This window comes from Peromyscus leucopus, chromosome 3 (genome assembly GCF_004664715.2).
Source record: "Peromyscus leucopus breed LL Stock chromosome 3, UCI_PerLeu_2.1, whole genome shotgun sequence".
Taxonomy (NCBI): Eukaryota; Metazoa; Chordata; class Mammalia; order Rodentia; family Cricetidae; genus Peromyscus; species Peromyscus leucopus.
Genome location: NC_051065.1, coordinates 146,763,844 through 146,834,184, shown reverse-complemented (window position 1 = coordinate 146,834,184; position 70,341 = coordinate 146,763,844). Strand labels below are relative to the sequence as shown.

At 48.8% G+C, this 70,341-nt stretch overlaps 1 protein-coding gene across 2 annotated transcripts; it reads right to left on the bottom strand.

The window, feature by feature from the left end:
* Window positions 1–17,562: 17,562 nt before the first annotated feature.
* On the bottom strand, window positions 17,563–50,926 carry Clstn3 (calsyntenin 3). 2 transcript variants are annotated; one of them, XM_028892281.2, is made up of 18 exons: window positions 50,568–50,926; window positions 48,200–48,322; window positions 47,576–47,771; window positions 45,532–45,740; window positions 45,131–45,280; window positions 44,729–44,914; window positions 44,045–44,326; window positions 43,214–43,326; window positions 38,917–39,079; window positions 38,309–38,359; window positions 37,519–37,676; window positions 37,240–37,388; window positions 27,076–27,302; window positions 26,587–26,757; window positions 25,611–25,756; window positions 25,068–25,203; window positions 18,700–18,902; window positions 17,563–18,464 (listed from the first exon to the last, which is right to left on the bottom strand). In XM_028892281.2, exons 1-18 carry the CDS (start codon window positions 50,629–50,631, stop codon window positions 18,324–18,326), a joined length of 2,868 nt encoding a protein of 955 aa, XP_028748114.1. In that variant the 5' UTR covers window positions 50,632–50,926; the 3' UTR covers window positions 17,563–18,323. The 2 variants fall into 2 exon arrangements, with proteins under 2 accessions (XP_028748114.1, XP_028748113.1); XM_028892280.2 differs by having other exon boundaries at window positions 17,568–18,464; window positions 38,309–38,362; window positions 50,568–50,925.
* Between the last annotated feature and the right edge of the window lie 19,415 nt (window positions 50,927–70,341).

The window sequence follows — 70,341 nt, the reverse complement described above, 5'->3', positions numbered from 1 at the left end:
GTGCAGAGTTGAGCAGAAATCTGGCTCAAAGCTAAGACAGCAAAGGAGGACACTGATACAATACGGAGGCAGCAGTACCAAGCTTGATTCACCTGTCTTAGTCATCCTTGAGTCATCTGTATTCCCATGTGAACAGCGCTTTCAGCAGAAGTGGCCTCTGGGTCCCTGAAGAGTAACCTAGACCATCATTATCATCATACCCACGTGTCTCAGAGGTTATGGACCACAAAGCCAGTGGGAGAATAACAATATATTGATCAGGTGTATAACCTTCAAAATTAGCTATCAACTGAAAAAAAAAAGAAAGCTAAAGAGTTCATTTAGGTGTTCCCATGGTTATAAAACCAAATGGAAAGTTTAGAACTGAAATGTACAGTAGTCAACATTAAAGGGCTCAGCAATAGGATGCATGGGACAGCGAGAAGAATCCATCACCTGGGTGGTGGGACATTAGAAATTACTCAAGCCGAACAACACAGGAAAAATAGACTGGAGAAAAACCAAATAAACAGAGCCAGCACCTGTGAGGCTCATAACAAAAGATGCAGCACCTGCTCTTCAGCAGTACTGGGGAGGGGGGCAGCTGGGGCAGGCTGAAGGGGCAGGGGCAGCTGAGAGGAGGCGGCAGCGGAGAGGGGAGGGGCAGCTGAGGGGGAGGGGCAGCTGAGAGGGCACTCCAAGTAGCAACCAGATTTCCCCCCAGTTTGACCAGAGCTCTACATCTACAGATAGAAAAAAAGTGGAGCAAAATCCAAACAGAATAAACCTGAGGAGATCCACACCAAGACACAGGTCATCAAAGTTTCAAAAACTAAAAACAAGAGAAAATTTTAAAGCAGCCAGAGAAAAACAAGGAAACAAAAATGAGGACATTCTCAATGAGGAAAGATCAGGAGAACGTGTCCCCAGCAGACTTACTGTAGATGAATGGCTAAATAAAGCTCTATAAACGGAATGAAAACAAAAGAGGGAGCCTTGGAATAGAATCAAAGAAGAAATGAACGAAAGAAGAAAGAACGATGTAAGCAAACCATGGCTAAACACACAGCCTTGAGTCTTCTAAAATACCCTTGACTGTATTTTTGTGGGCTGAGCTTCGGTGAAGAGAATTTGATTCACAATCCTGCAGTAACTGCTCTGACTTTCATCTGATTTTCTCATCCACCACCCAGGAGTGGAACCCTCACCTGACACACAGGGGACAACCGGAGGGGTGGAAAGGTGTTGATCATCACATGCCTGAGCAATTGTAAGTGAAAACAGTGAGAGATCCCCATACATCTATCAGGATGGCCAGCATCCAAAATCTGCCACTATCAAACACTGGCACGAATGGGGGTCAAGAGGTCAATCAGTGATCGGTCAACACCGGTCAGAAAGCAAGATGGGGCAGCCGCTTTGGAAAAGTTTGGCTACTCCATAAAAAAAACTAAACATATTCTTACTATACAAACCAAAAAGAATGTTCTTTTGTAGTTAACCAGTTGAGTTGAAACCTTATATACATGCAAAACAGTACAAAGCTTTCTTCACAATCACCAAAGTTCAAAGGCAACCATGAGGCCCGAGATGAATAGACAGGGTATGGTTCATTCATCCACACAATGGGAAACTCTTCTATCTGAGGAAGAAATGAGCTATCACTCCGTGAAGGATGAGGAAGAGACTTCAGCACTAATCTACATGGCTCTAAACCTATGGTGTAGTGGGTAGCCATTCCAGCTTGGATCTGGAAGTTCCAACCCCCATTGAGACTCTGGCAACTGTCACACCTACGAGGTGAGGCGGGGCAAGGGGAGGCGCCTGGAGACCCGAGAGCTGGATGGGCCAGCGCTCTCTCTGTGCGCTCTCTGTGCCGGGATGCTGAACGGTGAAGGTGGACTGTGCAAAGCTCCAGAGAACACCGCTGGACTGCGATACACCTTCCCCAGACCCTGTGACCTACCTATTACTTAATTTGTGAGTTACGCCATTAAATAAATATCCTTTTAACTACGTAGAGTGGCCAAAATAATTTCTCCAATACTATGGCACTCTGAAAAAGCAAAACTGAGTACAGGACAAGACCAGTGGTTGTCGGGGTGACAACAGAAAGGAGGGATGAAGAGGAGAAGCAGAGGATTGAGGGAGCTAACTGCATCTCACTGTAATGTAAGTGTGCCTCACTGTACGCTCGTCAAGACCCGCAGAGTGGAGAAAACGAAGAAAGAAGTCAGTGAAAACGACCAGCATTGGGTTTGGCATCATTTTTAACAAATGCACCACTCTGATGAGGGAAACGGAAAGTATAAGGGACTAGAGTTGGGGGACCCCTGCTTTTTTAGCTCCATTTTTCTGTGAACCTAAAATTGCTCTGAAAATCCTCCATATTCAGAAATATTATCAGACACCAACCACTGCCCCTGAGAAAAGTGGCTGTCCTATTGCCTGATGCTACAGCGTTGGCCAGCTGAGTACCCTTCTGCCATGGCATTTCTCTCCAGTAACAGGAAAAAGCACATCCTTCTGGCCACACACAGGCTCTGCCTGATGGAAGCGATGGGCAAAGTGTGTTATGTGTCAGAAGCAGCGAGTGTTGGTACCTATAATACAAGAACTCCCCTACAAAGGTTACGAAGGGCAGCATTAGTAAAGAGTGCATCACGATGTGTTTATGTGACGTCATAATTCTAGGCACGGGTTCAGGAACATGACTCTTCCTCCTAAGATCCTTATTCTGCAGAGCAGGTGCCCTGTTCTGCGGCAGTGCTGTAGAGGGACAGTAGCTGGCACTCAGGCAATAATAGTGCCCCACATGGTGCCCCCTAAAGCACTTTGCATGTGTTCTCAACTAGTCTTAACATGCTTCAGTATGTGCGGAAGCAAGCAGGATTGCCTGATGAGTTACGTGGGACTCTTTCCAAGTTGCCGGACAACAAACCAGCTTGAAGGGCAGGACAAGGCCCCCAAACACACCTGCTCTCAGCGGGACAGGCCACTCCAGGACTCAACTTCCAAAGCAACCAATTGGTTTTCACCTTTTCCCCAAGTGCGCAAAGTTGTACCCAGTCTCAAAATACCCCCAAATTCTCTGGGTGCTTTTCCCCCTAAATATTGCTATAAACTATTAGCACCTAAATAACCTGTCGAGGATCCAAATCACCAGGTTATTCGTGCCTAATTCATAAAAGCCAGAGAGCTGTGGGAAGACTCTCTATAACACACACACACACACACACACACACACCCCAAGATGCTGAGGATATAAGGAAACTAGCTTTTTTGTTTTTACAGGATCCTGGGAGTAAATTCAAGGCCTACACTTGCAAAGCAACTTCTTATCATCACAGCTCTGGGAGGTAGAGACAGGTGGGCCCCCAGGACTTGCTGGCCAGCTACTCTAGCCAATTCCAGGCCAGTGAGAGACCCTGTCATGGAAAAACAAAAAACGATGAACATCATCTGAGAAATAATACCTGAGGCTGTCCTTTGGCCTCCATATGTGCCCACACATGCACCAGCACCTGCACACACACACACACACACACACACACACACACACACACACACACGGATAATATAGTCAGTAAATATTTGTAGAACAGTAATAAAGGAATGACTTTATTACTATTGGATTTTGAGCGGTGATAATTATGTTCTGAGTTCAGAGAAAGAAAGCACAAAACACATGAAGTCAAGTCCAAACTTCAGTTTATTGTTGTTAAACCTAAGTCAGAGAACACAGTTTTAGTCTGTGGGACAAGCTTGCTGATGCAATTCCACTTGTAAGCCCACAGCTTGGCACAGCTCCCCAGGAAATGCTGAGGTCCAGGGAGCCGACACAGTCACCCAGAACCTCGTACCTGCTCTGCAAGTTGGAGGTGTAAGAAAGTTCTCACCTGATTTGAAAACCATGGCTTGCTGAATGTCAGCCTCACCAGACATCAGATAACTCTCCTGTGGGATGTGGAGGCCTGTAGCGCCATGCCTCCTAATGGAACAGGAGCAACCATGCATTGTCTTTGTCCCTTTATCCACTGATCTTGGGCGTTCGTGAAGCCTGTTGTCAACCAAGGGTGTAGCGTCTTCTATAAAAACAGATCTGCTCCCTGTCATGACACTACTTCCCAGCAATAGCCACTCCTCCTTTAGGTCTTGGCCTGGAACAAGATGTACAACATAGCTTTTCCTCCCAGAAGGTCCAAGACTGTGTTAAAACTTCAGATCTATTAAATTAACTTGAAGGTTCCTCTGTACCTTCTGCTTCCTAGTTAATCCTCATCTCATGGATGCTCAGCCTTGTTACCCACTGTAACTCACAGAAAGCCATGCAGAAAGGCTGAATAACGTGATAGACACACGTCAGTAATATCCTGGCGACACTTTTCAAAAGCGCAGCCAGGCATGGTGGCTCACAGGTGGCTGTCAGCACTCAGGAAACTGAAGCAGGAGGATTGCCACAAATTCTATGCCAGCCCAGACTACAGAATGAGTGGTAGGCCAGCCTAGAGCTACAGAGTGAGACCCTGGAGAAAAAGGGTGGGGGGCAGAAAGTAGACAAATTTTAATATACATAGCTTTTAACATATATTTTGCATATTTGTGTTAAAACAATACATAGGGCCACCAAGAAATACATTTCTTCCAAGACTGATGACCTCAGTCCAGTCCCTGGTATCCAAACATGAAAGAAGAAAACCAACTCCTGGAAGTTGACCTCCAACCTCCACATGAGTGCTGTGGAGTGTACACACATGTGTGCACACACAAATTTAACAATGACTGAAAGTATAATAATATGTCAAAAGTAATACCCAGCTTTATCATATGGGTCACTCACCTGTTTTTTAATTTAGTATATTAAGTGTGCAAAATAATGTACAGTTACATTATTTTACATGTGCACAATGCACCTTACATCATCATACATGTATACAATGTACTTCTATCGTTCATTCCATCCAGCTCTCCTGTCCAACTCTCCCCTCCTTCTGGTCCCCTTCCTCTCCTCCAATAGTCCTCTTCCCTCATATCTTTTTTCTTTTCACTCATGATTATAAGAAAGAGGCAATTTAGGTCAGAAAGCAAAACAGCTCTTGATGCTATATACAAAATACACGTTTAAAACAGACCCATTCTGAAATGGCAGAAATAATAAGAGTAGGTAAAAGAAAGCACAATCAAACAAAAAGAAAGAATCACCAGATAAACATCAAACAAAATAAATTCAGGTCCAAAAGCACTACATGAGGGGGAAAGAAACCCACTTCCTAATGCTAACATGTACAATTCCCAGTGAAGACAATACTTTTTATAAACATCCAGACAGCAAAGCAGGCTGAAATTCACTCACAGTCTAGAGATCGTCTTCCATCAAGGTCTGAGGTGGGTGGATAAAAAGTAGGGCTAGGACTACTCACAACAGCTAAACTGGGAAACAACCGAGGTGTCCAGCAGCAGAGGAGTAGGTAGAAAGTGTGGCAAAGGACACCATCAAACTATTTCAGCCACAAACCAGAACGAAGTTCGGCTGTTTGCAGGAAAGTGGGTGTGGCTGCGGAGAGTCGCGTTAAAGCAAATGAAGCCAGTCTGAGAAAGACGTGGTATGTTTTCTCTCATCAGTGGTCCTATATTTTATATAGTGTGTGTGTTTGTGAGTTTGTGTGTTTATATAAAAAGAAATTAGAAGTGAAAATGTCTATGGACAAGCAGGAGTGGAGAGGAGCAGAATAAGGGAGGTAGAGGGATTATGGCAGAAAACACTCTGTATACGAGAATCTTTTGTATTTTGTATTTTATTTATTTGTGTGTATGTGTGTTTTACCTACGTGTATGTCTGTGCATGCCTGGTGCCCACAGACACCAGAAGAGAGCATGAGGTCCCCTGGAACTGGAGTTACAGGCGGCTGTGAGGCACCATGTGGGTGCTGGGAATCAAACCTGGGTCCTCTGGAAGAGCAACGAGTGCTCTTAAGTCCTGAGCTGTCTCTCCAGTCCCGGATGTTTTTAAATAAATAAATAATCATGTGTAATCAGTTTGTAAAGTGTTTGCCACACAAGCATGAGTACTTAACTTTAGATCAGCAGTACTCATGCAAAAAGTGGGGTGTGTCACTGTCCACCTGCAGCCCCAGAACTAGGGAGGCAGATCAGGAAGATTCCTGGCACTTGCTGGTCAACCAGGAGCCAAACTGGTGAGCTCTGGCCTCCACACTCATATGCACACACATGTGTGTACACATATACATGCACCCAAATGCAAACATACACATACACATGAAGACTGAGGCATGCATACAACACACATACCAAATATATATAAATAAATAAATGAATGAATGAATAAATGAATAAATAGAGGCAGGCGCATTGGCAAGCTGCAGAGGCAGCCAGGCACAACGGTGGGCGGCGGCAGAGACACAGTTGCAATAAAGACCAGAAACTGAGTTATTACCCGCTGAAGAGTTAGTGAAAAGAAGCTCTTAATCAAGAGCTTGGAACAGGGACGCCTTTAATCCCAACACCCGGGGAAGGAGCCATCTCCGAGGGACAAGACCAGAACGGATCTGAACACTCTGTCTAAGGCCAACCAGGGCCCAGCTGCTGATCCTTCGAAACCCAACAACTTGGAGGTGTTGGTGAGACTACCCTGCTCAGCTGAAATCCATCCAGGAGAGGATTCAAAATCCTACAGCTTGCAGTCTGAGGAAACAAGATCAGCTGAGGAGTTGGCGAAAGAGCAAAACGTGACCTGAGAACACAGAAGAAGGCGCCGCCCAGCCACCGAACCAGATCACCAGAATCATAAGCCTATACTTCACTGACTGGGAACAGGTAAGCTCCATCTCCAGACTGACCAGATCAGGTCTCTAGCCCCTAGGCCCTACCCATCGGAGTCCCAGAGACCAGACAGCTACCTTTCCCTGCTCCCCCACCAAAATATATATTATATATTTATTTATTATATATATATAATAAACAAATAAATAAATAAATAGAGCCTCATTTACAGAGGAAACAGTGATAAAGAAGGCCCATGGTATGTGTCTGTAATCCTAGAACTCAGAAGGCTGAGGTAGGAAGATTTTGAACCTCAAACCAGCTTGGACTACATAGTAAGATTTTGTCTCAAAAAAAAAAAAAATTAAGCACACTTGGTTTTAAAATTGGTGTATAGTAAAACTAAATAGATGTATCCAACGCATGGTCCTTGGACAAAATTAAGAAAATAATAAACCGCTGGGAGGTGGTGGCACAGAACTTGGGAGGCAGAGGCAGGTGGATACCTGTGAGTTCAAGGCCAGCCTGGTCTACAGAGTGAGTTCCAGGACAGCCAGGGCTACACAGAGAAACCCTGTCTCAAAACAAAAAAACAAAAAAACAAAAAAACAAAAAAAAAAAAAAAAAAAAAAAAAAACCTGACAAGAGGAAAGGGTTGTAACATGAAAAGGAAAAATCATCACAGAAATTTTTTAAAAGCCTCTTTTTCTTAAATATGAGACTATGTACTTAGCTCAACTCTATTGTCCAGGGTCGAGGAACCTAGGAAATGCACTCTGACATTATTGGCAAGTGTTTCAGGACCAACATCTCCCAGGCAGACAAGAGAAGGGTTGAACAAAGAGAATCCAGATACCCTGTCTTCAGGCCATAGGTCACCAGACCGTGAGGGGTCACATGTAAAACACTGCATGCAGAAACTCGCAAGGGTGAGCTGGGTGTTATCCCTGCATGAGGACTGTCTGTCTCCACAGAAAGCAGACTGGAACGGGTATTTGCTGACTAAAGGGATCGACTGTTAGCAAGACAGCTGGCTGGTTGCTCAACACCCACCTCCGCGCCATGGTCAAGCAGCAGAACTACAGTTCCCAGGCTCCTCTGCTGGTAAAATGCCCATGGTGTTAGTATTAGCTAGTGAACCATTAGAAGAATGAATGGTACATGCCACTCCCAGGCCTTGCTTTTGAAGCCCTCCCAGGGGCCATCCTCTGACTCCGGTCCTTCTTAATTTGATGCAGCCATTCTTGCACAGCAACCTTTGGAAGTCTCGTATTGAGAGCAACAAAGGCACCAGATGGAGACCTGGGTCCCTAATTCAAAATTGATCACCCCAAATACAATGGTGTCCCGAGAAGCTTGCCACTGTCTAAACCCACGTTTCCTCATGTCCACAGTCCCTTGTCTGAAACTCTTGGGCCAAGTGTAATTTAGTATTCAGGAATCGGAAAACTTCAATAAGGCAACAACAGTATATATATTATATCTCAGTGCATATTAGTTACAGATCATCCCCAGAGAGGTTTGCAGCAGCACCCTAAAACCAATGCTAATATTTCTTCAGCAACATGTATGATCATTACTCTGAGGTTGGTCTGACCATTACAAACAGCCTGAAGAGCAGTTCAGGGAAGGCATTGCCACACATGAATTTTGGATCAAAATTGATGTTTCTTAAGTGTTTGCTTGAAACATATCTGGCTTTGGTTTTCAGAGCTCTGTGGACTTCAAAGTTGGCTATGTGTAGTATAGACAGCCAAAGCCCACAGTCTACCTAGAAGAATGGAGGGAAAACCAATCTCGGTGTTGGGATAATGCTGCTGACTATGAAACTAAACTCCTCCAAGAGCATTCTCAGAGGCTGGTGTGGGTGAATGGTCACCAGCCCGCTAGCTTGTGAGTGGCCCCAGAGGTGAGGAGATGTAGCATTATGGGTAGGCTCTCCAGCAGCTGCCCTCCTGGTTCCTAGGATCAGGCTCCACCAGTGCTGTAGCATTTCCTCTGAGTTGGAACATCCCTTCTGAAAGGAGGAGAGAAGAGAAGCCCTCACATCTCACCAGGATCTGGAAGCTCAGACAGTTCATTCACAAGGCTGGGCCCCACATTAGCTAGGCTGATTGAAATGCTGGTGAGTTGTGCCGGGAGCTCAGGGACACGGCCCTCGTGAGTCCTCACCCATGCTGGTGTGGGCTTTGAGTCAACCTAAAGCAACTCCTAATAAACTCACTCCTAAAATTAAGTCCCATGAACTCCTGGTTCACCAAGGAAGACTCCAGTGAAGTTGTTTCTTCTGTCTGTGGCTGGCGCTCTATCTGGGGTGACTAGACATTTGTTCACATCTCCCCAGAAAAAGCCAGACAATCGACAGTGACCATAGAACTGAACTCCAATGAAAGGATTATCCCACCGAGAGCTTGGTGTAGCTTTTAATCTTCCACTTTCCAATCGCTTTTTCTGGGGAGACAGAAAAGAAATGTCTATGTACTCCAAATAAGGAGGAAGCAAACAGATCACAGATTCCACCCAGCCCTGCTGGATGAATAATGCGTGTCTAGGGGTCACAGGAGCGAGGGTAAAGTATCACAGGCAGCTGCACCGCTGAGGAGTCCCAGCCAGTCAGTGTTGTACCTCTCACATAGTTTAGATTATTACTTCTGTAGTGCTGATCCTCTCTCCTTTCCAATGGAGACCATTAACACCTCCGTCAGTTAGACAGGTGCTTCATGCCGGCAGTCCCGGAGTTTAGGAGGTTGAAGCAAGAGGATCAAGAGTTCAAGGCTATTCCCCTATACCCTTCCTATACATAGTAAGTTAAAGCCCCTATGCTACATGAGAACTTATCTCAAGAAAAAATACACACACACACACACACACACACACACACACATTATCATAGACCTGGCTATGTGTGTATAACTCTGTTTATGTCATTGACAAGGCCACCTGTTGGTCACCACAACTCTTAGCTTCATGACAGCAATGGTCACGGACTGGCTAGAGGACACAAACACACACTTGCTCTGCCATGGACTCTACAGCAGCTCTGAGGGACCATCTCAAAATGATGTGCTGGACCCCAGATGTGTCTCTGAATCAGCTCTTCTCAATCTCTGAGATTTCCTTGGATCCCTTATATTTTTCTCATGCAATATCTAACACACGCTTACACACATACACACATACACACACACACACACACACACATGTACAAATGTAATAAATGTTTAAAAGATCTTTTTATTTCATTAAATGTTATATAGTCTTAGCTACTTTTCTATTTGCTATGACAAAGCATGACCAAGGAAGGTTACAATGTGGCTACAGTCACAGAGGGTTAGAGTCCGTGATGGCAGCAGGAACAGCTGAGAGCTCACATTCTAATCCATAAGCAGGAGGTACACACACACTGGGAACGGTGTAAGTCTTTTGAACCTCAAAGCCACCCCCTGTGACACACTTCTTCCAACAAGGCCATATCTTCTAATCCTTCCCAAACAGTTTCATCAACTTAAGACTAACTACTCAAAAATATGAGCCTATGAGGGCCAATCTCATTCAAACCACCATAGCTACAATACTGTGTGTTACCTTGAATAGCATCAAATTGCTTTCAACTAAAAATTAACCTAAAGCCAATACATATCTCCAGTTAAAAATACAGAGCTCAAGAAAACTTGTCTCAGAAAAAGGAGCAATTTTCAGATTCAACAAAATCCTAATTAAAATATCCATAAAAGTCCCTACTGAAATAGGAAAAAAAAATTCCCAAATTCAGATGGAACTATAAAAGACCCCAGACAGCCAAAGTAACACTGAGCAAAAGGAACAATGGGGGATCACCATTCCATGTTTCAAAATATATTATAGAGCTGGATTAATAAGACTGTGATGGTGGCACCAAACATGTGTGACAATGGAACAAGATACTAGACCCGAACATGGCCACACACAACAACAGCTATCCGATATATTTGTAACAAAACAAAAACAAACTAAGGAAAAGACGATATCGGCCGGATGGTGGTGGCGCACGCCTTTAATTCCAGCACTCGGGAGGCAGAGCCAGGTGGATCTCTGTGAGTTCGAGGCCAGCCTGGTCTACCAAGTGAGTCCCAGGAAAGACGCAAAGCTACACAGAGAAACCCTGTCTCGGAAAAAAAAAAACAAAAAGGTAAAAATAAGATGATATCTTCAACAAATGGTCCTTGAAAAACTGGATGTTCACACACAGAACATTACACCTGTGTCAATTCTCTGAGCTTGTGTACACACACACACACACACACACACACACACACACACACACACACACACAAGTGGATCAAAGGCCTCACAGTGAAACAAGAAACACTGAAACTCCCAGAAGAAAACATGAGTATAGGAAATGACTTTCTGAACAGGACTCCGTTTGCTCAGGAATTAAGACCCAAAATTGGCAAGTGGGACCTCATAAAACTAAAAAGCTTCTGTATAGCTAAGGAAGCGGGGAGTTGAGGGAAGGAGAGACCCACAGAGCGGGAAAGTATCATTGCCAGCTCTATATCAGATAGAGGATTAATATACAAAATATATAGCCGGGCAGTGGTGCGCACGCCTTTAATCCCAGCACTCTGGAGGCAGAGGCAGGCGGATCTCTGTGAGTTTGAGGCCAGCCTGGTCTCCAAAGCAAGTTCCAGGAAAGGCGCAAAGCTACATAAATATATATATATATGTGTGTGTGTGTTTTTTTTTTTTTTTTTGGTTTTTCGAGACAGGGTATGTTTTTCTTTTTTTTTGGTTTTTCGAGACAGGGTTTCTCTGTGTAGCTTTATATATATATATATATATATATAAAACCAAAATACAAATAATCCTGAAAACAAAGGACCCAACTAAAAACTGGGCTATGGATCTGAACAGAGCGTTCTCAAAAGAAGGAAAATATGGCTAATAGGTACTTCAAAATATTCATAATCTTTAACAATTTGGTAAATGCAAATTAAACCAACTTTGAGATTTCATCTCACTCCAGTCAGAATGACTAAAGTCACCAAAACACCCGGCAGAGGAGTGCTGGAGAAGATATGGGGACGGGGACCCTCATTCACTGTTGATGGGACAGCAAACTGGAACAACCACTCTGGAAAGGAGTATGGAGAACCCTCAAAAGCTAAAGCGTGGGGAGCAGGGAAAGGTTTGGAGGGAGGAAATAGAAGGGTGAAAGTGATACAGTTCTATCTTAATTAAAATTAAAATTTATATATATATATATAAAGCTTAATTTAATTCTAAATTCAGACATTTTAAACTTATTCTCAAATTAATTTCAAGGCACTATGATTTTTCCTTCCTGTCTGTATTCTAAATTCTACACCTTCTCAGGGTTTTAAGTAATTTGTCCCACTAATCAGTGAAGTTTGACCTTCTCAGGGAAGGTGAAATCATTTAGTTTAAAAGTTAGTGGTGGAGGGGACTGGGAGGTCTAGGGCTCAGTGGCAGAGTTCTTGTCTAGCATCACAAGGCCCTGGGATTGACCTCTAACACCATAAATACGTAAAGAATAATAATGTCTGCCATGAACAAAACACTATGTCTACCATTCATACACTGAAAGTCCAGTTGATAATGTGAGTGGCTGGAGCCTTGGGGAAGTGATGAGGTCATAGTGCTGAGACCTCATGGATGGGATTAATGCCAATGATGGTCAGAGTTCACTGTCAGCTTAGAAAAAACTAGACTCACGTGGAAGATAGGCCTCTAGGCTCACCTGTGGAGAACTGTCTTTATGAGAGTAACTGGTGTGGGAAGACCCATCTTAATTGTGGACAGGACCATTGCCCGGTTAGGGGTTTCTGGGCTGTATGAAGCAGAGCAGTTAAGCTGAGCACTAACACTTGTGTGGTAGTGCATTGCTCCTTACTCCTGACTGTGAGAACAAGGAGTCCAGCTCCCACGAGTTTCTGCGGCTCTAACTAACCGGCCACGATGGACTGTAACCTAGAACTGTGAGGCAAATGACAACATCTCTCTAAGCTGCTTTTGTCAGGGGTATCTCAGCTCAGTCATAGGAAAAGGAACTGAAGCTGTACAGCTCTGGGAGGTGAGAGGCCCGTTGCCCTAACTCTTGCTGCATCCTTCCATGTGAGGACAGAGAAACGAACTCATCTACCAACCAGGAGGACAGCCCTCACCACCCACTGGATCTGCTGGGGCCTAGATCTTGGACACCCTAGGCTTCCAATCTGTGACAAAGAAATGCTTATTGCCTAAGTCACTCAGGCCACAGTACTCCGTGACAACAGCCCAAACCAAGTGGCAGCTTTTTATTGATCTAACGAAACACCTGAGATAATTCACAGAGACTTTGGCTTCTAAAACATGACATGACAGGACCATTGTTTATAGGTCACTGCTGTCATGTCAGGTGGCAACGACCCACGGCAAAGCGAACTGCCGGCCTCGGGGAACAAACCGGAAAAGGAAGGGGGTCAGGGATGGCTGCAGTGACAGCCCCTTTGACAGAACAATTCTAGGGACCTAAGAAGCTCCCACCTGGTCTCTCACTAATTGCTTCCATCTCCTAAAACTTCCGTGGCCCCTCAACACTGACTCTCTGGAGACCAAGCTTTCAACCCAGAAGCCATAGAAGGGCATCCACCTGCATCACAGTGCCAGGAAACTCACTTGTCAGGTTGGACAGCAGGCATAGAAAGCTCTGGACGACTCGCCATCGAGGCCACTCTTACTGGTGACCTCTTAGAACTTTCTTCTGCAGGAATTGCCTCTGCTGCCCTCCAGATGAAGAACGTCATGACTCACATCAACCGGGCATCTTTTTCACAGTGCTTTATCTGATCTTGGGTAGACAGGCTGATAATGCCCTCTTCAGAGCTCAGCAGACTGCCCTCACACAATAGGCTCTACACACCCTCAGCATTGTGCTTGTCTACACCAGACTCTATTGACCTGTCAACAGCCTCTTTGTCAGCTTTCTATTGCAAATGCCTGAGATAATCTACTGAAGGAGAAAAGGTGGGACCAAGGAAGCTTTGTCAGTAAGGGTCAATGGGTCCGTGGTTCACGCAGGAATCAGCTCCATGGGGACAGTGGCATGAACTGCTAAGGTCCACCTGGGGCTTGGTATTCTGGAAGTAACGTCATACTGTTGTCTGAAAGTTGCCAGTGCTCTGCCTTCTTCTGGACTTACTTTCCCTCTCCATAGTGATATGGAAAGAGAGAGGATGCTTCGCGGTGAGCTAGCAACAAATCAAAGGTATTCTCCGATTGGCTATTATATCTGTGAATAGCCTCTCTCCACAGCCAGCCATATTGCAACCCACAGAAAAAGGAGGAAAACACCAGCTGATGAGGGAGGTAGGAGAAGGGACCGGAGGAACCGGGGGTTATGTCTTAGAGTCTGGAAATTGAAGGAGAGGCTCCCTCATCCTTGTGGACTAGAAGGCAGAGCCCGGAGACACACAGGCGTCTTACTCTTTCTCTGACAGAGCCGGCTCTGGTACACCCCAGAACCTCCATCCCCCGCCTTCTATCCACTGTCTCTAAATTTAGAGCTTTGTCTGTCCTTTTCTTGTAGGATGAGGGTATTTTAAGTACTCTCGGGATGATGTCACAAGAGAGGTGATAACTCTGGCACCAGAGGCAGATAAAACAGCTCCTCCCTGCTGCCTGCCAGGGGTTTACCCATCACCCTCACACCTACCTCCCTTCCCCATGCCTTCCTCCCTCTCAGGAGGCAGTGGAGGGAGGGAGCTGCGAGCTTCCACAAGCTGCTGAGTGAAGTGGATTCAGGAAATTGGCACCCACCGCGCACAGTGGAGCTGTGGGCACCAGTCCAGCCTCACACGGTGTACTTACATACATCCACAGCCAACACCACAGCCCAGAGGAACTGCACATTGGGACTGGTCTGGGAGTTTTTGTGAAATCACTTCGGGGGTCTCTCTGAAAAGCTGACATCTAGAAGGAACCTGAGATCTTCCACAGCTCCTTGAAGAATGGGAGCTAACTAGTTCTTGACCCTACCCAACAAAGCCCCCAAGGCAAGGCTGATGGGTTGGGAAGCCCTAAGTGTTACTGATCAGCCCAAAAGTGTAAGGTGGATCTATGCACAACTCCACTGAACCTGCATGCGCGTGCCCCGGTGACACCAAGGCAGGTTCCCAGGGCCCTGGTGTGGTAACATGGATAAAGACACAGTTTGTCCTTGAACTAGTCATTGACACACCTGCCTGGGGAGCTTCCCAAGAACTCAGATCTTCATCATGGATTAAACTAATTAATTTCCACCATCAAGAGTGGACTCAGGAGGGAAAGAGCCTCCGCTGCAGGAGGAGAAATTGAATGTGGCCAGGGGAAATGTGTTTGCTACGTCTAATTAAATTGGGAATAGATGAACTTGAAGCCCAGCCAAACCTGAGATCCTGGTATTTTGCCAGATTCTGTAAGGGAGGGTAGGGAATGTTCCAGGAGATCTTGAGCAAGAAAATAAAGACCCATTTGGACTCTCGCCTGCTGCCTTTTCCCTGGATCTTTGAAGTTGGCGTCTTGATAATTCTATTATATTCTCTCTCTCTCTCTCTCTCTCTCTCTCTCTCTCTCTCTCTCTCTCTCTCTCTCTCGTGTGTGAGTGTGTGTGTGTGTGTGTGTGTGTGTGTGTGTGTGTGTGTGTGTGAGAGAGAGAGAGAGAGAGAGAGAGAGAAGCTTTAATTCTCCAAAGAGTACACAAGAGTCTGAAGTCTGCGGTCCTGACTTCTAGGGTCTCCGACCTTCCTCTCCTCCCTCTTGTCAATTAAAGCTTCCGGTGCTCTTGAGCCTCTGACCTTCACCTTGGGCTTCTGAAGGATGACAGGAGCAGCCGGAAGGCTCCTTCCCATGCGGCGTTGTCACAGATACAAACAACACTTCAGGGCATCTTCTGGGCCACCTTCCACCCCCTAACTTCCCAGGCCAGTGGGTCACCAAGGCAGCTCCTCTCTCCCCAGTACGTCTTGTCTTCTCTGAGTCTGAGGATCACCCACCACGTCATGCATCATTTGGGCGCCCCTAGTCTGTGCCTGGTCCTACACGAGTTGCAGAGGATACAGAGACTCCATGTGGTAGACATACATGTGCTGCCATGGAGGTGTGACCTCAGGGTATCTGAACACAGAAGACTTCTTAGGAGAGGCAGTTGCATGGAGCCTTCGATAATGAGTAGGGCTGTTAGGCAGCCAACGGGGGAAAGACATGCCAGGCAGAAGGAACAGTTCAGACAAGGGCAGAGAGGCGAGAGAGAGCAGGGCAGCTCTCAGAAGCGCCAGGGGTTCGTGTGCCCTGCATTCAAGTACGCAGGGGTAGCGGCGGCAAAGAAGCCAGTTGGGGGAGGGGCTGAGAGGCTGCCAGGGGACCTGGGACTGACTCAACCAGCGACAGAAAGGAAGATTATCCCAAATAAGAGAACGACACAGGTGGCAGTGTGTGTTAGAAAGGCCACCAAGGCCCAGAGCTAAAGGTGAACAAGAGTGGAGTAAGTCAGAGGAGACGGAGCAGGCGGGAGGCTCAGGACAGACCAGGTCAAAGGTGAAGAGCACACATCAGTGTGACAACAGCAGCAGCAGGACACGTCTGAGAAAACCGAGGAAGCCATGACAAGGTTTCGTCACCGTGTGGACACGGGGATGGCTGAGAAAAGGAATCTAAACTGACTGCCAGCTTTCTGGATTAGCGCACTGCATGGGAAGGCGAGGGAGAGGGAACCATGAGGGAACCATGACTGCAGTTTGGGCAAAGGCTAAGTTCGAGGCAGAAGATGCCAGGCCTTCATACCAATAGACAGGTAGAAATACCAAAACAGAAAAAGACCTGGGTGAGAGACATACATGCGGAGCCATTAACGTACAGCTGAGAGCTGGAACTGTAGGCTAGGTCCAGGGCACCTGGTACAAGTGCGAGCAGAGGTGAATGGAGCATCAGTAGACTAGAAAACTCCAGCTCCACCCCACGATGCCACAAAGGACCACGGAGAACTAGGGAAAGGCTAATGCCCTAGGTCACAGGCTCTTCGGAGAGGAACTAAGGTGCCCTGGTATTATTGCCTGGACAGGGACGGTACGGGAGGGATAGTGTCCATAGCAGCAATTTCCTCTTCATTAGCTCCACCTGGGGCCTAGGGACAACCAAGGCCAGAGAACCAATGGCCCAAACGGTTGAGGACAGACCAGAATCTGCCATCATAACAGTTCAGTGTGAAGAGAGCTAAGGCCACTCAGCAGCCACGTGGGGGGGGGGGGTGCAAAGCAGAGGTCCCTGGGGCCTGAGTCACAGATTGGTCAAAAAAAAAAAAAAAAAAAAAAAAAAAAAAAAAAAAAAAAAAAAAAAAAAAAAAAAAAAAAGAAAGAAAGAAAAAAGAAAACAAACAAACAAACCCTGATCCCTTTGTGGCAAAGAGCAGAACTGCCAGCCCCTCCCTCAGACTCTCCAGGAGGGAGCTGACGTGCTTGGGGTGGGATGTTGAACATGGTGAGGAGGACCTGACAGGGTCCCCAGAGAGCACTGGGCATTTGCCCATGCTGCTACGTCATTCTTTCCCAGGATGCAGAGGGGAGAGGACAGTGCGAGTCGTGTCCCCCCCCATCCCCCGTTCTTACCTTCCCAGGGACCTGCCACCCTAGGGATTCCCACAGCCAGGGCACCAAACGACAGCCAGAGCCAGCCCTGCCCTATATCACCTCAACCTGCTCAGAGACCTAAGACGACCTCTGAGGTCAGAGAGGCCACAGTCACACAGCGTCAGCCAGGTACACAGTGTCAGCCAGGTACACAGCAGGCTAGAGCTCTTTTCTGGTTGTTTTATTTGAAAACCCTAGGGTGTGTCCCCTCCTTTACCACACCCATCCCCTACCCTCACCCCAGGACATGACAATGCCACACACACGCACACATACAAGGCTGTGAGCTGCACACAGAAACACAGGAGCTGTGCTCACGACAACATTGAAAAAATATACACTATATATAATACACCCAGGGGGCCCCGCTCCTCCTCCTTCCCCACAACCTAGGCACTAGCAGGCCATGGAGAAAGGGACGGGGACCGTAGGACCTCGGGACTGGTCAAGCAGGAGAGGAAAAGAGGACAAGAGTTGGGGGAGCAGGGATCCCCAGAGTGAAATGGAAGTGGAGGCGAGGGGACCCTAAGGGAAGCAGGGAGGCCCAATGGACAGGACAGAGTGGGATGGGCACACAGCAGGCTCCTAATCAACCCCATTCCCACCTCAACCATGGCTGTTAATGTCCCCCTCCCCAATACAGTGCATGACTGGCAGCCGAAGTCACCCAGCCTCTCCCAGCGCAGCCAGATAGGGCAGACGCCGCAGAATGCCAGGGGAAGGGCAGCCCAAGGCAGGGGCAGGCTGGAGGAGGAGGGCAGCCCCTGCGGGGCCTGCCGGGTTCTGAGCGTGAAGGAGCCCTCCGCGTCAAGAGCGCTGTCTCCCCTTGGTCTCTCTTCTCTGGGAGGAATGCCGTTCTCCCTTTCTTTCCCGGGTGCCTGTCTCTCCAGGGCAGGCCTCCCTCCAGGCAGGGTTGGAGCCTCAGTAGCGGTGTGGGGGGCTCTCAATGATGCGTCTCTCATCGCTGCTGGGGGAGTCCGCTGCCTCTGAGTCGCTGCTGTCCTCTTCCTCTTGCTGGCCACCAGCTACCCCCGCCACACCGGCCTGCTGGTTCTGATAGGACTGGAGAGGACAGAGGCAGAGAGAACAAGAGCTCAACGGCATTGTGGGTACAAGCAGAGCCTCTCCTTGAAGACGCGAATGCAGGCAGGCACGCACCACCGCGGTGTCCCTCCCCATCTCCTCCCGCATCTCACCCTTCCTCCTCCATGCTCTCCGCAGCTGCACCAAGAGCTTTCACCTGGGGCCTGGACCCTCATCGGGGGTATTTGCCCCCTCATTCCTCCAGGCCACTCACCTCCATGGGGTTCACGATAATGGTGAGAGCAGAGTCATCCCAGAAGAGGTCAGGGTCTTTGGGGTCAGTGGAAGGCCCTGAGGGTCCGCCAGTTCCCGAGACGCGGCGGTGAAGGGAGTGGATCCGCACTAGGCCGAGGATGACCATAAGCACCAGGAAGCCCACACATACCACAATGATGAGCGTAGCCGCACTGGGGACCACTGCAGGGAGAGCTAGGAGTCAGTGGAGCACAGCACACCTGGGAGATCGGGGCACAGGGGCTGTAGGGCGCTGAGGGAAGAGGTCCTGGTAAGAAAAGACAGCCCCCACGGAGGCCTTGAGGAAGCCACTGACCTGAGAACGTGGAAGAAAAACAGACCCCACCAGGAAAGGTAAACAGGAAGTGGAGAAAGGCTGCTCCAAGGGCCGAAGACACACAGACCGGAAGGGAGATGTGCAAAGAGAGGTGGGTGGTGTGGAGAAGGCTCCCAGCCTGGTGCTGCCTTGAGCAACCATACTGCCTTTGTGTAAACGGCAAAAACCAGACGCTGCCTCTGCCTTTCTGCCTGGACCTTCCCCAGGGACCACCGATTTCCCAGAGGGAAAGAGAGGGGCAGCTACAGGGCACTGACTGGGATGAGAAGAGAAGCAGCTGTAAGCCCAGTCTCCTGACCAGGGGAGCTGCTGTCCCTAAAGCTGGGGACAGGTTCCAGTGGCAAGGAATGGCCCCTCCACTTACCCACCTGGTCTGAGCTCACTCCTGCTCCGCGACACCTCCCTTCTCCTTGTAGGCTTGAGGTTCCTGGTCCTGCGGGGATTCTGTTCCTTCCCAGTCTCCCCCTGAGGTGTTCCTGCTTCCACCGCCGCACCCCCAGGCCCCCTGCCCTGTAGCCTCATTCTGATGCCCAGGTTCAGGGGTACATGGACCCTCACGGGCAGAGAGAAACACATGGGTATGTGCACTCTCACATGGACCTTGGAGCTGATGGCCGAAAAGCAGATGTGCATACACAGGCACACGCCAACCAAGAGCGAGTGGGCACACAGCTGGACAAACGTTGCCATGCCCCATACCCGAGCCAGGCCTCTGGTTACCCACACACCTGCCTGCACCAGCCACCTAGCAGCCTGCTCACAGAGCAGGATTAACGGGATCCGTGCCAGAGTCTCTAGCACAGCACGGAAGAGCCATATAGGCAGGGTCGCGCAACTCCCCACCAGCTGGGCGAACCAAGCAAGCCCTGAAGGAAGACGTAAGCACCACAGGCATGGGCCCCAAGGGCCGCAGAAGAAGCAGCTGCAAACGCAACCTGGGCTCCCTTCTGCACACACACGCAGAGCACTTGGAGAAGCGTGAGGAGCCAGAGCAGGGGAGCCGCCAAGCCCTGAGACAGCAAGTGGAAGAAGACCACCCACAGATACACGCCCAAGCCCAGAGCCCGCTTGGGCAGCTGGATTACTACCTGCCACATGGATCCACACTTCTCTTCACACCCTAGGCAATCCTACTGCTGAGAATTAGTCTGCGTGTGTGTGTGTGTGTGTGTGTGTGTGTGTGTGTGTGTGTGTCTCAGACTAGCAATCACACAAGCAAGCCGTACATGAAGGTCACATTGCAGCCCAGCCTCAGATTTACCTACATCCTAAAACTCACACATTAAGAAACAGAACAGCCCAGAGGAGACAGCGTAAAAGCCCCCATACACCCAGCTGCAGACCCCTCTTACCAGCAGCCAAGCACACACACACAGCCACCGCTCCAGGACCAATCAGGTAAGTGGGGAATGCCCGCTGGGGCTGTCCCAGCCACCACACACCTCCCTAAGGCTGCCCTGGTTGGTGGCTCGCTGACAAGCTGGTTCGCAGCCTGACCTGACCCATGGCCCATTTGGGACCACTTGCCAAATAGAGCTAACTCTGCGGGGGTGAGGCCAGCAGGCTCACCAGGCCCTGGCTCCAAGGCAAAGATGGGTCTGGTTGGATCAGCATTTCTCAATTGCCTGGGTATGGGGGAAGCAGGGGAAAGGGGACAGAGCTGCTCTTTCTGTGCAAGTGACCAAAATAGCCCCTCTCAGGTCCCCAGGTCAATGGACAAGACCAAGGAGTAATGGCCCTGCCAGCAGATGGGCCCTGTGGCCAAGCCCAGGCAATCCCACTTTCAGAGGGCAAGCCACAGCAGGTGACCTTGCACTAATGGGGACCATAATAATGAACCCAAATCAGGTGCATTTGTACCCCCGAGGCCCCGACATAATGAAGGAAATGCCATGTTGATTACCGTGAACATGAAGTGACTTCAAAAAGGACAAATGCAAACAACCCCAGCTGTGGGCCAACACTCTGATTCATTAGGACAAGCCAATAGGTTGGGAGAGTTTTTAAATTGGCTACTGACTTCAAAAAGCCCATTCAATCTTGCTGCATTAGATCTTACGCAGAGAATTCTGGCCTTGAGTGGCCACTGCAGCCAACATTAAGAGATGCTTAGCAAATGGTCCCTGAGGTCGTAGAGACACTGTTGAAAGCAGTCTATAGCCCAACATAACACCACCCCCCTTGATGAAGAAAGCGCCTCAGAAGAGCTGTCTTTCTGTGCCCAGCGCCTACCCTGTGATTCCACACTTTTTCGGGCTCCTTTTTGCTTTAGCTACCAGCTCGGATTTTTGAATCTGGCACAGCTTTGCAGCCACACAGCAGCTCACAGCGTACGCTTCATACGAGCTGACATCAGTCCCTGGCTTCACACATCTCATTCTTCTCCCATCGCTGTCCTGCCTTCCTTCCTAATCCTTTTCTCTTTAGAGTATTTTGGTTTAGGTTTGTTTGTTTTGCTTTATTTTGGTTTCATGAGATGGTGTATCGCTTTGATGCCTAGGCTGGGTTTGATCTCTTGGGTCTCAAGTAGTCCTCCTGCCTCTGCCCCAAGTAGCTGGAAATATAAGTACACAATGCTGTGTCAGGCTTGTTTTCTCCTCTCCTTTTCTTTCTTTCAACCATGGACCCTGAGAGAATTAGTCATCTTTTTAGAAGGAATTTTCTTTTTTCTTTCTTCTTTTGATTTTTGTTATTTCATTAAACAGGGTTACACATTTTCCATGCAAGTACATAACGTATTTTGAGTATAGTCACCCCAATACCCCAATACCCTTTCCATTCTACCCCATCACTCAAATTAATCACTTTGTTGCCCCAGACAACTTCAATTCTTCTTCCACATCAACATCATTTTCTTTTTAATACTGTTTCTTTGCATATCATTCTGTGGTGCTTCAGGTACTTATAAAAATCAAAGCAGAGAAATGGGTCCCAAACTTTGCTGAGCAATGGAGTTACATGGGGATCTTTAAAGTTAAACACTGATGGAGATGGCTGACGAGATGGCTCAGTGGGTAAAGGTGTTTGCCTTGCAAGTCTAGTGGCCTGAATCCAATCCCTGGAAAGCATGTAAAGACAGAAGGCACTGGCTCCACAGAGTTGACCTCTGACCTCTGACACATGTGCCCACATAGACATACACACCCAAATATACAATAATAATATTAATTAATTAAAATTGAATAAAATAAAAAGGCAATGATACCTGTCTCTCACCAATTTGGGGTGTCAACCACCAAAAGATTTTAGTTCCCCATGTGACCGGTGTGAATCAAAGTTTGGAATAGCAGCATAATGTCTTCATCACCTTGTCTCACTCCTTAACCACCCTCCAATCCTCAGCATCTCCCAAGCTTCTTCCGCCTGCCTGAGACTCCTCCTCTCCACGATACAAGTGCAAACTCCACAAACATCACAAAATCTCCCTTGACGGACAGTTTATTCCCCGGGATCTCTTTTCTCTGCTGCATAAGAAGCTGCACAGAAATTAGCTTCTGCCATTGGAGGAGACGGTAGAGCTACGTCTACTCTCTACATCATCTACACCTACTCTACAGCTCATCTACCTCTGAGACGGTAGAGTTTACGTCTACTGCAGCTTTAGAGTAGTGTAGCTTCATGAAACCCTAGTTGTGCAAAGAATGCTTGGACTTGGGAGGTGAAAGGGAGGGAACACCTTGGTGTCAGAATCAGTGTATGGAACAGGCTCGGTAGGTGTGGATGAAGTGTGTCACCCGGTGAGCTCAAGCTATATCACTCACAAATGGCCTCAGAAAATGGTGAACTCTGTGCCTACTGAGGCCAAAATAAGGGAAGAGGTGAAGGCAGGTGACTACTGCCCATGGAAATCTCAACAGGAAGTGTGGTTGACCTGGATGTAAGTCACAAAAGGACATAGCATGCAAGTATCAGAGCAGGGGGATAAGGGACAACAAACACTGCCTTTGGAGCCAGCGGGGACAAGGCAGCTGGGCACTCCACCCCTGAGCAGTTAGAACAAGGACATCCCTCCTGGGACATCAAACCAAAGAGAGAAAGACTGAGATCAGGGCCATGGCACCCAGATCTAGCTTGAGCCTGCTCATGGGAGCAGAACCCAGCATCCAGCCCAACGAAAGGTGCACGAGGTGACCCAGTGGCCATGAGTTCCTCGGGGAATTGCCTAAAGAGCCTGTGACCTTTTGCTGCTTTTCAAAAGTGACAGCCTGTGGCCTTTGGGGGTGGGCTTAATGTTTAAAACTTCTAAGTGGCCTCCAGTGCCAACTCCAACACAAGTGGATAGTGAAGTTGGGTAACTTCACTGGGTCAAAAGCAAGGTGTGTCTGAAAAGTGACGGAAATAAATAAACGCACCTCCAAATGGGCTCTGAAAACAATTCTAAGAGGGTTCCCAAGAGTCACTTTCAGCAATGTACCACCATTGTTCAGATTTTAATAATTTAAGACAAGACTTATTTTATAATCTGAAATGTAAGTATCAGGTTACAAGATGGTGTGATGTCAACTTCATAAAATGTAGATGATAGATCATTAGATAGATCAATAGATAGATAAATAGATAGATGATAGATAGAAAGGTAGGTAGGTAGATAGATAGATAGATAGATAGATAGATAGACAGGTAGTAGATAGATAGATAGATAGATAGATAGATAGATAGATAGATAGATAGATAGACAGACAGACAGATGATAGGTAGATAGATAGATGGTAGACAGATGATAGATGGTCAGCAGAGAAATAGATAAATAGATAGATAGATAGATAGATAGATAGATAGATAGATGATAGATGGGTAGACAGAGAGATAATAGATTGGTGGATAGATAGATAGATAGATAGATAGATATAGATAGATAGATAGATAGATAGATAGATAGATAGATAGATAGATAGATAGACAGATGAAACACAGTAGAAACATACCATACCACAGCAGGATGGTAGCTTCAATCTGACAGAAGCAAGGTTGATTTTTCTTCTTTATACTCATGTTTTCTCCTTTCCTCTTTTATTTTTTCTTTTTTAATTAAGGAACTCTTATTATTACAAACAATCATTGAGCCACTAGTGAAAGACCATAACCAGTGGGCAAGACTGCCCCATCCACAGACAACATTTGGCATGTGTTGATTTAGAAATATTCTTGGGATTTTTGCAGAGAACATACAATTACAATTACATGTCTAATAGTGCCTACTCTTTCCACAGGGAGTGGGGGAGAGTAGCTATTCTGTAATTCTTTCTTTGTATCGCATTTATTTGTTTATTTGTTTATTTGTGCATGTGAGCCATTCTGCCACCCCTCGTTGTTCTTTTCTCTCTCCCTCTCTCCCTCTCTCTCTCTCTCTCTTTTTTTTTTTTTTTTTTTTTTTTTTTTTTTTTTTGGTTTTTCGAGACAGGGTTTCTCTGTGTAGCTTTGTGCCTTTCCTGGAACTCGCTTTGGAGACTAGGCTGGCCTCGAACTCACAGAGATCCGCCTGCCTCCTCCTCCCAAGTGCTGGGATTAAAGGCGTGCGCCACCACCGCCCGGCATCTCTCTCTCTCTCTCTTTTTTAATAGACAGATCTCACCACGTGGCCTAGGCAGGCCTCCCCCCTGTCTGCCCCAGCCTCCTGAGTGCTGGCATCATAAGCGTGCACCATCACACATAACTCCTAAAAGTCCTTTACACCCCCAGTAGCATCTTCAGGTCGTCCTAGCATGCTGTAGTCACTACATAAATAACTTCACTACAGAATATCTCTAGATCCCAGCTAACTTGACTTTGGGAGCAGGGAGGGCAGCAAGAATAATAAAATGCCTACACTCCACACTGCTTTGTGATCCAGGCTTGAGCACCCTGCATTGACCCAGGATTCACCCTCAGTGAAGTTAACAATCCAGGGGGATGCAGAGGTTCTCTCACAGCCATCACTAAGGCAGGTACCACAGAGAATAGGATCTACTGCCTGGACCTCCTCTCCTCCCAAGGGTATAGAGATGGATGTCATGCCCACTCAGCTTACGTACTGGAGTTCCGGTGGGAGCTGGCCAGGCTGTGTCCAGCCATCTCAGGAGGAGGCTGGTGACCCCGGTGCAAGAACTGCTGTGAGCTGAGCACGTGACTGGGGTGGGCCACTCGGTTCATGCTATGCAGGACGTTGACCTAAGGAAAGGAAGGACTCTGTAGGTATAACTGCTTCTCCCCAGGACTCTTTCCACCCAACTCCAAGCTCACTCAGTACACCCCTCTCTCATTTGGGATGGGACTCCTACCACACAGTGTGTGTGGAGATCAGAGGACAACTTACAGGAGACAGTTCTCTTTGCTATGCAGTTTCTGAGGATTAAATCCAAACAGGCCATTAAGCTTAGCAGCAAGCCGTATCACCCATCCCTATCACCTTAACTATCACCCACATCTCCTCCTTTCTCCTCTTCCCCATCTGTCATGGGTCTGGGAATCTTCAATGCAACAAAGTCCCTGTCCATCAAGCATCTACCTGAGTCCAATACATCCTGGCTCCTTGCCAGGAGCAGGTGACCTAGAAAGGAAAGGGATTCTCCGGGTACCTCCACGATGAATTCGTTGCTGGAATAGCGGCCATTCATCTCTGAGCAGGAAAGCCTGAATTTCCTGGCATACAGGGCAGCTCCATGCCGCAGCTGGTAACGAGCATGCCTCAGGATCTCTTCATACACAGTGATGGTCTCCACCCCTGGGGCATAAGGAGACAAGCTCAGTGGAGAGGTCAATGAAGGGAGCTCCAGGGCAGCAATGGGAGGGACGGTTAGCCCCACCCCTCAACAGAGGCATAAGCTGACACCTAGGAGAAGCAACACCCCCCCACACCTGATCTACAGGGGTAGAGTGAGCAAAGCCATGTTTGCTTCCCTGCCCTTCTCACCTAGTCATGTGACCTTTGGGACTCCCCACGGATGAAAGAATCTAGCTAGTTATAGAAAAGAAGGCAGAGACATCCTCCAAGGGAAGGAAGATAATAGACAGAAGGGACACAGCTTTGGTGAGGCCCGCAATGGAATGGTCATTGCCGTGGTTTCCCATTCTCCCTCCCGGATGCCGTTGCCTCTGGAAACCACCAAACCGTCCCTCCCCACCCCCACCGTTCACCGAGTGAGGACTGAAAGCTGTGGTGGATGCAGGAAAGGATAGAGAGCCTAAACACACCCAAGAGCTCCAAGACTCCAAAGCTGGTTGGGGAAGACAGAGGCAGGAGAGGGCAGAGACCCGAAGGGACATGGAATCAGGAGAGGAGGGGAGCCAGGCTCTGGAGAGCAGAGGGAAGAGAGACAAGGTTCAGAGATTCTGCCCAGGCACGCGTCCCTCAATCTGGAAACCAAAGGATCTTCCAGCTAAGAAGGGACAAAATGGCATTTGACCAACATCCTGGGAAGGAGGAGCCATGTGCTTAATTGGTGGAAGGCCACACAACACACACACACACACACACACACGCACACGCACACGCACACGCACACGCACACGCACACGCACACACAAACACATCAGACCCTGGGCCTCACTGACCAGCAATGGTGAGGTAGGCAGATGTGTTGGTGAGCTCCAGGCCTCGCTGCTGCAAAGATGCCATGTCCAAGAGCAGGCTTTCTCGCTCAGGGTCTAGGTCATCTCCCACCAGAGAAATTTCACAGCCGTCCAGGTTGTGTACAATCTCATCTGACATGCGTGTGTCTGTCACTGCGGGAGAGAGTCGGGGTCAAGGTCAGAGCTGTGCCCACTGAGATGCTGAGATCCAGCCACTGTCATGTATTGTGGTCACTCCCCTCCCCACCCAGGGCCACTCCTTAAGGAAGGCAAACATCATCATGACTATCAACATGCAACATTTCCCTACACTCGTGGCTTCCCAGAGGCTCTGGTTTTTAAGGGTGGGTTGTCCTCAGTCACACTGACCTGTGAGAAAGCCTTCCCATTCCATCCCCACAGTCACTCCCTCTTTCTAGTTCCAGACATCACTGTTCTCTGGACCACATCACTCCTTGGGGTCATCCCTACCTGTGCCCTGCCAACTCTCATCTGCTTTGGCCTCCACCTGGTGGGAAATGGAGCAGGTGATCTGAAGATCCGGGAATAAGGGGACCCCCTCGGGTCCCTCAAAGTCCACGGCAGGACGGGCAAAATGAGCTGTGCCACTCAGAAGGATCTGGGGGGCATCAGGCTGAAGGACCACCACATAGCCTTCCACTTCAGGGATGGAGACACAGGACTCTTCACTGAAGCACCTATATAAGAAGAGAGGCAGCTTGTCACTCACTTTAAAACCCAGAGTCTGCCCAAGCATGATGGCGCATGCCTTTAATTCCAGCACTTGAGAGACAGATACAGGTGGAGCTCTGTGAGTTCAAGGCCAACCTGGTCTACATACAAGTTCTAGGCCAGCTAGAGCTACACAGTGAGACTGTATCTCAAGAAACTCTGAGCCCCCACCTCTGCATCAGAGGACCACCCCAGGGAGAGTGAGGAAAGGAGAGAAGACAGTGTCAGCCTCCCTGTACCCAGTCCCCCACAGCAAAGCCCTTCCTTGTACGGCACTGCTACAGGAAAAGCAGAGGGTAAGATAGCCTCAGTCTGTGGGGTAAGCATCAAGGCTACAAACCATGGAATGTCTGTCACATTCTATTTTAACAAAAATAATAATAAAATAAAATGAATAAAAGAAACCGAACTAACAAAAATGCACATACATGAAGATGGAGTTTTGCTATTTCACATCCTCTTTCTGCCTTTCCACCAAGCATGGTAACACATGCCTGTAGCCCAGCACTCAAGGGGCTGAGACAGGAGGATTGCAAGTTCAAGGCCAGCTTAAGCTAAGACTCTGTCTCAAAAAATAAAGATAATGCCAGGCAATGGTGGCGCACGCCTTTAATCCCAGCACTCGGGAGGCAGAGCCAGGCAGATCTCTGTAAGTTCGAGGCCAGCCTGGTCTACAGGTTGAGATCCAGGACAAGCACCAAAACTACACAGAGAAACTCTGTCTATAAATAATAAATAAATAAACAAACAAACAAAATTTTAAGTATAAACACATAATTCTTTTCCCAATGACAGTTACATGGGTTCAGTAAAACATCTGCCAGATACGGGTTCCAAAATATCCAACACTAAGAGTGAGCTAGGGTGGGGTATCTATTGCAATGTCCTCTTTTTTTGGGGGGGGGGTGTCTTCCATCTCTTTTACTGGACATCTGCCCAGAAGACTTGCTCAGCCAACCAACCAGCTATGCCCCGACACACTCTTCCAGCCCCAGCCCTTGAGTAGCACCCTGACCCCTCACAGTCTCAGGCTCTTGCTAGCTTATGAAGCATTTTGTCATGTTATTTCCTTACAGCAGTGCTTCTGATAAGGGTAAGAGACCAAAGCTTAGAGTCATGCACAGTACTGCACATCTCTAACCCCAGCACCCAGGAGGCTGAGGCAGGAGGATTACTGAGTTCAAGGCTATACATCAGAGTACCAAGCCAGCCTTGGCTAGATAGCAAGACCCAGCATCAAAAAAAAAAAAAAAGTACAATACATAGTTTAACTACCCTATATGGTGGTATTTTATTTGTACTGAAATGTGATTTTCATTGTATGTTAATAAATAAAGTTGCCAGGCAGAGCTATTAGAGCCATAGCAGAGGGGGGGGGGGGGGGGGGTGGGGGGGGGGGGGGGGGGGGGGGCGGCATGCCTTTAATCCAGCATTGGTAGAAGAGCTAGGTAGATCTCTGTGTGTTCAGGATACAGCAGTATGGAGACATTAAGACCTGGAGGCGGTATTACAGGCAGTGATGAGGCAGTCATGTGTTTGGGTTTACAACCAATGAGAAGGCAGAACAGAAAGACTATTTAAAGACATACACACAGAAAGTAGCTCTCTTTCGGGAGGTAGGAGCACCGCAGGAGTAAGATTTTAGCTCTGAGCTCTGACCTCTTGGCTTTCTCTTTACATTGTTCTGTGTTTCTTATTTTATAAGACGGTGGTTATATCTACAACCCAGACACTAATTACAAATAAAAGGATGCTGCGGAGATACAGTGTCATATATTACTTGTTTAGAACAACAGTATTTACCATGAACTTACTAAAGATTCTTTAGTTGCTACAATAAAAGTGTCTTCTGGCCCTGGTGCACCGCCTTTAATCCCAGCACTCAGGAGGCAGAGCCAGGCGATCTCTGTGATTCGAGGCCAGTCTGGCTACCAAGTGATCCCAAGAAAGGCGCAAAGCTACACAGAGAAACCCTGTCTCGAAAAACCAAAAAAAAGGTGTCTTCTGTCTAATATATATATATTGGTTTTTTGAGACAGGGTTTCTCTGTGTAGCTTTTTGCCTTTCCTGGAACTCACTCTGTAGCCCAGGCTGGCCTCAAACTCTCAGAGATTCGCCTGGCTCTGCCTCCCAAGCACTAGGATTAAAGGCGTGCGCCACCACTGCCCGGCCTGTCTACTATATTAAGCTACTTAAAATAGCTTAATATAGTAAATCAATAATCAATATTTTGGCATCTCTGTAATTAATGACAGTGATCACAGCATGTCTATTCTCTACTTCAAACATATGATTCAATATATTTTAAAAAAAAAAAATCCATGGAGAATACTGTAGTTCAGTTCTCAATATGTCATGTTGGATAACTCTAGCTCCAGGGATGCTAACGCCCCCTTCTGGCCTCCAACAGCACTTGCACACAGGAGCACATACACACAGACAAACACACAGACAAGTAACTAAAATAGTTGGAAAAGTAGAATTTGAGGACTTGGTAGTCTCTCAATAAAAGAATAACATTCTAAGTTTGGCGTGATGGTGCACACCTGTAATCCCAGCACTTGGGAGACAGAGGCAGGTTGGTCCCTGTGATTTCTTGGCCAAACCTAGTCTACAAATCAAGATCCAAGCCAGCTAGTGCTACATGGTGAGGCTCTATATAAATGCCAAAATAAAATAAAATAAGCAAAAGTTAGAAAAGAGAAAAGGAAGGAAGGAAATACTGGGCCACACAAGCAGTAGTCACCACAGAGTCAAGGCTTCAGCCAGAGTCCAACTGCAGCCCGTGTCCAAAGCCCTGATTTGTACCAGGGAAATTTCCCCTCCCCATGTCTCACCCTCTTCCTGCATCTTACACCATGGAAACAAGACAGCCTTCACTAGACACCAGAGCCTCAGTCTTAGGCATCCCAGCCTCCAGAACTATGAGAAGTAAACTTCTGTTTTTATAAATCCCCCAGTCTCAGCTATTCCATTATACAACAAAGTAAGTCAGGAAATTGGGACCAGAGAAGCAGGGTGTTGCAGTAACTAACGTCAGACTGTGAGAGCAGCTTTGGAACCAGGAAGTGGGGCAGAAGCTGAAACAGTTTGGAGGGGAATGTTCGGGAGGGAGTTGTGTTGCCATAAATGGAGGATTAAGAAGACTCTGTTGAGGACTCAGAGAGAAGAAGTTATTTTGTTTTGTTTTGTGTGTTTTGTTTTGACGAGTTTCTCCCTGAGCCCAGGGCTCGCCAGTTGGTTACACTGGATGGCCAGAGAGCTCTGAGGATCCACTGTCTCCCCCACTTGACCTCCCACAACCATCTCAGCACTAGGGTTACAGATGCCACCTCCTGGCTCTTTCGAGTGAGTGTTGGGGATCTGAACTCAGGTCCCAGGCTTGAGTGGTAGGCACTTTACCTACTGAGCATCTCCTCAGCATGGAACCTCTTAAGAGATGACTGAAGATGCCATCATCAGGACTTTGCTAGAGATGTGGTCCAAAAAGGCCATTCTGCTGAGGTCTAATGAGGAGATGAAACTGAAGACACTTTCATAGAAAACCAGGGTCAGGACCATCCTTGTATACACTGGCAAAGGACTGAGCTGCATTCTGTCCAAGTCTGAGCATTTGGGAAGCAGAACTTAAAGTCAATGAACGAGAGCAACTGATCCGGGCTGGAGAGACGGTTTAGCAGGGAAGAGGGCTGCCTTGTTCTTCCAAAGGATCCGAACGTGGTTCCCAGCATCCACTTCAGCAGCTCACAGCTGCCTGTTACTCCAGCTCTAGGGGATCTGAGGCCCTCTCCTGGATTGCATAGGCACTCACAAACACATGTGCATCCATGCAGATAAATGATACTCTTTTTAAAGGATAGTTAGTGAAAGAAACTCAAGGACAAATATTGAAGAAGCTGCATGAGTACCTTTAGTCATAGGATTAAGATGAAAAGAAAACTAATTTAAAGATGGAATTCATAATTCAAAAGCAAACAACATATGGATTTGAAGGATTCATAGCCTCCCAGGTAAAGAATGAACAAGCAGACAAGAATATAGACAAATGGTCCTTTGATAAAGGGATCAGTGCCGACAGAAGGAAGGTGCTGTTATCAAGACAAGGGAAAAATAAAGGCATTTCAGAAATCTTCAAGGCAGCCCCAGGGTGTGGAGAGAAATCAACATTCCAGGCCTGGGTCACTTCAGGTCTCTGTTCCCTACTTTCTGATACAGAGCCCCACCTCCCCAGTCCCACCCCTCATAGACATGGTTCAGCCATCCCAGGTGCAGCCTGGATCACTTATGAGAACACACACAGGCTTTGGTAGCATCCATGTGGTGGATTCTAGAAAGAGGGGGCATGGTTCATTTCACCTTGATTTCAAACGATGTCACCGAGAGCCCCAAGAGTCATGAGGGCAGAGACAAGACCGACATTCAGTCCTCCAGAGCAATGAAGGCAAATGGGGTCACCAGAGGCCCCAGAGCTGCAGAGCTCCTAGCATGGGTCATCAGCCTGGCAAAGCTACAGTAAAAGCTGTTACATAACTGATCCCAGCAAGTCCTAGAAGGAGGGCTGTCTGATGCCTTCTGGCTGAACCCCAGCCCAGTATCTCTAAGAGCAGCACATGGAGTCGGGGTTATTTCAAAGCTTTTGTTTTATTTTGTTTTGTTTTGTTTTGTGACGGGAGTCTCATGTAGCCCAGGGTGTCTTCAAACTCTCCATGTAGCCAAGGAATAACCTTAAACGCCTGATCCTCCTGTCTCCACCTTCTGGGCCTTCTCATGCCCAATTTGTGTTGTGCTGGGACTCAAATCCAGGACAAGCAATTCTACCAACTGAGCTGCATCTCGAACTCATTATTCTGAAATCTTCAGTTTTGAATGTAGCATGGCTATGGAGACAGTTCAACCAGCAAAGTACTCACCACGAAAGCATGAATGCCTGAGTTCAGATCTCCAGAGCCCACATAAAAGCCAGGCTTGGTGACACAAACCTGTACCCCAAGTGCTGGAGTGGCAGAGACAGATGGATCCTTGAACTTACTAGCTAGCTAATCTAGGCAAATTGGCACGCTCCAGAGTCCGTGAGAGGACCCAGCCCAAAGGATGAGGTGGAAAGTGATTGAGGACACCTGGTGTTTATCTCTGGTCTCCACTCATGCGCACACACATGCTCACATACAAACAAGTGCATATATGCATACACAAAAGGGAAAATAAGACATAATATTAGGTAAGTGTGGTGTTGCACACTTATAACCCCAGCACTCAGGAGGCTGAAGCAGGAAGGTCACAGGTTCAAAGCTAGCTTGGGCTACATAGTGAGATGCTATCAGTCCTGACTACTTTGGGATGTGCTTGGAGGCAGCTTTTTCTTTTTCCTTCATTCTTCTCCCTTCCAGAATGGGCATGTCTAATCTATGCATGTTCCTTTCATTGTTTTGGGGAAACAGCTCATTTGTTCAGTCACACAGGCCTACAGGTAAAGAAGCGTTTGCCTCAGGGCATTTTAGGCCCTACATTGCACCCAGCTCTCATCTGATGACACTCAAGACTTTGGATTTTTGGAGCTGATGCTGGGATGAGACAAGACCATCAGGGTGGAATAGATGGTCATACAGGATGCATCCTCATAAATGGATGAGCTCTGACTAGAAGAGAGAGGGGCGTGAGCCTAACAGCTCCCTCTCCCATGTTCATGTTCTTCCTCTCGATCCCTTTCTCTCTTCCCTCCTCCCTCCCTCCCTCCTCGCCCCACCCCCAGCCTCTCAGCTGTTCCATTAGGGGATGATAGAGCAAGAAGTCCCTAGCCAGATGCTGGCCACCAATCTTAGACTTCCCAGCCTCTAGAACTATATAAATGAATGAATGAATGAATGAATGAATGAATGAATGAATGATAAATAAATAAATCTCTATTCTTTCTAAACTGCCCAATCTCCGGCATTCTATTATAGTAACACAAAACAGACTAAAGCCAGGCAAGGTGGCTGATGCCTGCGATCCCAGCACTCAGGAAGCTGAGTCAGGAGGACTGCTGTGAGTTTAAGGACTGTGTGGGCAACAGAGTAAGACCCTGTCTCAAAAGCAACAACAAAAGAAGAAAAAAAGGCTGATTTACTCTTCTTGAACAAACAGTCTCGGCAAAGGGGTTGTGTTCTGCAGCGTTAGGGACTCTGGTCTCAATGGTTGTACTAGGTGAAAGGATTTGGGGGAGAGGACTGAAGTCATCACCATTACCAAGCACACCCAGTTGACTGTCGAAACTAACCCTCAGCAGGTGTGATGGGCTCAGAGCCCTGAAAGGAGCCTGTTATAACCTGCAAATGGCCCCAGCGGCCTGGGAATGGAACACAGGCAGCAGCAGACCTGGGCTGCACTCATGCTCTAGGAGATTCAAACAGGAAAAGAAGGCTGTACCAGCTTCAAAAGCCAAATAAACGATCTGGTGCAGAGATTCTGCGTGGCATACAAACCTCAAACCGCAGGCAAATGTGGTCACTCCAGAATGAGTTGGAAAGACGGAAAAATAAAAGTGAGGATTCAGAAGAAGGAGGAATTCTTCCTTCTTCCTGGGCAGGATAGAAATAGAGTTTTTTTGTTGTTGTTTTTTTTTTTTTTTTTTTTTTTTTTTTTTTAAGAAGGTAGGAAGAATCAGGAAAATTAGCAATTGAGATAGCTTTGAAAGGGTGAAGGACTTTGCACAGGAGGAAGTTAGAGCAACGATGGAGAACATACTTCATGGAGTGAGAGGCATAAAGCCAGCAGGTAGCAATGGCTGAGGCCTTGGATAATGACTAACATTCAGTTTGCAGTTTCATAACACAGACCTCATGGTGTCTTTTTCATCCGAAAATGGTCTGGTTTGAGCTAGGCACAGTAGTGCACACCTATAATTTCAGTGCATTGGAGGTTGAAACAAGAGGGTCTCAAGTTCAAAGCCAGCCTGCATTAAAAGGCAAGACCATGTATTTGAAGAAGAAGAGGAGGAGGATGACGACAGCGAAGGAGAAGAAGGAGGAGGAGAAGAAGAAAGAGAAGAAGGAGAAGAAAGAAAGAAAGAAAGAAAGAGAGAGAGAAAGAAAAAAAGAAAGAAAGAAAGGGGTAAAGGCAAAAACAAAAATGTGTGATTGAATATCACTGTCCAAGTCTGGAGTAGGGGTAAAGTAGAATTAAATCACCTGGTTAGGAAGGTAAGACAACAGGGCAGGATAGAGTAATGGAGGCTTGAGGTAAACTTTCAGATGCCCAAGCAGATCCTGTGTGACTTGACAGTGGATGGGACATGAAGGACAAGGACAGAGCGGAACAAAGATGACTGGGGGACTCAAGCCTGAGTGTCTTCAAGGTCAGACATGCCATCAGGAAAGGAGTTAGACGCATGGGCCCCTTTGGGTATGGGTTGTTTAAAGTCAATCATTTCAGCATTGGCTCATCTAGGTTGAGGCTACAGCAAATAGGTATAAAGTCAAGAGCCGCAGAGGGGACAAAGGTAAAGAAAAAGATGGCCCCATCCACTGGGGCTAATGTCGACTGGGAAGGCTCTCCTCTCCAAGAGATACATTTTGCAAAGTCTGAATCATTTAATCCTGCCAATCCTGATGATACAGGCCTATAATTTCAGGTCCTAGAAAGGTTGAGGCAGGAGGATCACAAATTCAAGGCCTGCCTGAGCTACAGAACAAGTTCACAGACATCCTTGTCAACTTAATAAGAGCCTATGTCTCAAAATAAAAAATGTGAAAATAGAGCCAGGGATCTAGCTCAGTGACCGAGCGCTTGTCTGTTATGCACACAGCCCTAGTGCCAACAAAAAGTGAGGGGTGGTGCAACTTGCATTGAAGCACTGACCGAATGGTTGCGTAAATCTGACTTTAAATGATCAGAAATCCAAACACTGGAAACGGGAAGCTGGGAAAGTCACACAGACAAAGAGAAGGATGTGTCTCAGAGGACTGGTCTGATAGGCATCTTGGTCTCTGCTATGAGTTGGACACACACACACCTCCCAATTTCTTCCTATGACTTCAGGGAGGTGAGATGGACCGGCCACATAGTAGCCCATAGGAAAATAAGGGCTGGGGCGTATTAGCTTGAGTTGGAAAGATGCTTGCCCAGCACATATAGCAGCCAGGGCTTGATCCCCTACGTTACGTAAGCTGATGTGCCTGCAACATAGTACTTGAGACATAAAAGAAGGACAGAGGGTCCAAGGCCATCCTCAGTTATATAGTGACTTTGAGGCCAGCAGCAATGGGACTCATTACAGATGATACACGCCTAAAGAGGAGAGCAGCGATCATTGAGAAGGGTGGAGAAAGGAAGAAATCTCATTAAAAAAAAAAACAAAAAAAAAAAAAAAAAAAAGTCAAGGCTCTTCCCTCTTCTGAAAAGACCAAAATCAGTTTCCAAGTCCTTAGCAAGCCTCTAGTCTAGGCTTGAATGAGGTAGCAAAGACGTTGACGCAGCCCTTCTGGGATGCCCCTGACAGAGGTCCACCCTTGGCCAAAGCACAGTTCTCTCCTCTGTGTAGCTCCTAAGCACACGGAAGCAGTGAGGCAGCGTCTTGGTTCCTGAGGGATGAAAGGGCCTTAAGAACTCTGACTAGACGGGCAGAGAGATGGCTCAGCGATTTAGAGCACTGGCTGCTCTTCCAGAGGCCCCAGATTCGATTCACAGCAACCACATGGCACCTCAATACAGGTTGTAACTCCAACCCTAGGGGATCTATCCATGCCCTCTTCTGGCCTCAGCACTGCACAGATGTGGTATGCAGACATACGTGCAGGCAAAACACCCATCTACATAAAAATAAGTAATATTTTACAAAAGAAATTCTGACTAGTACATAGTGGGGTTCGTACAGCTCTGATCCATGTTCACAAGACGCTCAATAATCTGTGACCTTCAGCTCCACAGTGTAACCTCATGACAGGCCAGCAGCCCCCTTCCACGAGTCTGACTGGAGCTTGGTAATTGTGCCCAGTTACTTTAGGTCTCAGGGCCCCTCTCCCAAGATATCTGAAGTCAGATGCTCCAGGGAATTTATGGGGAAACTGAGGCAGAGAAGGGAGAACGCATGAAATCTGACTCCTGGATTATGTGGTCCACCCACTAGATGGCAGTACCTCCTAAAACTGCCCTACAGAGCAGGCACTCTGGCAAGCATTTGCTCTGGATTGTAGCATTTAGTTCACAACAGTTCCACTGGGCAGGTTCTATCATCCCTCGAGCTGTGTTTTAAAATATCCAATAAATGCTTAAACCTTGAAGTCCACAATTTTTTCTGCTAAAGAATTCAAAAATCATCCCATTAGAATGCAAAGTTCATCAGGCTTTCCCTGTAAAGGACAATCATCTCTCTCTTTTGAGAGTCTCCATCCCAGCTACTCACCTGCCAGCACACTCTAAAAGCAGCCATGAGCAGTAGGCAAACAGGCAGGCCTGCATGCCACTGAAACTTTCCAGAGTAGACAGCAGGCCAGATTTGGCCTGGGACCATTCACGGCCTGGGTTCATCAGATTCATTTTGCAAGAACTTGGTGAAGTAAGATTAAAATAGGCAACACCAAGCAGCGCTCACCATTTGCCCAAGGTCATCCAAACAGTTAGTATGGAGTCAGAATTAATGCCAGGCCCCCCAGTTTCCCATCTCTCTGTCCCACTTTATCTATCAGCATAGAGAAGACCAGAACCCCCAAATCCTGGCAACTCAGTTTCGCAGAGAGGAACAGATTGGGAAACCTGATTCTGGTCCAAGCTCTTCTACCAACATGACCTTCAACGGGTCAGCTGTCCTCTCTCGGTGCTCAGGGAGGGACGTGAAATGAGAAAGGTTTGGCTAGCTCTAGTGATGTCCTAAGACAAAGAGTGACACTGGCCCCTGCTCCGTGACCTGACCTCCCACCCGACACTCACTTGACAGCGGTGGTGAGGCGCAGGGGCCTGACGCCGGGTGTGGCAAAGCGCAGAGTGTTCATGTAAGCCACATGCTGCAGGGCATGGTTGAAGGTCTCCACATCATCCCCCTCCAGGGTGAGCAGGGACTGCGAGGGGTTCACGTGGACCTGGGTCCCAGACACAGACATAGCTCAGAGCAACACCAGGAGGCAGGAGAGGAAAGGTGCAGAAGGGTAGAGGGGTCAAGGGGAGGGGCAGGGGCATGCCGGGAAAGAGAGGGAGTGGAAGGGGCTATACCTTCATGCCTTTGCCCAGGCTCTCGAAATCCCTATAGTCCAGCCCCTCCCGACATGCATAGAGGCACTCGATGACCTCACGGCTCTCCAGGCGACCTGAGCGCACGCTGAAACCAGCCAGGTAGCCGTGGAAGTAGTGGTGGATCAGCAAGGGGTCTCCTAGGGCGGGAACACAGGGGCAGGCCAGGTGGTGAGAGGAGAAAAGAGGAGCGGAGGAGAGGTGGGACCGAGGGTGGGGCCGATGGAAACGGGAAAGGGAGAACAAGAGAGACCTAGCATGTGTGAGGCTCTGGGTTCTACCCCTAGCAACACACAGGGAAAAGAAAAATGAGAAGGAGAGGAGAAAAAAAACAATAAGGAGGAAGGGGAGGAAGAGGAGTGGACACAAAAAGTTTCTGAGGAGAGAGAAGGGGAAAACCACAGTCAAGAAGAGGAACATTGGAAGCCACCAGGAAATGAGGAGACTGTGAGAGAGTCAGTCTGTCCAGGCACATGCAGGGAGACCAGGATGAATGTGTGTGATCTTCACAGATGCCTAGACTGTCCCCTCCTGCTACCTGTTTTCTGCCACGTGGAAAGTCAGCAAGAGAAACATTACATTCTGTGAGCAGGGAAAAAAAAAAAAAAAAACTCCCCAGAATCCGGCCAAGCTATGCCCAAGGACACCTGCTTGGTATGGTCCAGAGACTCTGTACCATGCGGCATGTCTGTGAAGCAGACACTGGAGAGGCTGGCTCAGGACAGACAGCTGAGATTAGAACTCTGGTCTCCAGTTCTTATACACGGTGTACCTGGGGTTGTGTCTGTATTGTTGTCTCCTTTTTCCTTCTCTTTGTTCTTCTCTTCTGGGAACCAAGGGGGAAAGAGTGGCAGTGAGCAGAGGGCTGTGACAAGAAGTTCTGCAATTCCCCTAAATCCTCCCACGCCTTGTAGGATTTACAGGCTCTCAGCAGAGTCCCAACCCCTCTTGTGCCATGCCCTAATCTTGCAGACTTCTGTTACAGATGACTCTGTTGCTGAGGAGACAGGAAGGCTCTGGTAAGATAGGTCCACAAACAGAAAACTAACAGTCCTCTGAAAGATTCCTGTCCTCCTGCAAGGGAGAGGCTGTGGACACCATCATCTCTTTGAGGGAACAAAGTGAGACCTGGCTGGAGTTATAGTGTAGATTTGTAGATGGAAATTCCACCAAGTTTAAGGTATTGATCCACACAATAGGGGTGGGGGGTAGTAGTATCGGAAGCACAGGTCTCCTCCAGCAGAGATTACTGGGAGTCATCACCCTGCCCAGCTGTACAGAGATGCAGGAGGTAGCCTCTGCAGAGGGACAGGCCAGCCTTGCTCCTCACCTGACCACCTCCCCTCAGCCCTAAGCCACTGAGAAGATCAGGGGACCCACCAGTCCAGCAGGCCCCAATCATGAGTGCAGGTTCCCTCCTGGGTGGGTGGATGAGACCGTTGTCATGGATGAGAGCAGGGTCGAAGGAGATGCCATCGGTGTAGAGTGTGACTGTGGGGAACTCGAGGTTCAGGGCATAGTGGTGCCATTCGTCATCACATACCTGGGGGGGGGGCAAAGTGAGGGCCAGAGCCTCTCAGTTACTTGCTCTCCAAGGAACTAGCCCCAACCCTGCTCCATGTCCCGGAGATGGGACAGTCCTATACATCCCCAGTTCTACCAGCAAGGCTGCCCACCCAGCTCAAGGAATAGCATCCTTGTCCAAAATCTGCAAAGCAGGCAACCTTCTATAGAAAACTCCATGAGTTAGGGGAGCCTTTAACCCTACAAACAGAGCTAGGCACAGGAGTACATGCCTAAAGTCCAGCAACTCAGGAGGATGAGACAGGAGGATCACTCGAGTCCAGGAGTCTGAAGGTCAGCTTGGCAACACAACAAGCTCTTGTCTCAAAAAATAAAATAACAACAACCAAAAAAAAAAAAAAAACCCACTATGTTGTAAATGAATTTCTCCAAAGATGTTTATGAATGGATAGATGGAAGACATTGTGATTTCCAGGGTGGCTTCTAACCCAACAGGAACCTCTGGGACATTACTGTTTCACTCTGCCATATCTCCTGGAGTCATCAAGATGGGCGAGGAAGGCGTGGGAGTCTCTTCCTTCCCTACTTCCCAGTGTTGGGATCCCTCAAGGCTCAGGCACAGGCGATCTCCCTTACCTGCTCTACATCCTCTTCCTAGGAGTATCCTAGTCTGTTCACAGGACTGTTCAACAGTCCACATTTACACTGGTAACACCGCCATGCCCACCTCCAGCCCAGAGCTCTCCCCAAATTCTGGGCTTTCCACTCAGATGTCTCCTGGCCATCTCAAACTTAACACACATAAGATGGAAACCAGTATGCTTCCCAGCTCCCCTCACATCCCATCCTCCACACCCAGACCACCAGCAGGTGCTTTCGTCTCAGGACCAAACAAAACTAACAGCTGTGGGTTTCTATGTAGGATTCTCCATCTCTATGGTCCCATATCCGTGAGTCCCCAGGCCCTTTTGACTTTACCTCCTCTTTCCTTCTGCTTTGAACTGGAGAAAGAACCCAGGGCTTTGAGCTTCTGAGGCAAGCACTCTACCTCTAAGAATATCCCTGGTCCAGTCTTTTTCCAACTTTTTATTTCTGCTTTGGATGGTTGGTTTGGGGCTTGTTTGTTTGTTTGTTGTTTGAGGCAGGGTCTCTCTATGTCGCCCTGGCTGGCCTGGAACTCACTTTTTAGACCTAGATGTCCTCAAACTCACTGAGACCCACCTGCCTCTGCCTCTGAAATGTTGGGATTAATGGTGTGAGCCGAGAGCCATCATACCTGATGGTTTGGGTTTTTTTTTTTTTTTTTTTTTTTTGAGTCAAAGTCTCATGTTGCCTGGGCTAACCTCAACCTCATCAGGACCTTGAACTTCTGACTTCCCCGGTATGCGCCGTGACACCTGGTCTTATGTGGTGCTGCAGAATTAGCCTAGAACTGTTCCCTGCTCCCTCCTATCCCATCCTCCACACCCAAACCACCAACAGACGATTTCCTCTCAGGGCCAAACTAACAGCTGTGGGTTTCTGTGTAGGACTCTCATCTCTAGACTGCCATCAGTAGGCAGGCACTCAGCCAGCTGAGCTATACCCAAAACAAACGGTGGAGGTGGTGGTGGTGGTGGTGGTGGTGGTGGTGGTGGTGGTGATGGTGTGGTGATGATGATACTTAAAAAACAAAAACAAAGTCTCACTAAATTGCCAGGAGAGTCTTGAACTTTCAATCCTCCTGCCTCAACCTCTGAGGGATCACTGGCCTGGCTTGCTTGCACTCCTCTACCCCATGAGTACAGCCCTCCCACAGCTACCCAAGTGACCATCTTCAATTATAACTCTGACCAAGTCACAGTCCTGCCTGCCTTAGGCCTTCAGACAAAGGCTCCCAGAAGCCACTGTCTGTTCTCCAAGCACCCCTCAGCCCTTCCCGGTTGTCTGCTGTGCCTCGGCCCCACTCATCTCTTCCTTGCCTCGGAGATTTTCCATCTGCTGCTCCTATTTAGATATTTTTTAACTCCACCTCCTCTAGAAGCTAGGTTAGGGGTCAAGGACTGACTTGGCACACACTGGGTCCTGGGCTCGATCCCCAGCTCTGCCAAAAAGAGGAGATAGGGAGAGAAACAGAAGGCAAGGGAGGAAAAAAGAAAAAGATGACAGCTTACCTACCCAACTAAAATATAAGCTAAACGAAACTGAGTATTTTGATTCACATTATTAAACTCCATTGTACCCTAGAATCTATCTGTTGAAAAGGCAAGCACTTAATTTGTGTTTAATAATGTTTTAAATAAATGAGGATAAAGAAAAGTTTAAAGAGAAGGGCGGACTAGGGATGTATCTCAGTGATGGAGCACTACCCTAGCACATGTAAGGCCCTGTATTCAGTCCCCAGTAACACATACACACACACACCTACACACATACACCTACACACACGTACACATATATACACACACACACACACACATACACTACACACATACACACATATACACACACACCTACACACATACACCTACACACACATACACACATACACACACACACACACACACACACACACTCTCTCTCTCTCTCTCTCTCTCTCTCTCTCTCTAGCCTGGCATGGTGAACAGGCCTATAATCCCAGCTCCTTGGGAGGCTGGGACAAAATGATCACAAGTTCAAGGACAGCCTTGGCTACACAGTGAGTTAAAAGCCAACATGGGCAACTTAGTGAATGAAACCTTGTCTCAAAACGTAAAAAGTAGGCTGAGGACACAGCTCAGCAGCAGAGCGAGGCCCTAAATTCAGTCCTCAGCATCCCACAGAAAGGAAAGAAAGGAAGGGGTAAGAGGGGGTAGGTAACAACATGGGGAAAGATCCAGAAGCAGCAAACGCAAATCTCTATAAACGTGCTACAAACAGCCAAAGCTTTTGTAAACAGACCTCGCATGTCAGGTTTGTGTTCCCCAGACCTTTCCTTCTCTTCTGTCTCCTGTGCCTTTTTCCATTTATCAGTTACTCATATGGGGTGTTTAGGAAAGGCAGACAATGGAAACTCAAATCAGCTCTCATTGGCCCTTGTAGTCAACTTGGGGAAGGAAATGGACAGGATACGGTGGCACAAACCCATGGTCCCAGCACCCAGGAGGGCTGGAAGTTCAAGGCCAGCCTGAACTATAAAGACCATCTCAAAAACCAGACTGCAACTCCGAAGTGTTGACTTAAGAGAGACTCTTAGTTCTTTCGTAAATTTTTATCTATCCTTCATAAGCATGGACAAAATAGAGAAGATTAATGCATATAGTGTTTTTAAGTCTGTAAAGGTCTACTGTATAATTTGATCATACAGCCACCTCAGGATGTAGAATTATTTTTTAGCCTTGTGAAAAGGCTAAAGTTGAGCTTGGCATGATGGTACACACCTGTAATCCAGGTACTTGAGCAGTGGAGGCAGGAAGATCAGCAGTTCAAGGTCATCCTCTGCTATTTAGCAAATTCAAGATCAACCTGGTCTACAAAGAGACCCTGTCTCAAATAATAATAATAATAAAATACCATAAAATGAAAAGCTACAAATTTTAAAAATATTAGCCAGACGGTGGTGGTGTATGCCTTTAATCCCAGCCCTCAAGAGGCAGAGGCAGGTGGATCTCTGTGACTTTGAGGCCAGCTTGGTCTACAGAGCTAGTTCTAGGACAGCCAAGGCTACACAAAGAAACCTTGTCTTGAAAAACAAAAAAAAAATTAACTAGTACTGAAAACCAGCAGGCTTCCAAATCAACACTGAACTGTAAGCTCTGAACTTGACCCCAGCATCTCTCAGTTTCCTGGTTACAGCTAAGAATCAAGGACACATTGTTATATAGGTGTTATATATAATGTTATTATATATAATCATATGTTATTATATAGGTATTATATGTAAGAAGAAAATGAAATAAAACAAGAACCAAGATGGATGGCCAGGTTTAGTAGAGAGTTGCCCCTATTTCCCTTCAATCTACAAATGCTTCTCTAGGCAGCAAGCCTTGAGTGACCAGACAACCTGGGGTAGATTAATCAGGGACTGAGGTTGGAGGAAGGCCAATTAAAACAACAACCCCAGAAGCTTGGAAACCCCTTCCCTCAAAGTTAGTTCCACCCACCCAGCCCTCTCAGAGGCAGGCCCCTGTCCCACCTGCTCCAGCTTCCAGAGAAACTTGACGGGACGTGCACTCTCCAGCAGTGGCCAGTAGAGGAAGGCGATTCTGCAGCCATGGACCGTCAGTGAGTAGTGAGAGAAGCCGTCCTCTGCGGGGATAGGAAAGGGACAGGAGTCAAACACAGGCCTGAGACAAGAAAAGGTTCAAAGTGACTAGCTGAGTCTGTGCTCTCATTTCCTCACTGCCACTAAGAGGGGCATGTGGAGAGAGGCAATCAGCGCCTAGAGAAATGGGTCAGCCATTACCACTGGTGGGGCCTTTGTGGGTGAAAAGACCAGACAGGGATGCAGGGAGACTAACTTGGCAACTGCCAGCAGGAAGGACAATGTCGTCTGGGAGTCAGTCCCGCTGCATCCAGAGCAGGAACATCTCAAAATATCATCTCAGCAAGTCACAGAATTATAGAGGTGGCAAATCCAGCCCACGATGGCGTTTGCCATAGTCATAGCTACCAGGCAAAGTAAAGTAGGAGGACCTCTTAAGTCCATGAGTTCGGGGTCAGCCTAGGCAACATGGCAAGACTCCATCTCTTTTTCTTAAGGTAGTGTGGGGAGTAGTGGGAACTTCCTGAAATCTCAGTGCTCAGAAGGCTGATGCAGGAGGACTGTTCAAGCTAAGGGCCAACCTGGGCTACATAGCAAAACTAAAAAAAAAAAAAAGAAGAAAGAAAGAAAGAAACCCATCAACTTACAAATTAAAAGAGGGAAAGAGACCTGTCAACAGTCTGCACTAGGTAGTGACAGGTGACAGACACGGGACAAAGAGCCAGTGTCCCACCTCAGGTTAGGGCCCCACGGAAGACTCACCATTCTGGACTGTGTTACACACAATGGTCTCCTCCTCCTTCTTCCCCTTGCTGGGAGTCACGCCATGCTTCATCCAGAAAGACAGGGTGAAGTGGTCACTGAGGCCATCCTGCGGCCCAGAGCCCAGCCCTGCCGGGCCACCCAGGGGAACCTGCACAGCTTGGGTGCCGTTGAACCAATAGATGAGGCTGCTGTCCTGGCTGTAGTGCACAGACAGCCCCGCCGTCCAGTTGGCATTGGGGCCGGGCATGGGCAACAGGTCTACCTCCCCAGTGGCAGCACCTGCAGAGGCCCCAGGAGGCACACGTGTCAGAGCTGAGAAGCAGCGAGATGAGGAAATGGGAAGGAAGTAGGAAAGGGGCACTGACAGACAGCCATTCACCACCTCCTGCAGCCTTTCAAAGACAAGAGAAGGATAGCTCTCTTTCTTCTAGAAATGTCTCTCACTAACTCAGCCCATTCACCAACTCTCCATTGCTCCCAAACATTGTTCTGTGGTGCCTCTAGGGCCGGGTCCAGCGGTTCATCGCCTGCCCTTTGGGCCACCAAAACTACCCACAGGCCTCAACTCCCATGGAGATATAAACACCTGTGATGGCCCAAGGAGTCAACTTTCAGAAAAGGGACAGAGAAGGGGAGGGATGGTTGGGAAGGGATGGTCCTGGGGGAGGGGGACACACGCACCACAGAGCTTCCGAAGAGCCCTCTCCGAGTAGTTGTCTCGGTCGCAGCCCTTGGCCACATGGCTGGTCTGCAGCTCTATGGTGGCCTGAATGTTCCACAGTGGTTCATCACAGGTCTCCAGGCGGATGCCCGGGAACAAAGCCAAGCTCCCGGCTCCCGGGGCATACTCAATCCTTTTGTTCCAGCCTGTACAGGTAAGACAAGAGAAAAGGCAGATGGTAAGGCAGTCCCCTCCTGCCGTGTGTGTGCACTGACCGCCTGCAGCTCCTAGGAAAATCGCCTGCCCGGAAATGTGCTTCCAGCACCTACCCTACCTTCCGTGGTCATCAGACGGGGTAAGAGAAAAACGTGAAAACAGCGACATGACGGGATTCACAAGCAGGAACCCGCCGAGCGCCTCACCTTGCCAGCTGGGCTTGCAAGTGGGCTTCACCTGGATCTCCACCTCCGCATCGTCTGCTGCCCGCTTCTTCCCACAGTCGTACGCTGTCACCGTGAACTTGTAGAGCTTCTCACCACTGTACTGCAGCTTCTCTGTGTTCTCGATGTTGCCTGGGGTGGGAAACGGGAGGGCAGAGAGACAGGTCAGGTGCGCCAGAGGAAGCCCAGGGAGGCACAGGAAGTAAGTAAGCATCGGTGGGAGCATTTATCAGCAGAATGTGGAAGAGTATCCGGAAGAAAAGGGCAGGACAAAGAGGGAAATGAGGGTCTGTGGGGAAGGGCAGGAGTAAAGAGCAATGCCCTGGGTCAGTCATCCAGAGAGCAGAGGGTGCTGGGCAGCGAGAGACAGAGAGAAGGCTCACCGTCATTGTCGATGAGGAAAGGGGTGTTGGGTGTAAGGATCTCGTAGTAGCAGATCTGGCTGTACTGAGGGGAGCAGTCCCCATCAATGGCTTCCACGCGTAAGATGCGATCGTACAGCTTCCCCTCTGTCACCGCAGCACGGTACAGGCGCTCCACAAACACTGGGGCAAACTCGTTCACATCGTTGACCCGAACATGCACGGTCGCCCTGCACCCACAGGAACAGAATGGACACGGAAGCATTAGGCAGCTGCAAACACCAAGCAAAATGTAATCAGGAATCCAGATGGGGACTGAGAGGAGGAGGGAGCCAGTCTACCCTTGAGACTTCTCATCCCACCCCGCAGGGCACTAGGCTGTGCTCGACTCATAACAGACATAAAACCATACAAGGGAGAGGGCCCAAGGAAAGGGCCAGTGACTGGGAAAGAAGGAGCAAGCCTAGCGAACACCAGAAGCCATCTTGGTGATTTCTGTCCAGAAGGCTGGAGAGAATGAGGAAGAAGAGAATAAATAGGTTCAGTACATATCTAATACCTTTCAACTGCCTGCTCCTGCCTATCTACACATCTCATAACACACACAGATCTCAGTGTAGTTGGGGAACCCTCAATGGGATGCCAAGGTGAGTGGAATGGCAAAAACAATAAAAACAAATAAGTAAACATGGCAGGTCCCTGATTTAACAAAAGTCAAATCTTGGGGGCGGAGGGTAGCGCATGCCTTTAATTCCAGCACTCAGGAGGCAGAGGCAGGAGGATCTCTGTGAGTTCGAGGCCAGCCTGGTCTACAAAGTGAGTTCCAGGAAAGCGCAAAACTACACAGAGAAACCCTGTCTCCAAAAAGGTCAAATCTTACAGAAGAAATGAGAAAGATATAGACACACACACACACACACACACACACACACACACACACAGTTAAAACCAGAATCAGGAAGTGGCATTTGATGGGGAGTCATAAGTTGATACATCTGAGTAGTTCACCTGCCTAAACTGTATCTCAGCCATGATGCCCTTCCCGACTCACACCTTCCCAGGCAAACAGAGCTGGGTCTAGGACCTTCATTCTATGCCCTGACTCCAGTCAAGAGCCAGGCTCCAGGATCAGAAGCAAAGGCCTTGTCTCTAAATGGGAAATTGAGTCACAAAGAACTTTCTAACCTCTGATGCCTCTCAGTGGCCCGGGATCCCTAATTACTGATCTGTCTCCCATTGTCTAGTGAGGAACTAGCTGGTGACAGATGTAGGGGTCTGTGAGCCAATCCTCTTCCGAGCTCTCAGCATCCCGCCCTTCCCTGGCCCCTCCCAGCTGTGTGTATGTCACACGCCCGATGTCTGCTGTGTGCCGCAAATGGACCAACCGGAGGGGCACATGGAAGGGTCTGGCTGCATGTGGAATGTTCTCATCTCTTCCTTACTGTTTGTCTTGCCGCTGCCCAGTGCCCATGTGCTGTGCAGCAGGTTTGAAGGGACACACTTTTTATACCAGCCATCTCCCATAAATTTTCTAGCAACACCTCTGTCTTGTAGACAAAGAGAAGCAAGCCCAGAATGTCTGAGTACATCGTTCAAGGTTGCAAGAAGCAAAGTGGGATGAGTGGCCACTGAACCCTCCTGTACACTTGTGACCTTGACCGGAAATCCCTAAACTCTGTGAAGAGCAGGGGTGGGGTGACATTCAGTCAGTATGGTCAGGGACTAAGAAGGCCTACTATTATTACGCTAGAACAAACAATAATCAGCTGACACAGAGAAAGAATAAAGTGGGCATTATTACTCATTTTTGGTAGTAACTTGTCAGAGTAAATTTGGGGCTGGAGACATAGCCCATTGGTAGAGGGCTTCCCTGGCACAGGTAAGGTTGTGGGTTCCATCCCCAGGTTCCGGTTGGTCTATCCTCAGCCAACAAGAGGCTGAAATGACTGAACTTGCTGGACTAAGCATCACTCTTAGCTTACGAAGGAGAGCCCCATCTCTGAGAGACCACTGTTGAAGGAAGAAGGGTTCCATAGCAAATAGGCATGGGATAGGTTTCCCTCACTTGTGAGACTTCTTGGTGTTGGTGCCGTCGGGCCCCTCGCCACAGTCATAAGCCTGGATGGTAAAGGTGTGTTCCTTCTGGGCCTCACAGTCCACGGGCTCCTTGGCCCGGATCAGCCCTTCACCTGTTGCCTTGTCCAGGATCACAGCCTCAAAGGGTACCCCAGATCCATGCAGCCGGAAGCCACAGATCTCACCTGGCGAGGCAGGAAGAGAAGAAATGAGTCTCCGAGTGACCCAGAGCATCTCCTTCCAGCCCTCAACCTCCTTGCCTGGGCCGTGCCCAGCTGCACATCTCCTCCCAAACTCCAAGCCCTTCTCCTGATGACATGAGTATCAATGATCCCCAGCTTCCCCGAGCACCACACTCAGAGCCAGCAGGTCTGAGGTCTGCAAAATCTCTTGTGTTTAATCCCTGGCTGCTCCACTCTGACACCCTTTGCTACATCTTCATTCTTCTGTGCAACCCATTCATTCCCCTTCTTGCTCCTCCCCTTCTCTGATGCCCCCCCAGGCCTGTGTCCCACTTCCCCAACACTCCCGCTACCAGGACCTCCCACCCCTCTCTTGCCTTCTGTCGTCCCAGCCATTTTTTTCCCAATCCCACAGCGGTAGCCCCAGTTACCTGCATAGCGCAGCGGGGCATCTTTATCCAAGGCAAAGAGTGGTGGATTCAACAGAACCGTGTTGTCGTTCTCCATGACAATGCCCTGGTACTCGGCCTCAATCCATGGCTTGTGCTTGTTGGCTGGCCCCACCCCAGGGAGAGGAGAGAAAGTACTTATGATCTGAACCTCCACTACTCCCAGGATGCAGCCCTGGTTAAGCCCACACCCTAGATCAACACCCTTTCCACGCCTCGCCACCTTGCAGGAGGGAGAAGGGTGTGCAACAGAAGGACTCAGAGGCTCTGCAGGAGGTCACAGCCTTCTGTAGAACCGGATAAGCAGCTTCCATGGCAACTACCTCCTGTGAGGAAGGGACCATCTCTCCCCCTGGGGATCATGGTTAGAGGTAGAGAATCTCCTATACGGTCTTTTTGTCTTGGCAAATGGTGACTAGGGACTCAAGAAATGGTGGCCCTTAGAAGGTCCTGGGAAAGGACAGGGATGATCGAAGGAAGAGTTCAGACTAGGGAAGAGTATTGACCAATTTCCTGTGATCTCAGTGGTGTATCCTCTCCGATACTGAATTTCAACCCTAATCCCTTCACTCTCTACTTCTCCAAGTCCGGCCCAGACTCCAAGCCACTCTCGCAGGACAGGAGAGAGGAAAGAAGTATATAGGACAGTCGCAGGGGGACAGAGAGGGGCAGGGAGAGAGCAGAGCCATCAATCAATGACAAGTGACTGGACCCAGCAGAGCGACGTCCTAGGGGATTACAGAGCTGGCCTAGAAACACAGCAAATCCCTGCCTTACTTCCCATCCCCACACCCGAGGGAATGCAGTCACAACCAGTACATTTCTAGGTCCTCTCAAGACCTCCACACCCCACCTATGAAGGAACTCTTATAGACCTATGACTGAATCCTAATTTTCTCTGCCCTACGTACATCACCCTTTCTCCTATCAGACTCTCTCAAGTAGAATCTCTTCCCCAGGACCAACTCCCCTCAAGCTCTTGAGGGGCTACCGGAAAGGCAGCCATGTCTCTTCTCCCTCATCCCCAGACCCAACCTCCACCACCTGACCTACCTAATCCCATTGGGCCCATCCATGCTCCCAAAGCCAGACACGGAAAGGGGAGGATATGTCATCAGAGGGAAACTGAGTCACCAGAGGACTCTCACCCCAGTATTTCATGATGAGCAAGAAATTCTGATTTCTATTCATTCCTCTAACCACAGGCCAACAAATGCCCTGGAAACTGCAGGCCTCGACATTTCATGAGGGTGACCACCATAGCCCTCTTCCCTAACAGCCGAAGAGAAAGCCTCAAGATGGTTTATGGGAGGCCAAGTAGGAAGTGATAGGAGGCTCGAGAGCCAGGAGGACCATCCCGAAGTAGGAGCTCCAGCCAGACACAGAAGACGACAGAAGAACCACCAAGGACAGAGCCAGGCAGCCTGCAACCTTGTGCCTCCTGTGGCCCCTGAGCCCTTCTCCCCGTCCCCTCCTGTGGCTGCCTGTCCCTCTCCTGTGGCTGTCCGTCCCCTCCTGTGGCTGTCCTGTGTCCATTCTTCTTGGCTCTCTCCTCCCCCACTTCTCACCTTTCCTGCTGATTTCCCTCCCTCCTTCTCGGTCTCTACCTTTCTCCTTCCCCACCCCTTCTTATTCCCTTCCCACTCCTCCTCTCCCTTCTCACCTCTTTCCTGGAGCACCCCACACCCCTTTCTCCCCTTTCCAGCCTTCTCCCTCCCCTCTGCCTACCTGAACCCTCTGCCCCTGGCCCCACCCTCCCCCTCCCCCTGACGGTCTCACCCAACCGAATGTATCTGCTGTCTGCCAGAGAGGGCAGCTGTGGTCACCCACCACCCAGCGGATGCATGCAGAAGGGTTTGGATGCAGAGGGACACGGAAAAAAAAATATACGTGCTCGGAATTGCTGAGCTGTGGTACACAGTTTCTCCCCAGGAAGGCATGGAGACAACCAGATGGATCGGCCACACACCCTCAGTGTGCACACCCAGTAAAAACGAAGCTGAGGGAATGTCACCCTCGGAGAGCAAGTTCCTTTGAGACAGGAGGTGTCTGTCTACCAGCATGGAGGAGTGGGGGGAGGGGGCAGAGAGACCCTAGGTGGGAATGGAGACCAAATACAAGCAGGACGCTAGGCGAGCACATGTAGAGATGGACCAGAGAGGAGGAGGTGGCCCTTGGAGGTGAGATGGGTGAAGGGAAGAGGTCTGAGGAAAGGATGGAAAGAGGTAGTCAGTCAGAAGGGAAAGGACACCTGTCATGCGCCAGAGTCTCGACATCTCCTTCCCTCCATACCCCCACATCGCTCAGCCCGACGCCCCAGTTCGGAGGCCCCCATCCCGGTCTCTCTCACCTTTGTTGCCAGAGCTGAGCTGGAGCAGAGAGGCCATCAAGAGGGACAGCAGCAGGAGGGTCATGGTGCGCTGTAAAGCACGCCAGGCCAGGCGTTCCCGTCCCCTGGGAGCCTCAAGCCTGCTAATGCCACCTTGGGGGAGGGATGCAGAACGTCTGCAAGGAGGGGAGGGCAGTGGGACAAGATCAGAAAGGAGCTTGCTGCCCACGCTGGTCCATACAGCAGATGCGTGCAGACCCGCTCGGTGGCCGAGACGGAAGACTTGCAGTGGCTTCCCTTGCTCTCCAGCCCAGCGTCCTCACTCTGGCTCGCTCGCTCGCTCTCTCACTCACTCCCACCCCATCCCCGCTACTGCAGGATGACATCAGCACAGCCAGGCAAGGATTGATGGGGCCGCTGGCCAATTGGAAGACCGGGGGCGCCAGGTGCTGCAGGGAGGGTAGAGAACCAATGCGACTGGGGAGCAGGGGCGGGAGAATGTGTTAGGGCTTTTTCCCCTGGCTGCAGTTTGAAGGAGCAGAGAACTGCGGGGGCTAGAGAGGAAGCTGGAAAGCCGCGGGGAGGGGGGGAAGAGGGGACATCGGAAGACCTAGCTGAAATCCCGGAGGTGGGGTGAGGACGGGAGACGTCAACAGACTTGAGGGTGGCCAAGAGAGGCAGTATCCACGTCACCCACCCCCAACTCTGCATTAACCTCTTTTCACAGCCCGTTCCGTCAGCTAGTCCCTGCTGTGTGCTTTCTGGGAACCGGGAGGCAAAACCTTCAGCCTGAGCACGAGAAATTCTAGCATTTCAGTTTCAACCCAGGGCCCCACGGGAACCAAAGGAAGGACAGCAAAAGCATGAGAGGGGCCTGAGATGAGGAAGAGGGGGCACTTCCCGCACCCCTACCCGCACAGTCCACCAGCACCTGGAATGTCAAGCTCTCTTTCTCCTACTGCTTACAGTCCCTGAATTCCCGACTTTAAACCATGATGGAGCCACCCTACAGCTTGTGTAGCCAGAGACAAGAGCGCGGGCCAGTTTGGGGGACGGGTGGGCAGCTGGGGGCAGGGTATACAATGATTTCAATATCCCCCTCCCAAGCCATCATGATGATGTGTCTTGATAAGGAGTGACAGGTGATGGTATCCAGGACTCAGGACTGAGAGGAACACCCTGGATCCCAAACCAGAGTATAAAATCCTCAGCCTTCCCATGCCTTCTCCTGATCTCAACACTCACTGAGCTTCGGTTCCTCCGCCTCCCTCTTACACGTCCTGGAAGACCAAAAACACCAGTTTAAGGACCACACTCAGCCAATTGTGAGGGAGCTGTGGAGGCCTGGGGGTCCAGGCCTTGCTTAAATGTGGCTCCTGGCTAAGAGGCTGTTCTCACCTCCTTCCCTCACACCTCTGAATATCCCGAATATCCCCCTCACACCCTGACTCAATCTAAGAAGAAAGCTAGATGGATAGGTGCTCCACACTGCCATACCATGGGGAACCTCCAGAGGGAGCCCTCCCTCGGGTTCCCAAACCTGCCAGAAATGGCAGGAAGGCCAAACCTGGCACTCAGAAAATTCAAGTTTTGAGTGACTGACAGCTCCAAGGTCGTTTCACAGAAAAAGCTGAGACCAGGCATGACTTTGTCAAGCTCCTGCCTCTCCTCTGTCTGCAGACACCAGACCAGAGCTCATCACTGGGGCCGGGCGGGGGTAGGGGGGGGGGGCGCTGGACCTTCCCACACTGCATATGGAGGCTGATCTGGAAGGCTGTGAGCCTCCTCTTCCAGATAGCAACCCTGCCTGACTTCTCAGTCTGTTCCTGTCTACACTGAACACAATGCCTCCCAACCTGTTCCAGAAGAACTTGGAGGACTGCCTGGAGGTCCTAAGTCATGACCTCACCCTTCCAGACCTTCTGGGTTCCCCTTCCTCCCTCTCTTCTCTTCCTCCTCTAGGTCCTGCTGAGAAGCCATGCTGGAGCTGATCGGACACCCCACCTGATGGCTTAGGATCCATTTCCCTCCAAGGCACTGCCCTCCACGGCCTTGACACAGCTGTTGTGGGCAGCAAGCCCCTGGCTAGTGGGTAGAGCCCTTCGTAAGACTCAGTCTCCACGGGCATCAGTGTGGCTCGGAGGAAGGGAGTACCACTGAGGCTGTACAGGATCAACCACCAGCGCACCCACACAGTGGTGAAGTCTCTCAGCTCCTTCTGGGCCGGCATTATGGAACTCGAGGCGGAAATGGAGTTTGAGGAGGTCTAAGGATCGTGGGCGGATGAAAATGCCAGGTACTTTCCCTTGAGCTGACAGGGCACAGGGAGATGAACAGAGGCCTCCTAGCAATGTGAGCCAGAACAGCGCCCCCTCCAGCCCAAGCCAGGGACAGTGACCACCTAAGCAGGCCATGGGATCCCCAAATAACGGTCCCTGGCACCAAGAAGCTCCTGCACTCCCCAGCTCCTTCCTACCTCTTCCTTACCCCTTTTATGTTTTTAATAGAAGAGTTCATTCAGCTTACTTTATCTTCTAATTTTTAAAAATTTCTTCTTTTGATTATTTTTTATGTGGATGGATGTTTTGCCTTCACATATCTGTGCACTACATGCTGAGGAGGTAAGAAGAGGGTATCGGGTCCCCCGGAACTGGAATTATGACTTATGACAGTTATGAGCTGCCAGGTGGGTGCTGGGAATTGAACTTATGTCCTCTGAGTGAGCAGAGAGTGCTCTTAACTACTGAGGCATCTCTCCAGTCTCTTCCTTGCCCCTTCTCAACATCAGCCACAAGAACAAAAAGTACAGGCCAGCGAGCAAACGTCTGTTCATCCTGGAGCCTGTGACGCCGGGTCTCTGACTTGTTTGTTTGTTTGTTTGTTTGTTCTTGACTTTCTTCCTGTTTGCCTGAGGACTCTGGGCTAAGTCAGCTGGGCCCATGCTTTCCGCTGCCATCTGTTAACTGCCCTTGACATTTCTTCTTCTGTGCGGCCAGCTCCTGAGCCCCAGAGTGATGTTTCAATCATCTGGAAAACGTTTCCATTCTGTGTGCCCAAAGTCAAATTTGAATTCCTTATCTCCTCGGGTCCCTAGCTCCTCCACGTTCATATTTACTGTGTCTGTGGATGGCTATACCAGACAGACCTTAGTCACACAGAAGCCCCCTTGTTTTCCCATTGCCACACACACCCCTCCCCCGCCCTGCCACCACATCCAGAATTACTTCCTGCACCAGCCAACATGGTAGCTATTTGGCATGTAATTAGTCCAAATTGAAATGTGCTAAGTGTAAAATACATACCACGTTGTAAAATAGTATCAAAAACATGTCCAATTTTCTTATTGCTCACATGCTGAAATTATAGTATTTTGAAAAGTTTATATTAAACAAAACATATTCCTAAAATTGAATGTGCTTGTTTCTCTTCGGTCTTCTAATAGGTCTTCCTAGGATATTTTACGTATGTGGCTTGCATTTATGACTTTTATTTCTATTGGATGGCACTCTGCTAAGTGTCTGTCTGCTGTTCCTTCCTTCCTAACTAAGGCCCTTATTTCTCACCTGCCCCAAATTGGTCCCCAATCTTAATCCTCCCTTAACCAGGTTGCATAACCTGTACACAGGGTCCTTCTAAAAAATAGAAATGATCCTGTCACCCTGCTTACAGCACTCAGTGAGGACTCATACTCCAGATAAAGGCCACTTACTGAGTGGCACCAGCTCCTTGCTGTGTCCCTGTGACCTCCCAGGAGCATCTCTCTTCCTTCTAGCTTCTGTGTCTTTTCTTTCCTTGCCTGAAATTCCCCATTGTGAGCCACACCTAGTGACACAGACTTGTAATATCTGCAGGCTGAGAAGGGAGGGCTGCAAGTTCAAGGCCTGGCTAGGCTACAGAGTTCAGGGCCAGTCTGAACGGCTTAGACTGTTTCACAGTAGCAGAACTGGGTGGGGGGAGGGCTAGCAGGAAGTCTCAGCTGGTAAAGCACTCACCTCGATAGCACGGATTCTAAGTTTGAGTCCCAGAACCCACGTAAAAACGCTGACACAGTGGTGTGTGCTTGCAGTTCCACCCTAGGAAACGGTGAGACAGGAGGATCCTTACGGATCGTTAGCCGACCAGCCTGCTTGTTATATAATTAGTGAGCTCCAGGCCAAAGACAGACCCTGTCTCTAAGAAGGTGAGCAGCAGCCAAGCACAGGTCTGCACACAGGTGCACATACTCATATTTTAAAGAAGGGAAGAGAATGTGGGTACAGCTCAGTGGCAGAGCACTTGCCTAGCATGCACAAAGTCCTAGGTTCAAACTCAAAGGAAGGAGGAAGGAAGGAAGGAAAGGAAGTACGTTCCCAACTTCTCATCTCTCTAACTGAACTCCTACCTCTCTTGGTCTGGCTACCCTCCCTATTTCCATTCCCGGCACTCTGGCCATATATCAGATGCCTAAACACTGATCCTCCACCAGTTCAAGACTGAGCAAGCCTGTTCTCTGGGAGGCATCCATTAAGGTCTGCTAGAATTCCAGGCTGGGAGGTGGCGGGTGGTGGTGGGGGTTGCTCTTTTGTTCCCAAGGGCTCAGCAACTAGCATTGAACCTGAGCAGGAGGGGAGGAAAGACCAGCGTCTTTGACTCCCAGGTAACCTCTTTTCTTTCTACAAAAGTCCATCCAAAACATCCAGCAATGTCGGGAGGATGCTGTCCCCATCTCCGTCACCTGCCTCTCCAGCTTCGCCCTCGGTTAGCCTGCTCCTCCCCTGCTCTCCCCGTGGTCACTGTAGATAACTCAGCCCCCCAGCCTCAGGTCTTCATGGTTCAAAAACCTCACGTGTTTACCAGAATGAGATCCAAGGCCACGCTCACAGAGGACACCAGACTCACATCACCTGCGTTTCCCACGTGCTAGAGCAAAGGATGGGGCTGGGCAAGACTTGTACAGTCCCAGAGGAGGCCACAAGCTTCCCTTGACCTCCATGGCTATGTGGGAAGCCATGGGGAAACAAGGGGGTCTGGGAGAGAAAGGAGGAGATGGCAGACACAGACTTGGGGGACAGAGAGATACGTTACACTTGGGTGTGGGAGTGACAATAGGGGACACTGTAGAGACCCTCTGCTTACAAGCCAGCCAGGCTGGGGACAGAGGACAGGAGGGCGGCTGCAGAGAAGGAACCGAGAGTTCCAGAGTCACGTTGTGGAAAACAGCCAGAAGGGTGGAGCTGCTTCAGGACCAGCCTCAGCCTCCTCCCTCCCTCTAAAGGCCTTAGTTCTTTCAGGGTAAGAGTCTGTGGGTCAAGTGTCAGACAGAAGGGGACTCCATGGAAGACAAAGTGAGGTGGAGGGGCAAGGAGGAGGTGTTGGAAAGTCCCGGGAAAACAGGGATGGCAGCACACGTCTGTTGGAAGAATTTTCTCCTCGAGGGTAGGGGGAAGAATAGGCAACTTCTACTCCCTTCCTTCTGAAGTTTCAACTACAAGCCAAAGCGTTTTCCACCCGAGTTCCCCCAAGGGAACCGATGAGTTTGTGTGACTTGCATGAATGACCCCAAGCACCCACACTGGAAAGTCTACACCAGCTCCACGATGGCTTTCCCGGAGCTGCATCGGCGGAGATTCCGCCCTCTACTCCCTCCCAGCCTGCGTACCCCAGCTGCTCGGTCACGTGCAGTTGGGGCCAATTGCACTCGATGGTTGGGAGGAGTGGTTGGGTATTCAGGTGAGGGTCCAGTGGCCTCCCCCGCCCCTCCTTCCATGAGGGAATGTCCACAGTCAACAAGTCCAGCACACTCAACTGATCTTACGAAGATGACAGTCGTTTGGCTCAGAGGACAGGGCTGCAGGACAATACCTAAAATCTCAGCTTTGGGGAGACGAGGGAAGAGGGAGACAAGGCTGAGGCCCAATTGGGCTATATAGTGGGATCCAGTCTGCTGGGGGATGGTCTGTATGTCAAATGTGTGCTCTGATTGGTCAATAAATAAAACACTGATTGGCCAGTGGGCAGGCAGGAAGTATAGGTGGGACTAACCGAGAGGAGAATTGAGAGAACAGGAAGGCGGAGGGAGTCACTGCCAGCCGCCGCCATGACAAGCAGCATGTGAAGATACCAGTAATCCACGAGCCACATGGCAAGGTATAGATTTATGGAAATGGGTTAATTTAAGATAAGAACAGTTAGCAAGAAGCCTGCCACAGCCATACAGTTTGTAAGCAATATAAGTCTCTGTGTTTACTTGGTTGGGTCTGAGCAGCTGTGGGACTGGTGGGTGACAGAGATTTGTCCTGACTGTGGGCCAGGCAGGAAAACTCTAGCTACATCAGTCTTTGCTGGATGGGGGCAGGGGAACCTGTTATTACCAACTGAACACTCCTGCTTTCTCTTCCTGCAATAGCTAGGTGCCTTGCCCATCAAAGACAGTTACTGGGGCTCTGCCCAAGCACGAGACTTGACCCTACATTGATCCCAGAATGAATTTGGAAAAGAACTCAAAGTTGAACTGGCCTTACCCTCTTCCCGGACTTCCTAAATGTCCTCAGCACAGTGGGAAGTGGAGTCCTCTTCTCAGAAAAGCTCTGTGGGCCACTGGATCCTACCAAGGCCCTCCCCACTCACAGCACAGGAAAACGTTCCCTGTGTAGTCATCCACTGTCCAAGGAGCTAGAATGTTCCATGGTGGCTGTGAGACCCAAGCCAAAGTGAGCTTAGTCCCTCAGAACTCACCATGACTCGGGGGTCCAGATCACCCACTCTGCAAGTTCACACCCTCCCCCCAGTCATACCCCCACCAAGATCCAGAATCCTCTAGATCACCCAAAGAAGTGCAAACATCCAGAGCAGGACTGAGCAACTCCAGAAGCCACTTCAAGGAGTTAGGAGCCTCAAATGACTCCTCTGAAAATAGAGTGCTGTTCCCATTGTGGGCAGCAGATGGTGCTACTCTGCAACACTAGTCCACACACCTTGGCTATGCCACAGCCCACACACACACACACACACACACACACACACACACTCCCCCTTTCCAAACCCACATTCAACCTCACAAGACAATGTCCCTCATTTCAAATCGACCCTCATTCATCCTTGCAAGGAAGAGATGGTTGCCAAGGGGATAAGTATAAGATAATAATATATTAATAATATTAATAATAATATTAATATATATTAATACTTAATAATATAAGAGAAGGGCCCAGGGTCAGACAGGGTAAGTCCCACCCCTAACGCTTTCTGCAGCATGTGAGACTGTGGAGTTGGCTTTGTCTGCTAGAGTCTTAGACCCAGGGATATGATCAGGAGTCCTGAATGCTTATTTCCACAATCCATAGAGGGCTACACTGACGAGCTAGGCCTCTGTCCCAGACCCTGAGGCCAGGTTGTCTGACCAGGAGCTGAACTAGGCAGCCGCTTGCCCTCCCCACCCGCGGGTCTCGGCCACCAGGGCTGGCCAGGACCAGCTCTGTGGACATCTACGCTCCTCGACAAACACTGTCCCTCTTACCAGGGTCTGCCCAGATCACAAGGGGACAAAGTGGACTGGGTCTCCACACCAGCCCTGCAGTAAGAACATGTGGCCTTCAGCAGATAAGTGTGTGTGCCAGTCACCGGAGGATATACCCAGAATACTTCCCTCTCCTAGAATTCTATGGCTTTTCCATGTAGCATCATTCAGCAGTGTACCAGGAACAGAATTACATGGGGAAATGTTCGCTATTGCTATTTGAATTTGTAATAATAGAGCTCTCCAAAGTGGGAGCAAAGCATTGTAGTCTCCAGATAAGGACAAGGCATCCGTCGCCAGTTCCGCTGAGGTGTCACTAAGGACGCAATGACACCAGTGTACAAATGACTGATAGCGGAGAAGTGGAATTAGTCACCAGAGCTCCCCTACACGGGCTCTTCAGACAGTGAACTTACCTAGGGTGAACTGGATGAAGGGGAATTGTTTCTCCCCAGTCTGGCCCCCAAAACCATGAACCCCACTGTAGTCCACCCCCTCGTACCCAAGAAAGACACTATATGGAGTGGGGCATGCATGGCTCTGAATGCTTCTGCCACTCATTCCCGCCTTCCTGACAACTAAGGGGCTCTAAGAGTCAGGGAGAGGGTCTGCCTGCCTGTGTGCCGCCACTTGTGCAGACTCATCTGGCTCAGACCATACTCCACACCACACCTGGAACGTATTCACACCACACCTTGAACACACCACACCTGAGCCCTGCACTTCTGCCGTCACCAGGTGTAGACTCCGTCTGCCTGCCTTTCCTGTTCCCTGCATCTTATGTTGGGGTACAGAGCTAATGGGGACTAGGGGGTCCAGCCCCTCCATAGTCCCCTCCCAGGGTCTGGGAAGAACCTACAACCAGCTGATAATTAATCTTTGATGATAGGAAATGAATCTATGTACACGAAACTCCTTAGACCATATACTTTATTATTCTGAGTCAGTTCCCTCTCTACACAGCTTCTATTCTGCTCTCGTGTCAAGCTCCTTCCTTGACTGATTTCTCTCTACATTTATCTGCTGTCCTCCCTAAGTTCTGTCTTAATTCTCTCATATCAGTTCTGCCCATCTTGTTCTTGCTCATCTTCCATCTGGTCCTCAAGTACTCTCTTCTAGCCCTTCAATCTAGTTCATTCCTCTCCACTTCATTTATTTATTTATTTATTTATTTATTTATTTATTTAGAGTCTCAATATGTAGCCCTAGCTGGTCTGGAACTCACAAAGACTGCCTGCCTCTGCTCCTTAGTGCTGGGATTAAAGGTGTATATCACACCGGGCGGTGGTGGCACATGCCTTTAATCCCAGCACTCAGGAGGCAGAGGCAGGCAGATCTCTGTGAGTTCAAGGCCAGCGTGGGCTACCAAGTGAGTTCCAGGAAAGGCACAAAAACTACACAGAGAAACTCTGTCTTGAAAATCCAAAGGAAAAAAAAAAAGTGTATATCACTGCACCCTGACCTTTCATTTTGTTCTTTTGAGAAAGGATATCGCTATAATGCCAAGGATGGTTTTGAATTAATAGGCTCAAATGATCCTCCAACCTCAGCTTCCAGTCCTCTTCACTTCTTACCCATCTAGTTCTTCCGTTCTCTTTTCTCTTCTCCATCTCATCCTCAAGTCCCTCAAACCCTCCTCCAAGTCTCCTTATCCCTCTTTTTTTCTCTCCAAGTCTCTGAGGCATTTTAGCTATAAACCCAAGCAATAGCAATCCTCTGGCTGAACAAGGTCACCAGGCTTGAATTCTTTCTTGTTTGTTTCAGTTTTTGTTGTTGTAGTTGTTGTTGTTTTTTGAGACAGGATTTGTTTGTGTAGTTTTGGTGCCTGTCCTGGATCTCTCTCTGTAGACCAGGCTGGCCTCGAACTCACAGAGATCCACCTGGCTGTGCCTCCTGAGTGCTGGGATTAAAGGTGTGTGCCACCACTGCCCAGCCAGGCTTGAATTCTTATGGGGTCATAAAGGCAGATAAGAGTTTTTCTCAAGCAGTGACCATCAAGCTTTCTTTTACAATCCAGAAGGGGAGTGGTAAAGGAGGAGGTCAACTGAGCTAATGATCAGTTAGTATATATGAAATATGTGCTCAAACTACATTCCTAGAAGTGGTTAGTTAAGAAGTTAGGGGGCTATAATGTTAGTAAGGCTGTATAAGAAAGGAGGTTCTCAGCTAAAATTGCACAAGAAATAAAGCTGTCCGCCTGACCTAGGAAACAGGCGACATTTCCTTAGTTCAGTGTGTTACCTTAGTTCAGGAGAGTTTGGTCTTGGATGCTTGATCGGTATTTTAGATAAATGCACTGCTAGGAGTTCTTGGAAGCAAGCATAGTACACAAGAAAATCACTGTAGGAACAGTTAATATACATACAAAAGCTGAAATATCACTAAGACTTCTGTTATTTATTTTATTTTATTTTATTTTTTCCAAGACAGGGTTTCTCTGTGTAGCTTTGAGCCTTTCCTGAAACTCACTCTGTAGCCCAGGCTGGCCTCGAACTCACAGAGATCTGCCTGCCTCTGCCTCCCAAGTGCTGGGATTAAAGGCGTGCGCTGCTGCTGCTGCTGCTGCTGCTGCTGCTGCTGCTGCTGCTGCTGCCAGCATCACCAAGACTTCTTAAGCCATGGCTTGACCTTCGGAAAGGTCCTTGACCTTTCCAAGTAGCAGCTTTTGTGTAGTAGCTGGGTCCCATGACATGTTCCTTCCGCTTGCAGCACAGAGTCAGCACTATCCTCCTGCCCTGGAGATCTCACGTTTTCCTCTTCACTGAGGGCTCCCTCTCCATCGAGAGAACCCCACCCCCCTGAATCATCTTTCCACACTGGTCGGCTTCCAGCCCTCCCTCCCTCTGGTTAAGCCTGAGTGAGCATCTTCTTGGTCTTTAAGGGTTGGTGCCCTCCTGTGACGGCAAGCCGAGGGACCACACAAGTGGGTGCTGAACACTTTCTGCCACGAAAATTCACACAGGCTGCACTGTTCTGTCATACCTGTCTTCTGTGTGGGGAGTGGAGAAAGCTCCGGGTGTGCGAAAGCAGGAGTGAATTGTGTGTTGTTGACACACGCATGGCCATATCAAGGACCCAGTGCCTGGGGCCCGTGGGAAATGGCCCAGCCTTCCTTCCTGGTCCTAGTGCAAATGTTGACAGTGTGTGTGTGTGGAAAACGCCCAGCATAGCTTTATCCTCCCAGATGATTTTGGCCTGAAGACTGCTCCTGTACAGGAATGCTAAACTTGCCTCCTGGACTAGGCTGTACACCAATACGCCGTCCCCTTGGTTCAGCTGTGTGCAATACCCTCCCCTCCCTGTTCAATTGTGTAAAATAAACACGCTGAGCTTCCCTGATGGTGAGACTTCTCCATCAGAGAGCCCAGTTTTCCATGTCTGTTCATTCTCGCACTGACCAGTTAGGTCAAGTCCCTGGCGCTGTGCTCTTCGGGGGCATGTGTGGATATGTCTGTGTGTCCTAGTGTCCCAAAGGTGTGCTGACAGCCAGCCTCTTTTCCTCCCTTTGTGTTCATAACAGTAACTATGGCTTCTTCGGTGTCCTAAGCAAGCGGCCCAAGGCTAAAAGCATCCTTGGACAAGTCACTGACCCCACTCGGTGGTCCTAGGCAAGTTACACCACTTCCCTGTTTTGTCCGTGACTGATCCGCTGCCTTGCCGTCTGTTCCAGCCCCTCCCCTCGGGTTCCGCTCTCTCTGCCCAGCTATTTTAGGAAAATGCTTGCTCCATCCCCTTGACACAGCTGCAAGAAAGCTATCGTCATCTTTAGTGTAACAAAAACGTCTCCTCTGGGTCTCCGGTGCGGAGAGACCGCACACGGGAAGGGGCAGGTAGCCGGCAAAGCCCGGTCTCCATGAAGTCGTTCCCCACTGCCACTGCTCTCCCACTCATTCCGCGGTAGCCACTGTGCTTCTGAACAGCTCAGACGTTCCGGCCGGGGTGGACTGTCTGAAGAAGGATTTACCAAAGCTATAAAAACAGGAGGGGCGGGACAAGAGAGCTCTGCAGTTCAATGGCTGAGGCACAAACCCAGCTTCACCCAGGAGCTCGTCTTTGTGAGGGAAGGACGGTGCAGAGTCTAACAGAACCCTCCATTGACGAGCTACCCACATAGGCAATGTGCCATGGAGCTTTGACTGAAGGTCTTTGCCGCAAGAGGAAGGTCCACACACAGCCGGTGGGACGTGGGAGGTTTAGGTCTGGTCCACACACAGCCGGTGGGACGTGGGAGGTTTAGGTCTGGTCCACACACAGCCGGTGCGACGTGGGAGGTTTAGGTTTAGACTCTTCAGCCAGGGAGCATGCTCCTTTGGACCATCTTTTCATGAAGCCTCGGGACACCACAACGTGGTTACCTCCACTAGGCTAGAAGAACCTTCTGCCCCAGGCTCCTCTAGCCAGCCCTGCCTCGTGCCTCTTCAACAGTTCCTTGCATCTTTTTAACACCTTGAGGTCCTCTCTAAACCCCACCTTTGCTTATGTTCGATCTGCTGTAGGCCATTTGGGTCTGTCCAATCCTGCTAATGGGGATTGGGGGGGAGCCTCTTCAAATGCTAGAAATGACTCCTGAAGCATTCTCTTTGAAGGTCCCTTCGCACGCACGCCATCTCTTCCCACAATGCTTTGGGCTTGACCTGAGTGAGAAATAAAATATAAAAGAAGTGAAACCCTGTCACTTCCAAGGCTAGGTTATTCTGGAAGTTCCCCCACCAGCTCTTGTTTTGAGTGCCTGCTCCCCCTGGCTTGTGGCCTGTTTTGAAGGTTATAGAGTCTTTTGGGGGGTGGTATGTGGCTGGTGGGAGCCTTTGAAGGTTATGCCCAGCACTGTCCTCAGGCTTACTTTCTCTGCTCCCACTACCATAGGCTAAACCACACCTCTGCACTTTCCCCAAAGTAATGGACTGAATCCCTCTTAACCTAAGAGCCAAGGTCAAGTTTTCCTCTGCTAAGCTGTTTCTGCTAAGCATTTTATCACCATGGTGATAAGAGTAACTAACAGGGTTGAAAAAGAACTCTAGTCTCCGACCTTGCCTTTTTTCTGTTTGGGGTCATGCATAATGGCTCTCAAGTGTCCTATGGAGAGCGCTGTGTGGCAAGGAGCAGAGGCCTCATCCGGTCTTGGCAGCAGACTTCCTGCCCAGTCAAGCTTTCAAGGGCTGAATGTCCTGACCACAGCTGAAGCCTTGAGAGACCCTGAGGCTAGACCACCCCTCTAACTTCTGATTCCGGACTCCAGCCACTGTGTGAAATGATACATGTGGTTTGTTTTAAACTAAGAGAAGGGACAACTTGTTACACAACAGATAACTAATATTTGAATTCCATCATAAGTGACTCATTGCTAGCCTCAATATTTACCAAATCCTCAAGAGAATGGGGTGGGGATGACTTGGGAAGATAGAAACTCCTCCAAACACAAAAGGCTAAAGCCCTCTCTTCTCCCTGCCCTGTCCTCCTCAGCAGAAACCCAGACACCACCCTCTTTACAGGTCTAAGGTGACTTCACCCTCTCTAGGCTTTTGAGAAAGCTGTTTTTTTCCCCTTTCTTCCCTCTGCAAGCTCCTCCTGCCCCAGTGACGTCAGAGGAGCCACCCCCACCCCACCACCCCACCCCACCCCGCTGCCAGGTAACTGGTAAAAGCAGTGTCCAGAGTTTCAGGTGGATCCCCATCCCTCTCCCACGTGTGTGCCCTCACTCTGCATCTCAGTGAGCATCAGCATCATCAGAGAAAGGCCGGTCCAAAGACAGGAGACTACCTCAGAGAGCACCAGGTCTGGAGCTGGTGAGAAACTCCGCAAAGGGTGGAGCAGCTGAACAAGAAATCCTAGCACCGAGAAGAAGGCTGTGAAGACGGACTTAATGTCTGGAGCTCTTAGTGTCATGGGACTTGCCCCAGCACCAGAGCAGTGTCCCAGCCTGGCAACTGTTACCAAAGGATAGACCCCCGTGAGGAGCAGCTGGGCCAGCTCAGGCTTAGATCCTCATTCACTCATGGCACTGCTCCTTCCAACAAAAGATGAGGTTCCCATCCATGAAGAGTGCTGGGTGATGTCTGGTCACTAGGACAAAACCCCTGACAACTTAGGGAGAATGTAGTTTGGCTTGTGGTCCCGGGGATACGGGCCCGTTAGGGTGAGGAAGATGTGGAAAGGAGAAAGGCAGTGGGAGCCCGTGACATGGCTTGTTCACGTCTTGGGAGATCAGGAAGTAGAACACTCAGGGAAGGAACAGAAGCACATAGACTCTTCAAGCCTCCATCCCACCCATCCCACTTCTGCTAGCTAAGTCACACATCCCAAAGGATTCCCAGGCTCCCCAAACTGTACTGTTGCTGGGGACCACATTTTTAAACACACGAACACATTTACCTCCAAACTATAATGGTACCCAACAATGGCGAGGGAAGGCAGGTATTGGGGTTAGAATGCCCATGTCGAATTGCAAATGGAGCATGGCTACACCCACACCGTTGGCCTCCACTCCCCGCCCAGATCCTGGACCTGCCTGCCTACCTCCTGCTCTACCTCCCTCAACATCAAAGCCAATGCTTGGTACCTACTTCGCTGGCCCACACCCACCCAAAGACATAGGTGGTACCTGACCTGCCAGGCTCTGCACTCAGTCCTGAGGATGCCGAAACCCACAGGACAAACTCCTTCCCTCAAGGAGCCGCTTATTTGGGAAAGACAGACACGTGAGCAGGTGGACAGCCTGCATTAAGATACGCTCGAGGATCCAACAAACCTAGGGACAGTAATGTCACCCAGAGTCGGGAAGGCTTCCTGGAGGAGGAGACATGTGGAGAGAACTAATAATAGTGGTGGCTGAATGCTACTTGCCAAGTAGTTACTCCTTAAGAGCCCTGTCACAGGTTAGAGAGGGCTCTGTGGTTAAGAGCTCTTGCTGTTCCTGCTGCTCCTCCAGAGGACCTGGGTTCGATTCCCAGCACCCACATCAGATGATTTACTGTAACTGCAGCTCTAGGAGACCCTGTGGCATCCTCCACCCCCATGCAAACACATAAATAAAGTAAATATTTTAAAAAGAGCCCTATCATAGCTCCGTCCAGTGGTGCATACCTGAGGTAGAGACGGGGGAATTCAAGATCTTTCTGTGCTGCATAGTGAGTTTGGGCCATTCTGGCTACATCAGATGGACACCTACATCAGACGGGTGAGGTATTGGAGGAGGGGATATGTAAATTGCCTTTTTTTAAAAATTTGATTTTTTTTTTGTTTTTTTTTTTTTTTTTTTTTTTTTTTTTGTTTTTGTTTTTTTTTTCGTCTCTGTTTTACAGTCAAGGAAACTAGGGAGCAAGTTTCAGTAATTTACTGAGGCTATGTGTAAAATAAAAAGGGAATTTGGAATTTGAACCAAATTTGGAATTTGGCAGGTTGGAGCTGAGCACCTAAACCTGGGTTTCTCAACCTTGGCAGTATTGACATTTCAGATCTGTGTTACTGTTACCAGAGGCACAAATGTAGGGTGCATCACTGGTCTCCACCCACTAGGTGGCAGTAGCATTCCCCCACTTTTAAAAACAAAAAAACAAAAAACAAAAAAAAAAAACCTCTAGAGATTTTTTTGTCAAATATTCTCTTAGGGAGCTTTTCTGCTCCTGGTTGGGAACCACTGAGCTAACCATTTTTCTCCCTTACCTCCATAAACTCATAACGAAGCTTGTTGTTCACCGAGGACCAGGCATCCTCCTAACAATTTATTAACTCATTTCATCTTTACAAGGGCTCTCCAGTGCAAGCTTCGCTGCCCTGTGTTCTGCAGAGGAGGACATCAATGGCACAGAGAAACTGCACACCCTGGAGATAGTCACAAAGCTTCTAGGTAGCAGAGCCTTGTTTTGAACCTGTTGAATGTGGCTTGGAGCCAGCTTTTTATGACGGGGCTGTGCTGTTTTTGTTTTTTGTTTTTTATCTCTTGTGACTGAGGGGAAAGCAATGGGTGCAGGGGTGGGTCAGGCAGGTGTGAGAAATAGAGAGTCCATGAGATTAATTGTGGGGCTGTAACACATGATCACAGCCAAACAGAGCAGAGTGAGGCTTGGGGAAAAAATATGAGACAGCCGCAGTTACTGAGGAAGACCCTGACAGACAGACAGACCTCTCAGAGGGCTCAGACCTTGAGAAGGCTTCAGATGGGGTCGGTGTGATTTAGCTGTAGAGAGACGGCGGCGGCAGCGGTAGGGAGGGCGGGCTGGAGAGCTAAGACTGGGATTTTTGGTTTGATTCGGACCCTGTTGTGAGTGGGTGTCCGCGACTTAAGTCAACGAGGGTGGGACGGCGCGCACAACAAACCAAGTCGTCAGAGCCGCCCTGTCTCCCAGTCCCACACCCCTGATGTCCATTCAGAACAGAAACCCAGGCTCCCAGCCCGACCGACTCAGGCCACCTCAGGCCTGATGCTGTTCTGGATCTCCCTTCAACCCTGGTACTGGACCCAGAAGTCCCGGAGTGTCCTGGCCCCGGGCAAAGCTTGGAAAGGAAAAGCCAAGCTGGACTAGCGAGATGGCTTGAGTTTGATGTCAGGATCTTACGTTGTCTTCTGACTTCCTCACATGTGGAAGTCACCACACACACACACACACACACACACACACACACACACACACACACACACACACACAACACACACATTGTTTCCCCAAAAGCGGGGATGGAGGAAGGATGGAGCAGCCAATGCTGTCCCAGGCCCCTCCCTCCACCTAGGGTCTCTGGGCAGAGCTAGTAACTCCTCTCCCAAGGAAAGCTACAGAAAACCCAGACCGGGAAAATTCAGGCCCTTTCTCCTGGGCCCATCCCGGCCCAGAACAGCAGGTGGCAGCACCGACATGATTTTCAAACTAAAATCAAAGATAAAAGCCAGAACTAAAATGTGTTTATGCCCTTCCTGGATTACGTATCCTCTCTGCTTTCCCTCCATCCCCCTCTCCCTGCCATGCCCTTTGCCCGCCTCAGTTAATGAGAAACAGAAGCCAATGGACTTGGAAACAAACTTAGGAGGTGAGAGGGACCATTGGGGGGAGGGATATCAATTTGTTTTTAGACTTATTCCCGGTCTCCGGAGCACAGCACTCTCGCAGCTCCTCAGGGTTACATCTAAGGTTGAAAAGTTGCTCATGACCAGAGCGATAGCTCAGACGTTAGGAGCACTTGATGCTTTTGCAGAGGACCCGGGTTTGATTCCCAGCACCCACATGGTGGTCCCTGACTTCAGTTCCACAGTATCTGACACCCTCTTCTGACCTCTCTAGGTATCAGGCACACCCACAGTGTACATACACACATGTAGACAAAACATTCATGCATAGGAAATAAACGCTTTTAGCAGGGCAGTGGTGGCGCACGCCTTGAATCCCAGCACTCGGGAGGCAGAGGCAGGCGAATCTCTGTGAGTTCGAGTCAGTCTGGTCTACAGAGCGAGATCCAAGATAGACAGGGAGGGCTACACAGAGAAACCCTGTCTCGAAAAACCAAAAAAAAAAAAAAAAAGAAAGAAAGAAAGAAAAAAGAAAGAAAGGAAGAGAGAGAGAGAGAGAGAGAAAAAAGAAAAGAAACGCTTTTAATATTATTTTTAAAAGCCCCTCATTAGTGACAAGTATTAAAGATAGCGCAGAGCCAGTGTGTCACGTTATTTTACTTGGGAGCCCTTTGTGATGCCTCCCACCTGAGTGCTGAGGCAGGGGGATTATCATGAGTCTGAAGCTAGCCTAGGCTACTAAGTGAGAGAAAAAGAAATTCCTGGCTTGTTCCTCCTCATCTACCTTAGAGAGAACCATTATTCAACCACAGTGATGTCTATTTTTCTGTTTTATAGGAGGGGGATTAAAATATACTCATATATTCTGGGGCTGGGTACATATATGCCACCGCATGCGTGTGGAGGTCAGAGAAGAAGGTTCTCGCCTCCCCAACCTTGTTGAAGCAGGCTCTCCCGCGTGGCTTTGACTGCTCCAGGCTGGCCGGCCCACCTCCCGTCTCACGGTAAAAATGCTGGGATAGCAGATGTGCGCCAGGTGGATTCTGATTGGGCTTGGGTGGCTGGTGCTTTTATGTGCTTCGCTGTCTTCCCACCCTCCTTTGGCCTTTTGAGCTAGGGTCTCTCTATGTAGCCCAGGCTGGCCTTAAAGTCACAATCCTCTTGCCATAGCCTCCTGTGCACTGGGATTACAGATGTCTGCCACCACACCTTTACAGATCAAGGTGAAAACCAGAGTCCTTGCATCCCCTATCATCTTTCTGACACCAGGCCTGCCCTGTCTTCCTGTGAATTGAACCCTTCCAATCTCAAGTGAATTGGTATCAGGCATTAGTCACAGTGCAAGAAGAGAAACTAATATGTTCCCTCTGTCAGAAACAAGTCCCTGGGACTAAACAAGGTTTGGGGTTCAGCGGTCCTCTTTAATTTTTATATCATCCTTTTAGATTTCTGTCTTTCCTTCCCCTCAGGTCCCCCACTGTTGTTAGCAGTTCATCTCAAACTTTATACCTTAAAAATTATCGAGAACCTCAGAGAGCTTTTGCTTATGTAAGCTCTGTCGAGCTGGAAATTCCAATGGAAGATTTTAAAACAAAAAAATATGCAACATGCATCCCGTGGTTATCAGAGGATGAGTCACCACACGTCCGATGTGCTCCACTGCATGTTTATGAGAAAATGAGAGAGAAGCAAATAATATCTTGAGGTTTTTGTGGAAATCATTTTGACCCAGAAAAGGGTTCTGAAGGACCCCTAAGGCTTCCCCAACTGCCCTAAATGATGATATGCATTTTAAAGATTTTAAGAAGAAAAGCTTGGGGCTGGAGAGAGAGTTGGGAGTGCTTACTGCTCCTTCAGAGCACCCTCCATGTCCCAGGAACCACATCAACTGGTTCACAACCAATTAGAACTTCAGCACCAGATCTGATGCCCTCTTCTGGCCTCTGTGGGTAACTGCACACATCTCACACACACACACACACACACACACACACACACACACACACACCTATCTTCTTTTTTTTTTTTAATGCATTTTACATTTACCTACAAATTCACCATTTCTCTGTCCTCTTCCACCAGTCTTGTCCTTTCCTGAAGACATCTCTTCAGCTTCTCATGGGCAGGTCTGCTAACGACATTGCCTTAGTTCATCTGAGTCCTGGAAGACTTGTTTTTCTTTTTTAGATAGAGTCTCAGTATTGATGTAGGCTGGCCTCACACTCATGGTTCACCTGCCTCAGCCTCCCAAGGGCATGGCTCACAGGCACCTTTTACATCACTAGCTCTTTTGGTAGCATCTTAAAGGTGGTGTTTCTGCTATTTATTGTTTCTGAGAAGAAAATACTGACATCATCAAAAATGTCCTTCATATGTCATGAGTCCTTTTCCTCTGACTGCTTTCAGGGGACTTCATTCATTTGTTCATTCGTTCATTCATTTTTGGTCTTGAGGTTTGAACCCAGGGCTTGCACATGTTAAGCAAGCTCTATATCCTACTTCTCCCTGGCTGCTTTCTGGATCTTTCCTTTATTTTTGCAGTTGACTCTATTTTTAATTTTCAATTCTGCGTTGGGTTTACCGAGTTTCTTGGATCTGAAAACACGTCTCTCACTCAAGCTAGAAAAAGTTCAGCTGCGGTTTATTTTCTATTTTTCTAGTTAGCACATAAAACAATGGATTTTATTTATATTGTACTTTGCTCCTGTTCATGCCCCCTTTATCTTCTCTTCTTCCTCATTCCACCTCTGCAGGTTCCCTTCCCCTAACAAATACTCTCCTCTGTTCTCATGCCCGCATCCACTTCCTCTTAAATCTAGACTCCTTCTTTTTGGGTCTGGTTTATTTTGCTTAACATGATGATCTCTAGTTCTGTTCATTTCCTAAAAGTGGCATCTCCTCCTCTTCATTCTCCTCCTCTTCTTCTCTGAATAAAACATCACTCTGTGTGTGTGTGTGTGTGTGTGTGTCACATTTTCTTTTTGACCTGCTGATGGGCCTCTAACCTGATTCCATATCTTGGCTGTTGTGTATAATGCTTCAGCGAACACGTATGTGCTTGAATCAATGGAGCTGCCATCATTTCTTCCAATGATTCTTCTGCATGATTCTCTCTCTCCACCTGTTTGAAATTACAGGAACATATGTGTTCAGAAGCCTTACATTTCCAACAGGTCTCTGAGTTTCTGCTCATTTTTGAAAAATGTTTCCTCTGTTCTTTAGTTGGATTGTTATTATTTCTGTTTTCAAGTTCACAGACTTCTGTTTTCCACCTCGGCATCGTTCTATTAAGCTCACAGCTATTC

Bases quoted from the DNA above. Each gene is read 5' to 3' on its own strand.
- Clstn3 (XM_028892280.2), bottom strand. From the start codon at position 50,631: ATGACCCTCCTGCTGCTGTCCCTCTTGATGGCCTCTCTGCTCCAGCTC. The intron at 45,741-47,575 runs GTGAGGGAAACC...CTGTGGGTGCAG, and splicing joins AACACCAAGAAGTCTCACAA to GGCGACCGTGCATGTTCGGG. The intron at 18,465-18,699 runs GTGAGTGGCCTG...TGTCCTCTCCAG, and splicing joins TTATCGTGAACCCCATGGAG to TCCTATCAGAACCAGCAGGC.